Genomic DNA, 72,089 nt, shown 5'->3' on the forward strand with positions numbered 1-72,089 from the left:
GTCTTGGAAATAGTCTCAGAAACAATGATCTTTGCTCCATGAAATGTATGAGACTTTTATCAGATGAAACTCCCAGTGGATTCTGTTTTGATGTATGTTTATGGTCAATGCTACTGTGTCTGTATTGGTCTGGGTTAGTCTGAAGTGACACTGCCAATCTTAATTTGCAGTCAGGCAGGTCACTTCATTCATTGCCTCACGTTTATTGCATATGTCTTAAAAATATGATGTCATGATTAATATACTGAGTCATCATTAATAAAAGTTCTTTATAAACAATTTTGTAATTACCTATAGACTCTTGGATAAATAGTCTTTCAGGACTATATTCTAGGTTTCATGATGCCTTAAGGGATATTTGAATTTCAGCCAAGGCATCCAAAGATACACAGCTCTAGGACATAAGAGAGGGTCGTCTAGAATGTAAATTCCTGGATGGTGGCAGTAAGGAAAGCGTCTGTGAGCCCACAGCCCTGGTGCTGAAATCCCACCACGGCTCAAGCCTGGCTGCCTGCATTCACCTCATCCTGCCAGGGCACGTGGTTGGCTCCTGTCAGCAGGTGTGGTGCACCAACTTCAGAGGATGCATTTGCAAAATTTCCATTCTCTAAGAGAATGGAAATTCATGCAAAAAGTTTTTTTTTTTCCTCTGAAAACATCATCCTTTAGTGAACATGGGCCAAAAACCTTGTCACAACAAGCTTCCTTTTGAAATAGATAGTGTTTACTCTCCTCTTATCAGTCTGGCAACCTGGCAAGCACCTTTCATTCATGTGGTGTCCTGACACTTCCCCATGGCACCCGGCCGGCGCTCCGAAGTGGTGAGGTGCACACCTGCGGCCTTGCACAGACCACGGAGAGATGCTGTACCTCCGATGCTCGCCTTCCCTGCCACCGCATCCGTATCACAGGTGAAAAGCCAGAGTGGCTGCGGATGAGCGAGACAAACATACATATTTTTTTCTAGTGGTTGTACTTCTTTCTTAAAGACCTTCCCCATAGATTTTCATATTCTCAATTCATTTCTGCCCTTGGTGACAATTTAGCAGTAGAAAATGCATTAGCTAGATTTCCTCCCTTCTCTCAATTAAGAAAGAGTATGCCAGAATTTATGGGAATGGTTAATAAGATTCCAGATATTCTGAACTATGATTTAATAAATACAGATTTGAGTGTAATATGAAGTATATGACATAGAGAAAAAAATTTCAAAGCTCATAATTTGCTTCTTTCTTTGTAGTCTTTTTCTTTCCTTCTCTCTCGCCATCTCTTCTCTTCTCTTCTCTTCTCTTCTCTTCTCTTCTCTTCTCTTCTCTTCTCTTCTCTCTCTTTTTCCTTTCCTTTTCCTTTTCTTTTCTTTTCTTTTCTTGTCAGGGTCTCACTCTGTTGCCCAGGCTGAAGTGCAGTGGCATGATCATGGCTCACTGCAGCCTTAATCTCCTGGGCTTAAGTGATCCTCCCATCTCAGCCTCCCAAGGAGCTGGGACTATAGGCATGTGCCACCATGCTCAGCTATTTTTTATTTCTTATTTTTTGAGATGGGGTTTCACTGTGTTGCCCAGGCTAGTCTTGAAGTCCTGGGTTCAAGCAAGCCTCCCACCTTAGCCTCCCAAAATGCTGGCAATTTTTTAAGGCTTGAGCCACCATGCCTACCCTTTGTTATATTATTTTTAAAAATATGAATCAAGTGATAATGTGTCTCAAAACTCTCTCCATAATACTGGGTTGCTCTCTAGAAAACAAAAAAGAAATAAGCTCTGTGTGGTTTTATTTATTTATTTGTTTTTTTTTTTTTTTTTAGCTCCATCTGTTTTGTTTCCTGTGCTACCTCCAGAGTAAGACCGTGACGGTCAGGTGTATAAACATGGAGGGTCTAGATGGGGTTGCTTGAGCCCAAATCCCCAGCTCCACCAGTTTTTAGCTGCAAGACTCAGGACAATAGATTTAACCTTTTCTGCCTCAGTTTCCCCATCTGTAATGTGAGGCTTAAAAATAAAAGAATATTCAGTTTATAGGATTATGGTGAGAATTAAATCAGAGAGTCAACATAAAGAATGTACCACAAAACTTGGCATAATGCACTCATGGTAAAAACCTGCTTTTTTTTTTTTTTTTTTTTTTTTTACCATTCCTATTATTATTCACAGTTCCTGGCACCTCGTAGGTACACAATAAATAAATGTTTGTTGAGTTAATCAGTTTTACGTAGCATTCATGATATCTATGTGTTTGCAGTCTCACAAACTAAACAGAAGTGTGAAAAATATCATTTTCATTCTATTTAAAGTCAAATGTATCCTTTTTCTGTGAACCGCAGGCAGCATAATGCTAAAAAAATCCCATGGCACATTCAAAAATGCATATGGAAGTGAGGAAGGTAGAAGAAAATGGCCAGTTTGGGAAATAATTCATATACATGGAAAAATAAAAGCTCTGAATAAAAAAGAAAGTTCAATCCTTTATAAAGAAATGCCCAGGCCATGCATAGACAGAAAAACTTACTTTATAAATTAGTTTAGTATTCTTGCAAAGTGCTAAAGCAATTTAGTGTCAGGATACACTGATTCTAATAAAAATAAATTAATAAATTTAAAACGTTCAGGCACCTATATTCGAAGGCCGCTAGGCATTTTAATAGGAGATAAGTAAGAACCATTAATCATGGTTTCCACACACTTTCACACGTTACCCTAGGCGACTGTGGCCGGGGCGAGGAACGGTGCTGTGAGGGTTCTGCTGGTGCTGGATAAAATAATGATTTTATCTGTGGGTTCTACACTCCATGTTGTCTACACTTTCACTCTCTTACAAGTTAAGTACAAAATTGTACCTGTTGACAACTTAATTTTTTCACCTTTTGGCCCTACCCTTAGGAAAAGGTAATAAAATCAGTGAAATGCGTATTTCTTTTCTACTTGCTTGGCATAAATTACTGTTTGCCTTGAGAGAGAAACTGGGAGAAGCCCAGTTGTGCACTGGCCTCCTTTACGCATTGACCATGTTTCTATCCACGAAGTGAGTTCAGAGTCACAAAGTTTATTAATAGAATCATTAACTTTTCTAGGATCAGAGACTTCCTTGAGCGGCTGATGAAAATGATGGGCCCTCTCTCCTCAAAGTGGACATTGGGAGTACGGTACATTCAGAGACTCCCTAAAGATCTACAATGCCATTTTGAGATCTTCTGTGCAAGGTACGTTTCAGATGTCATGCCTACATTCCAACGCAGTGATGACTACATGGAGAAAAATTCCAAGAAATGTCAACTGGGGAACAAATTGGTAACCTCTCTTTAGCCTCAACTCTTCTAACTCATGTTTCCCATGAAACCTCTGATGTATTCATACACAGAGGTTACAAATTAGCTAGATTTGATTCCTAGATTCAAAGACTATTTAGTCATAGATGCAGCAGAATTATGTGTTTTTCATTCTAAGCAGGGCTTTAAAACAGGGCATGTTGCATTTTCAGAAAAAATATTACAATTTCTTCCTTAAATGTTTTAACTGTAGAGTCGATCCCTGAACCACAGTTACGGGTACAGTTATGACATGGTGTCTATATGTTTGTCTTTCAAAAACTAAACAGAAGACGGATAGCTCTGCCCATCTTCGTTCTTCCATGGTTCCAACCAGCTGCACCAGCCCCTCTACCTCAATAACAGACTGAGTTCTATTTTCTTTTTCTAAAATTCTCTCTTTCCAAGAGTGCCAGAGAGCCCATTTTCAGTCATGATTTGAGGACTCCTATATAGTAAACCTCCTCTATGAGTGAAATAATTGAACCTAACACATTTGCTAGCTTTATAATCTTAACTAAATCACTGAACCTTTTTGGGATTTAGTTGTCTACTGTGTCAAAGAATAGAACTGGACTTTAATATCTAAGCTTGAATTAAGTTTAAGAGTCTATAATTTTTCAAACACGTGTGTATATGTGTATATATGTGTGTTTGTATATATTGCTCAGACCTAGTATTTTCTAAGCTGCTGATACCCTCTGAAAGAATTTCAAATACTCAAACATATCTTTTTCTTTTTAGCACATATTAAACATGCAGAACCATTTGAATTATCATCCAAGTAAGCTTGTCACCCAACTAAAGCATCTAAAGGTCACTTGCCAATTATTTCCTTGCAGTAGCAAGTCTGGAATGTCAAGTTTTGAAACATTAAAAAAATTGTGATTTCTTCATATACATTAGTTTCAGCCACATAAGTGTAAAATTCAATGCATAAATAACTACCCTGAGATATCATTTAAGAGAGAATTTGTGAGGTTCTACAGCATCAGATTTACCAGACAGGGGGCCTCATTGGTACACTGCCAGCACCCCACCCTTCATATGGTAGCACATAGTAAGTGCTCAGTAAATACCGAGCAAAGGAAAGGATCTAATAACGGATGCAGGATGAGCATAAAATCCAACAATTATTTCTGGGGAGAAGGAATTAGAAATTGAAGATCAGGTGTTAGCGGGTAGCAATCAGGGTGAGAAGATAAAAGACAAGCTGAAAAAGGAATGATAGCTGGGGGTGGGGAGAGGTCATGAAACTGATGAGGTGGACATGAGGGAAGGAGCAGAAAATGAATGTATTTTGCATACATTTTATTTAACAATGTGTAATTTTATTTATGGCAAAATATAGAATACTTTGTGTTCTCCACTGTTTAGATTAGTACCCATTTTACTGAATGAAACAGTCTTTTGAGTAAATGGAGGCTTGTGTGTTTTCAAACACCCAACAGAATCTCAGGAAATTTGCCTGAAGCCACAGGGTAAATTTCACAAGCTGAACAAGTCTATGCATGTATGTGTGTAAGCCCATCCACTTTAGCATCTCTCCTCATCTTCAAATCTGATTTTCTGTTAAATTTATCAATATTAATCTGCAGGTAAATGTTTTCAGCAAAAATTATGATATCAGTTAGGAATGTATTTGGTTGCAGGTATTGAAAAGGCCTGATGTAAAGAATATAAACAGATGTCTAGAAGTAAATGGCTGCTGGCATTGATTCAATGGCATCCTGCAATGATGCCACTAAGTGCCCAGGCTTCTTGCCTCCTTCCACTCTGTCATCCTGTGTTTGTTTGATTCCATTTTCATGGCTGCAAGATGGTTGCTGTAGTTCCAGTCATCACATCTACATTCAAGATGGGAAGAAAAGTAAGAGAGTGTGTGTGTGTGTGTGTGTGTGTGTGTGTGTGTGTGTGTGTGTGTATTAGATGGTGGTGGTAGAGAGATATGCTAACTACTGCTGTCTCCTTTTCATTAGCAAGTGTTAAAGGTTTTCCAGAACACAAGTGAGCTTTCATGTATATGTTGTTAGCCAGATGATTGTACAAATCTATCCTTAGAGGTATGAGAGAGTGAGAGAGTGAACATCTCATCTGGGGCTGGGCACATTGCTGTTCCAACATCATTTGGGTTCAAGTGACAAGGATGAATCACAGAATGGAAATACATTGAGAAATCAGTAGCACTTGCCCCAGCGATACTGCTGGAAAGACAGTAGAAATCAGAAGAATGAAAGCAAAAACGATAAATTTCTCTCCTATTTGGTGTTTAAATCCAGTCTTATTTCCTACAATTGCCTTGAATAGGTATTACCGCTTGCATGCTTACCTCAGGAGAACATTTAGTGAATAATGATATAAGTTATGTTTAAGAGTTTAAATAACAATGAGTCAGATGTGTACTGTGTTGCAATTTGTTTGCATACATGAATTTTAAATTTTCCTTAAAATCATTAAATATATTAAACTTGTATATAAACTCACTGATTTGCACATAAACAGTTTTGGAATTAAATTCCTGCTTTTTGGTTAGTAGATAGAATTGAGAATGCGGCAATATTTTACATGTAGAAGTGCTCAGGGAGAAATAAAAATTTTGTCTACTGTACATAAGTCAGAGAAATGGAGGAGAAAAGGCAGGAAGGGGAATAGAAATTGTTTAGATACTACAGGATGAGAAGGAGAATGGACTGTCAATAACGATTGTAGCAGGAGAAGAAAGGACAGAAATTAAAAATGTATTGAAGTTCTGTTTATTTTTTAAATTTAACTTTTACCATGGAAAATTCCAAGCATATACAAAAGAAGAGAGAATATATTGCAATAAACCTGCTTGTGCCTATCACTTGGCTTCAACAACTATCAACATGTGGTCAGTTTTGTTTCAATGTACACACTCCCCCACCCCCACATTATATTGAAGCATACCTCAGACATCATATCATTTCATTAGTAAATATCTATGTAGCTCTTTTAAAATAAAACAATGGTGGGTTTTTGTTTTGTTTTGTTTTTGAGACTGAGTCTCTCGCTCTGTCGCCCAGGCTGGAGTACAGTGGCACAGTCTTGGCTCACTGCAACCTCTGCCTCCCGGGTTCAAGCAATTCTCCTGCCTCAGCTTCCTGAGGAGTTGGGACTACAGGTATACGCCACCACGCCAGGCTAATTTTTGTATTTTTAGTGGAGACGGGGTTTCGCCATGTTGGTCAGGCTGGTCTTGAACTCCTGACCTTGTGATCTGCTTGCCTTGGCCTCCCAAAGTGCTGGGATTATAAATAAAACACTCTTTAAGCATGTAATTATCTTTGGAATCAGATAGAGCTGAGTTCAAATTCTACTCCAGGTACCAACAATTGGTGGGGCTTGGGCAAATTCATTTATTCACTCCATATATATTTATTAAGCATAATCTGGGAACAAGGAAGCAAACAAATAGACAAAATAATTCCAGGTAAAGATAGACGTATTGAAGGAAATCAAACAGGACAGTGGAACCAAGAATGACTGGAGGTTTACTTTACACCATGTGGTTGAAGAGGGATAAACCCTTATCCACTATACTGAGGTTTACTCATCTACAAAAATGGGATACTATGACCTGCCTCCTTCAGTTCTTGAGAATAAATTAGTATTTGAGAAAGTGCTTGGCAAAGGCCTGACACATGGCCAGCTCTCCATGACCATGGAAATCTCCCTGATTCCTGTGCATCAGAGCATGGTGCAGCAGTGATGGTCTGGTCTTCATTTGGATTCAAGGTGCATTTAGGTATGCTGGGCTGAATGTCATGCTCTAGGCTGGAGCCCTGTAACAACTCTATCATCTCTAATTTTATTCCTCCCCAAGGCACCTTATTCTAGAACTCCAGGAATCCTCGGAATTGCCTCCGGAAAATAAGGTTGCATTGGATCTGTCTTCTGTTCCTCCTTCCCCCACAACTTTGTGGGGAGTAGCTGGCTTATAAATTCACAGAATTTTTATGTAGAAAATACTCATTTGTTTACTAGGGTGAATATTTGAGGAGAGCTGCTTAGAGTCTTCCATTAAGTTTACAAAAAAAAAAAAAAAATCTTTTGAGATTGAGTTCTACAGTTTCCAATTTGGCAGACACTAAATTCTAATCTAAACAAAGAGCTGCTGGCAGTCTATCAGAAAAACAGAAAATTTTAGGTTCTAGAAATGGCTACTTTCTTGGGATTTAATGATGTTTTTCATAATATTTTAGCAGATCAACTTTTATTTATATTAAATGTAGGCTTTGATCCAACCTTCATGTAATGAAGCAACAAACAAGAAAAAAAATTCAATATAGTCATTCACTTTCTTTAGATTTGAGTAAATGCAAGACCAATAAGCTGCTGTTTACACAAATACTGCTTGTGTATGGCAGAGTAAATTGGAAGAACACAGGTCTCTCATTTTGAAGTAAGGATTAAATGGTTGTAGCCATTCCTGCTTGCTGAATCCTAAACTGGAACAATGAAAAGACTGAGGATGAAGGAGCTTTGGGACTAGCTTATCATTTTCTCCCTGCAATCGTGATTACATGTAGCTTTTACCAATTCCATCAATGGATGAGGCTCACCCCAGCAATTGGCTCCGGGGCCAATGAGTGCTGTTTGTTCAGCTTAGCACAGATTCCTTCTGCTAGGGCTTGCTGCTGACTGGCCACCTTTAAATTAATTTCTCTTTAGCCTTCCAGACTACCAGTACCCACGAGGGGGCTGCTTTAAGCCTTTAGAAAATGTCCTCCCTATTTCCCAGGGAAAGTCTCTTCCTCCCTTCCCCACCACCCCAGCAGCCTTCCATTTTATTTTCGGAAGGCAGCTTCTTTCTGGTGCATCCCTCTAAGGTTGAGGAGAGCTGACATGCACCACCTGGATCTTCTCTGACTTCCCTATCATCCAGATTTGCACCTCTGGCTTTCTCTAATCTGGATCCTTCCAACTTTGTCTCTTTCACTTCTCTTCTATTAATCTTTGATCCTATTGAATCTCTCATACGTGGTGTATTTCTACTGAGTCTTCCTCGTTTGTGAAATTAATTCTCCTTGTCCTCTCTGCATTTCCAAACCCTTTCTGATGGCGTTAGTTGTCTCTTGTTGCCATAACAAAGGATCACAAATGTAGAGGCCTAAACCAAGACAAACTAATCATCTGAGTTCTGTAGGTCAGAAACCCCACATGGATCTCACTGGACTAAAATCGAGGTGTCGGCTGACTCCATTCTTCTCCTATAGGCTCCAGAGGACAATCTGTTTGCTCTTTCCTGGGGTTGTTCGCAGAACTCAATTCCTTGTGGTTGTAAAACTGAGGTCTCCATTTCCTTGCTGGCTATTGAGGGTTGTTACCAGCTTTTAGAGACCACTGCATTCCTTGGCTTGTGGCTTCCTTCTCCCGCCTTCAAAGCCAGTGAAGGCAGGTGATATAGTCAGGCTTTGTGTCCCCATCCAAATCTTATTTGAATTGTAATTTCTATAAACCCCATGATCCCCACCTTTCAAGGGAGAGACCAGGTAGAGGTAATTGAATCATGGGGGAAGTTTCCCCATGCTGTTCTTATGATAGTGAGTGAGTTCTCACGAGATCTGATGGTTTTTTGAGGGGCTCTTCCCTTTTCACTTGACGCTTCTCCTTCCTGCTGCCTTGTGAAGATGGTGCCTTGCTTCCCCTTTGCCTTCCACCATGACTGTAAGTTTCCCGAGGCCTCCCCAGTCATGCTGAACTGTGAGTCAGTTAAACCTCTTTCCTATATAAATTGCCCAGTCTCAGGCAATTATTTATAGCAGTGTGAAAACAGACTAATAGAACAGGTGAGTCTTTCTCCTGTCCTTCTCTAACCCTCTGCTTCTCCTTTTAAGAACTCATGTGATTATGTTGCACCTATCCAGGATAATCTTATTTTAAAGTCAGCTGATTAACAACCACAGCCCTATCCACATTCTTAATTTTGCTTTGCTGTGTAACACATCACACCACAGTCACAGGTTCCTCGGATCAGGACGTGGACATCTTTAGAGAACCATTATTCTGCTCACCACCACAACAACATTTAAAAAAAAAAAATGTATATATATACACACACACACATACACACACATATATATACACACACTGTTTCTTAAGAAGACAATTATAATACATATTTGTTATAAATACACATTAGTAGAATAATTAGTTAAGAGACATAATGACTAACATCTATATACACATACACATTTATTTTCTTAATTATAAAAATGGCTTCATTATATATATTCTCATTTGTATATATACACAATTGTATATATTTGTACATATTTGTAGTATATATTTGTATACACTCATTTGTATATATACTCATTATATATATACATATATATGTACTCATTTGTAGACCTTTTTTCCACTTAACATTGTATTGAAAAGATTTTCCCATGATGTACAAAATTTCTTTACATTATTTTTACAGTTGTGTAGTATTCTATTGTATGAAGTACTATAATTTGATTAATCTCCTTTTGTGGTTTCTGTTAATTTCAGTTACTATAAAATTGCCGCAATAAACATAATAATCTTTTAAATACCTGTATAAATTCTATTTCCTCTGTCACTTTCCTGTACTTTTAATTTTCAGGGAAAGCTTTATTATTATTATTTATTTATTTATTTTTAGAGTTGGGGTCTTGCTTTGTTGCCCAGGCTGGAGTTCTGTGCTGCAATCATAGCTCACGGCAGCCTTGAACTCCTGGGCTTAAGTGGTTCTCCCATCTTAGCTTCCTGTGTAGATGTGACTATGGGCATGGCCCAACATGCTGGCTGAGTTTATTTCATTTATTTAATTAATGAATTTATTTATTTTAGAGATGGCATCTCACTGTGTTGCCCAGGCTGGTCTCAAATCCTGGCCTCATGCCATTGTCCTGCCTCAGCTTATCAATTTGCTGGGATTATAGGCTCGAGCCACTGCACCCAGGTGAAAACTTTATTTAAATTTTAAGGAGCTAAAAATTTGAAATTGACTCAAAGAGTTATTTATTTTCCTATTTGATTTTTAAATATTTGCATTTTGGATCTCTCATGTATTGATTCATTGATCCATTCATTCATTCTTTGAATATTGTTCAAATCATTCTACTGAGTCTTAACCCACAGGGCTAACATTTCTTGCATCTTCTCTCTAGCCCTTTGCCTAGAATCTTACAGTGACACATCTAATATCTACTAATAACTAAACAGGTGCTGAGTAGCAAGTGACAGTACTGGCTTCTTCGCCTTAGTTTACATTGGCTTTGGTTATACATCCTTTGCCCTGGCTCCCGAAGGAAGAAGTGTCCCCATTCTTCTCCTTTACCGGTGCCTGGTGAAGAAATTAATAGTCTTTCAGCTGTATTTATAAGCAAGCACAGAATTATGTGAACCAGAGCAGTTCACATGATTTATGCAGGGTCATGGGCTCAGTTCACAGGCAGGAGATTTTAGACTCCACCCTAGTATTTATATGATCTGCAGCAGAAAACTGGAAATGCTTTTTCTTCATGAATTTCAAAGTCTTACTCGAGAACCCAAGAGTTGTCAAAATCAGTCTGATATTTGTTACCATCTGATAATAAATTTAACAAAGTATATCTGTGCCAAACAAAACAGTAGAAGTTATATTGAATGCAGATATAGAGGACATAAGATCTCAACCACAGTCTGGGCACGGTGGCTCACTCCTGTAATCCCAGTACTTTGGGAGGTTGAGGTGGGTGGATCACTTGAGCTCAGGAGTTCCAGACCAGCCTGGACAACATGGTAAAACCCCATCTCTACTAAATATATAAATAAATAAATCAAACAAACAAAAATAAAATAAAATAAAAATGAATGAATGAATGAATGAATAAATAAATAAATAAATAAAAATTAGCCAAGGGTGGTGGCCTGCATCTGTAGTCCCAGCTACTCAGGAGGCTTACGTGGGAAGATCTTTTGAGCCCAGGAAGTCAACACTGAGTGAACTGTGATCATACTACTGCACTTCAGCCTGAGTGTCAGAGGGAGAAGCTGTCTTAAAAATAAATAAATACATAAATAAATAAAAGAACAAACATTAACAAGTGAGGAGAAAGTGCTATAATTACATCTTCTAGCTTTTAGAGGCATAATTAAAAAAATACTTTCTGTTCTCCAAGTGTCAGTGAAAAAGTTACCTAAATTGTTAAGAACCATAATGAACATTCCATTTGCCAACATGAGACCTCAAATTTCTCCCTATCTCATGATGTGTTTTCATTTTTTTTTCTATCTCACACTTTTTCTTTGGAATTACCAACAAACAAACAAACAAAAAAACTGAAGTATGACTGTTGATAGCTATGGTATATAAACTAATAACAGCATTTAGGAGGATCATTTTCCAATGTAACTGGTTAATGTATTAACATCTGTTATCTTCCTCTGCCATTTTCTTTCTTCTCTTTCCCCTCTTCTCATTGTTATTCTTTCGGTGGTGTGGTGGCAGTAATTCATGGTGAGATGACCTTTTATATTTATTTTTGTTTTTCTAAGGTTCTCTCTTTTCAATAGACTGCTTAATGAGCATAGTTAATCAATGATCACTTGTTAGCAATAACTTGCAAATTGAAAAAGGAAATCTCAGTTATTGGTAGCAGTGTAGGGATTGGTGGGAAACTGATAGATATTGAAAACTCTGGGACTAAAGCTAAGGGACTAAAAATGGTAGACTGAGTTGTTCATGCTATTTATTGCCATGGTGACTTTTTTTGGTTTGTTTTTGGTGATGATAACCTAAATGTAACCCCTTACTTAATTATACTTGTAATATTTGAAATGGCCTGAGGTATGGAGTCCATGGGTAGAGAGAAATTCACAGTATCCATAGGCTCTGTTAGAGGTGCTTGGAAAAATTAGGGAACATGAATAAACAAAACAAACTGAAACAGTCTATCCTCCTGTGGTTGGGAAGAGACAAACTATAAATGAAAACTTAATAAAAAAGCACATGATCTAGTGTAATAGAGTATAGAGTCAGGAGGTGATAAGTTGGTAGTAGAAAGAAATAGGGAATCTATAGTGGAGGACTGAAGGGTGGTTTGCAATGTTAAATAGCACGGTCAAGGGAGGCCTCATCAAAATATAAACATTTTAGCAAAGCCTTGAAGAAGGTGAGAGTATTTTATATACCTAAAAGGGAGAAGAGGGTTCTAGGAAGAGAAGCCAGCCAATGTAAAAGTCCAGGAGTCAACTGCCCATTCAGATGCTCCCTCCCAAGGGCATTAGCGAGTCCGCTGTTGAGATCTCCGTGTCATACTCCCCACTGCCCATTTGGTGTTAGCCTTTATTTTAGGGTTCAAACTCATCATTCAGTAAATACACTGTGGTTTTTCCCTTGATGACTATGAGAGCAGGAAGGGTGATCATCTGCATCCTTTTGAGTGAAAATCTACAAGACAGTTCTTTCTCTTGTTAATATCAAACAGCTCTTATAACTTTGGTTATTATGCTAACAACGCCTTACCAAAGACTGATAAGAATGTGGCCTTTTCAATCCTAATTGGCATGTTCCCTGGCTTTAGGAAGAACATAGGCAAAACCACAAAGAAGGGGAAGGAAAGGAATTCTAGAAATTCTAGAAACTATTTATAGTGAATCCTGCTTTAGGATTTTTGTATTTTTCAACAGGTGTTAAATTAAATTTGGCCTAAAACTACCTCCTTATGCATTTTAAATTCAGCCTAAGTGTGCATAGTGAACTGTAACCTTACTGGATGTGTAAACAGACTGTAACCTACTCTCATGCCAATCACTGAGTTTCGGCCATTCAAAGGTGGCCAACTATTCAAACCGTGTTCAAATGAGGCAAACACCCAGCTGCAACCTCACTTCCTTTTTCCGTAGTCACTTGCCTTTTCCTGTCCATAATTCTTCTTTGACCAGGAGGCAGTGCTGGAGTCTCTCTGAACATATTCTGGTTCAGGGGCTACCTGATTCACAAATCATTCTTTGCTCAATTAAACTGTGGTAAATTTAATTTGTCTAAGGTTTTTCTTTTAACATAGAAATGGCTTCCACTATAAACTGTGCTTTTCATAATCTTGGCTCTGTGATTTTTATAAATTTGTGATCATTTTCGGTTTGGAAAAGTCTGGCGCTCTCTCACCCTTTCACTAATGGTGTGATTATAGCTGAGGTGAGGAGATGGGTTCTGAGGCTGGAAAGATCAGAGACCAAGGCGGTCTTGGTGTGGGAAGTAATAAATACATCCGGCTGAGGGTATCTGGGTGAGAAGGAGCGCAGACCCTGTCCCTAGGCCAGGGGAGTCCAAGACTGAAACTAGTACTGAGAAAGAATAAACCCAAATTTATATGAAAAGACAGAAGCAGCTCCTTTATTACAGCCCCTACAGTTATGACAAATGAAGACACATCCAAGAACAGATAATGAAAAATTTTGAAATATTGCCATTGTTTCTCATATTCCTCAGACTCTTGAATTAATATAGCAAACCAAGTCTGAAGATAAAAAGCCAGAAGCTTTATCAAATACATTATGTCTGGCAGAAAGTCTACACTGAACTAACTCAATGTCCAAGTAGTGGCTTGGGTTTTGTGTAAGAAGTGGCATGGATTTTCCTGGGAGGTCTTAATTTGCTTATCTCTTCATCTGAAGCCAAAGTGTATAGCTACAGATGACTTCTGTACTTTTTCTATTGGGTTGTTATATTTCATTCTTCTTTATTTCTGGTTTGGTTTTCTTACTTTCTGGAGGAAACAGGAAGTTCTTTTCTCTAGATCTCAAGAACATTTATCCATGATGGAAAGGGAGAAGGAATAAATTTAATGATAAATCTTGAGTAGTAGTGTCTCTAGAAAGTAGCTTTTAAATATTGATCTTTGCAGAAAGCTCAACTTGTGCAAGAGTTAGGCATTATATAGATGATAAAATATATGCAGTAGAATAAATGCTTTAACTTTACATTGAAATTGTTTTAAAGACCAGCTTTAATTCCAGATTTATTCTGTTGTTTTCATTGCTATACAAATAAGAATATAATATTTTCTTTCTCATTTGATTCCCATTGTATATAAATCTGCACAATAATACAAACTGTTATTTTCATAACCAATTTTTAATTTTTAATATTTTTCAAAATATAGAATTATACATTTGCTAAAAAGTTAGGATTTATACCTTACAGACAAGGAACTGTTTCCCAATTTTGAACAAATTTCTTCTTCTGGATGTTTTTATATATTGAAGTATGGAAAATATAACTTACTATTTTTGTGTTTCTAAGTGTCTTCATATTCATGGTTGTATTTTTATATAAAACAGTAAAATATAATTTGTTTACAATTATCTAATTTCTGATTGTCATGATCCATTTCTTACAGGAAAGTTATTTATCAACAAAAGCAAAAACACAGTATATCAAAAGCATGTAATCACTTTATGTTTGAAGATAAGGTTATGGCAGAGTTTTCTAAGATTCTGCTGAGTGGAGTAGAGAAAAATAAAAAGGTGCAATAACCCTATTTTAATAAAATCTTTTTCCTTGCTGTTAGTATTGTGGTTATACAATAGGTTAATTCAACATACATGGAGGCTTATGGTTCTTAAATATAGAAATTGTTCCATTACTAATTTCCCCAAAGAGATTTCTGCAGTAAACGCTGTGAAATGTATATTAAAAGCAATACATAAACCGGTCTAGCCCTTAATAATTCCTCTCAAACCTGAAGATCTTTAAGTTCTGTTGTTATACTGTTGAGCTTGCATAACAAACAAACAAGCAAAAAACAATCACCACCTAAAAATCTTATTAAAATGAAATAATAATCTGAAAATGACAATCTATTTTTTCCCCTTTTTCTTTCCTTCCTTAAACTTAACCTAAACTGCTTTTTTTTTTTTTTTCCTTTCCTGGTAGTTTTAAATACAAAAGGACAACTAAGTACCTTCATTTTAATATTCATTATTTCTCTTATAGTCTCAAGAGGAAATAATCATAGATTCATTTTGTTAAAGCCTGAACTATGATGTGATAAAGTTAAAAAGTCACTGTTATTTTCCAGGTTTAAATGTGATCTTTAAAATAATTTAGATGTGCATCTGTGTGTTTTGTTGGTATGCAACATATTTTCCATGAACAACACAACAGCTAAATCAACTCTGCGTGATTTTACCTCCTTTCGGCACTCATGCATTTATAAATAAATTATATCAGCTGTGTACCTACTTTGTCACTTTCCACCATGAGCTCACACAACTCATCATACAGCAGACATTTGCAAAAGCGGGTGTGAAATTTAGACCAAGTTCCAGGAAAAGCAGTTGACTTTCTTACCTCAAGGCGTAAAATCATAGGCCCTTTGCCAGGTTTGTGGACATTTCATTCTTTAATAAGCTAACTTCTCTCTCCACTCAGCTCTGTGCTTTTCTCCCTCTCCCTGTCTCCCGGGGCCACTCTGGAAGAAGAAAGAACCGCCCAGGTGAGCTGGTCATTCACTTGTAGGCATTAGAATGGCAGAGCTCTCACCTGTGGGCTGTTTAGGCTGCAAACATTACTAAGCTACTTTACAGAAAGTTATGTAAAGAGCTGTTAATGTTCCCTGAAGACTCCTGCCATGCTGGCTGTACAGGCGTTTGGAAAGAGGCAGGTCGGGACGTGTGTGGACGCTATCCCTCGCTATTTATGAGCTGAGCAGCTTGCGGTGAAAAGCTGTCATTTTCCCCCTGGGTGTGTAGAACCAGTTTCTCCGGCATGCCAGGCCACGAAGCTGAGGCTTATCCAAAAGGAGGGGCGGGGAGGTGGGCTGCAAGGAAAGCCAGAGATGTATCATTTATTTAAACTCTGAGTGGGGAGAGAAAGTGAGGATAAAAAGAAGAAAGGAAAAACTATCTTAGAAAGTTCTCTCAATTATCTGTGGCTTCCTATGGTGGAAACATCTTCTCTTTTCATTCAGTGGAAGTGGAGGGAAATGTGGGAATTAAGTTATATGGAGAAGCAGCAAGACTTACCGTCCACTGGCTGGACCAAGTCATTGGCAGAGATAATTCCCGATCGACTTTCATCCCTTACAGATTAAATTTATCTAGAAAAACTCAAAGTTATCCAAACTGACTAAAAATGCCCTTTTCTATTCTGGAAAAGATTTGAATCATCCAAAAGGAATAAAAGTGCCCTTTCCTATTTTGGAAAAGATCTGAACCAACATCTAAACTAACCCCATTTGAATTTTTAAATGGTATGTATAGTACGTTGGTATCTAACCAGGGACCCCAAACCTGTGCTGTCACCATAGAATAGAAAAAATGTAAACGTAACAGGTTACAACAAAAATCCTTCTTTTTCGCTTGCCTGCAAAAGTCTAGGCAGTTGGAATTCTTTAGTAGGCCTGCTTGTACTTTTCATAATGCCGTATATAGGCAAATAGGCTAGGCATTGATCACAAAATGGACTTGTAAATGACTGTGCCTGCTGGTGTAAATCAGTGCCACCCAACAAAACAGAGGAGCCAGACCATAGTGTAGTTGTTGCTTTTCTTGAATTTTCTTAATATATCTGTTTTTTTTTTTTAAATGATTCTAACTGTCAACTGGGATTATTAGACTGCATAATGATATTTTTTATGTCCAAACACATGAATAAAATTACTTTTCCCCCATGTATATTATGGTTACATATGCTTTCTGAAAGTAAATTAACATAGAAATAAATCTGTGATGTCAAGAATATGCATTAACCTGTTTGGGCCTTATAAATATGTAAAAATAGCACCTAGTGCTTTGCCTCTCTCTGGTAGTGTAATATCTTATCCTGAATCTAGAACTGGACATTTTGTATATTAGAATATACAAATTCTAATTCATTCATATGTTGAAGTCCTGATCCCTCACTGTGAGGGTGCTATATTTACTCAATGCAATTTAATAGTAATTTAAGAAAATATGGTGTGTTTGGTTTTGTACCTGGTGGTCAAGGGAATACAATGAAGACTGTCACGTGGTCTTACCTTTTTGAGGCTTATCATCTTGCCTTAGATGTGACTAATGCATTGTTGCCTGGGCTGTTGCATCAGATTCTACTTTGCCTTTATTCTTCTTCCAAATTGTTCTTCACACGTCTTCTAAAGAAATTCATCTTAGCTTTCTTCCCTCTTCCCCTCTTATTGGTAGAGAAGATCCTCATTGTCACTCCCCTTTGTGGCCCAGCGCTCTGGCCACACGAGCTGTCACAGTGGCTTTCAGACTCGCGGCTCACTCATCTCTGAATGTTTGTGTGTGCTGTTCCCCCTGCCTGCTTTTCCACATCTAACTCCATCCACCTGGGAAAAGTCGTCCTCATTCCTTAAGGAATCTGCTCATGTAGCACTTGTGTTTTGCACAAGACCTTTCCTGCTGCCTGCCCTCCCCGGCAGGGCTCGATCTTCAGAGTCCTCCTCCTCCTCCTTAACTACCCTTCTCAGAGCTCTTCATGTGTTCTTTGAGTGCCTTTGGTGTGCTTGTCAGTATCCTTGACTGGCCTGAGTGCTCTTGGTGGCCAGGGTTTTTGTCTTATTCAATCTTTGTGCCACCACCACATAACACATCTGGGTAGACACTCAACAAACGTCTGCTGAATGCACAGTCCCTTCATCACCTAAAAAATGATTTTCAAACAACACTAAGTCTGCATATAGTTTTCTAGAACCACGAAGGCTAGAAGAAAACTGATTTACTCAAAATATCTAAATTGGTTCTGGCTTTGTCTTTGTCTTTCCTGCCTTCTTTACCTTCATCTACTGACTGCTTCTCTTAACAGTGAACAAATCCCATGAACCAAACCACCTCTTTCCCCAGCTTAAGCTCTATAACAGCTCCCATCATCCTTAGAATAAAATGAAGGCGTTACCTTGGCTAACAAGGCCCCCTGCAATCTTGTACTCCCAGTCCCCCCAACCTCACGCTGTTCTCTTCCCATCATAGACTGCGTTCCAGACACAGAAGCTTCTTTTGGTCCCTAGAACATGCCAGCCTCTCTTCTGCCTGGAGGTCTTCACACCTGCTGTTCCATCTGCTGAAACCCTTTTCCATTTTCCACAGGGCAGGCTTCTTATCTTTCAGGTATCAGCTTCAACGTTGCCTTTTCAAAGAGGCCTTTCCTAATCACCTCTTCCCCGTCCTTTTCTCTAGGACTACATCTATATTTGTCCTTCAAAGCCAAATCACAAGTGATTGATTTATTTGTATTTACTTTTTTCTTTGTTTGTTTATTCATTGTCTCTCCTTTTCTCCCATTAAACTGTGAGCTCCTTGAGGACAGGGACCATGTCTATTTTTTCCTGCTGAATTCCCCAAGGCCTACAACGGCACCAGGCACAGAGTAAATGATAAGAAATATTTCTTGAATGTCAAGTGAATAATCAATCCAAAGCAAACTCGTACAGGGCTTCCTGATATACATAGTTTCTCACAACAACCAAATGAAATGCATGTGTAAAGTGCTAAAATTACTCTAGTGTTATTTTGGGCTAAATATTTGTGTCCTTTCCGCCAAATTCATGTGTTGAAGCCCTGATCCCTCAGTGTGATGGTATTAAAAGTCCTTTGGGAGGTAGTTAGGGTTAGATGAGGTCACAAGAGTGGTGCCTTCATGATGGAATTAGTACCCTCATAAGAAGAGGATGTCAGAGAGAGATGGATCTCTCTCTCTCCACAATAAGGCACCATGGAAAGGCTACATAAGCACACAGCAAGAAGGCGGCTGTCTGCAAGCCTGGAAGAGGGCCCTCACCAGAACCCAACCATGCTGGCACCTTGATCTCAAAAAATAAATATCTGTTGTATAAGCCACCCAGCCTGTGGTATTTTGCTATAGCAGCCCCAGCTGACTAAGACATGTGTTTACATGTGCAGACCTCAAGCATTTTGGCCAGTCCTTGTTTCTATGATGATTTTGATGGTTAACTTGATGGAAAATGTCTTTGGTATCTTCCTTTCCTATTTCAAACTTGCAAGCATTCTCCAGCCTCTGTTGCTATGTTCTGCGTGCTCGTATTCACTTCCCTCTCTTCACACAAACTGATATAACTCACCTAGCACACACAACCATCGTGGATAGGCCTGAGCTCCCACTCAACCTAACACTAATGTTATGTCAAATGAGATCTTTTAGTGATATTTTAAAAGGAGAGTTTTACAAGTATCTTGGGCTGTGCAAAAGGGGTCTTTAGATCAATTTGTTGGAATAATCATCCAATCTTTTAAATAAATATGATTAGCAAAGGGAGTATCACACATTGACCTGGATGTAGTAGCAGGAAGAATATCCTCAGGTTCTTCAGCTCTCTTTACACAAATAGGCATTATCCCAAAATGAGTAATGCTAGGAAATATGTAAATAAGTTCCAATTTACAGTTGGTTAAATTGGTTGTTCTTCCAATTTTTTTGTATTTATCAATAACTCAGGTATTTTATTTTTAAGAACATAGTAAAATACCTCTAACCTTTCTCAGGCCATTCAAGATTAAGCAAGGTTTGGGGTTCAAATGGTCTGGGTGACCACTTAACTCATGTGACCTTTTTGCTATTAATGTTTTCCAGAAAAACAACAACAGAATCATTATGACTACTAATAATACATTTTAAAAAATTAACATGACATCTTGGATCTTATAAGAGTCAAGCTCTTCAGGAAATAAACCATGAGGTAAGTGATTGCCCAGTGATTCCATGTTCAGCTCTCTGAGATCTGCTGAGAATTAAAGGTGATTCTTAGGGCAAGCATACAGCATTATCAAAGGCTGTAGCAGCTAGAGCAGGTGAAGGAAACAAACAAAAACAAAAAGCAAAAAACCAAAACCAACCTAGACCATGCGGCATGCACCATAAACTGTGCTTTAGCTTTGCTTCCAAATGCCAGAGAACACCTGTCCACACTGGGGACCCGGCACACATTTTCTTCCTGGCGCAGCACACCAGATGCCCAGCTCTCATTAAGGAGAAGTTTGTCTGACAGTCTTTGCCTTGCTGTAATTCTCATCCCACTCTGAATTCCTCTAGCAAACACTGATTGAAAGCTCTCCATATGCCAGGCACCACACAACTCTGCAAACCTCCCTTGGATCCCACCTTTGGAGTAGGAGAGGCAAGGTACAGAGAGGGTGAGAAGGCGGAGTATTTGTTGTTTAACCAATTTTTGATTGGAAAGACTTTCAATCAGGCATTAAATTTATCAGGCTTCTGCTGTGGGTCTGACAGGCACTGGGGATGTGAAGTGAGTTCATGTGGCCCTTGCTCTTGAAAGGTCACAGTCTGGGTATAGACTTATCTGTAGGATGTATTATTCAAGGAAAGAAGCAAAGTATAGAACAGCATGGATGCTCCCATCTGAGCAATAAAATGGTATGTGATACATGCATGAGCACGCACATGTGCACACGCATGCACGCATACGCATTACACACTCACACATGTGCACACGCACACACACGCATTGCACATGCACGCACACACACGCATTGCACACACGTGCACACACGCATTGTGCACGCACACACACGCATGTGCACACGCACGCACACACACGCATTGCACACGCACGCATGTGTGGCTAAATGCCTAGACTACTTGGAAACACTGGTTGCTTTGGGGAGAACTGGTTTGTTTTCTTAGAGCACTTATCACTCTCTGAAATTGTCTTATATATTTATCAGCTTATTTATTATCTGTTTCTACACTGTCATGTGAGCACTTGCTTACAACTATAGCTCCAGTGACTACAATAGAGCTTGGTATGTTTTAGGTGCTTGTAGTTAAGATTTTTTTTTTTTTAAATGAATGACCTGGAAATGAGATGATGTAGGGGTAAGAGTTCAGAGATGGGACAGTCTTGCTTTTGACTCTATGCCATTCTGTAATGCTTGAATATTTCACTTTTTATTATGAAAAAAATACAATTAAGTATTTTGAAGTATATTAAGCAAAAGTAGAGATGACAGTGTAATAAACTTCCATGCACTCACTACCCCAAAACAATGATCAACTCACAGCAGATTATGTTTCATCCATATCTCTCTCACTGCCCTTCCCCTGCCTCAAGATTGTTTTGCAACAAACGCCAGCCATCATTGTGTCTTTAAGTAGTTCAATATGTAAACCATAACTGCAATACATTCTACACCTAAACAAACAAGCAATATTTTATGAAAAGCATCAAATTATTCACTATTCAAATTTCCCTAATGAGTCTCATACTCTTCTTATAGGTTGTTTGAATTGTATTTAACAAAGTACATGTATTACTTTTCTTAGAATGTTTATTTGGGATGTTTACAATCTAGTAATCTAGTAGGGAATATGGCTCCATCCAATCATCCATCCATCTACCCATCCATCCATCCATTAAATAAATGTTAAGTGCCCAGTATGTGCCAGCCATTGTTCCAGGTGCTTGTTATATATAACTGAACCAAAAGACAGAAATCCCTACCCTTGTGGAGCTCTAGCCCTCTAGCTGACAGAGACCACTAACAAATAACAACGTATGTAAAGCCTTGATTATGATTCAGTAATATGTAACATGTATGATAATGGAAAGGGCACAAACTCCTTTGATAAAAACAGTGTCATCATAAGAGATTCAAAGTATTGAGGTCCTTATTTTAGCATTTAAAACCTGCGATGTGTCTGGGCGCGGTGGCTCACGCCTGTAATCCCAGCACTTTGGGAGGCCGAGACAGGCAGATCACTTGAAGTCAGGAGTTCAATACCAGCCTGGCTAACGTGGTGAAACCACATCTCTACTAAAAATACAAAAATTAGCTGGGCATGGTGGCATGTGCCTGTAATCTCAGCTGCTTGGGAGGCTGAGGCAGGAGAATCACTTGAATCCAGGATCCAGGAGGTGGAAGTTGGAGTGAGCTGAGATTGCACCACCACACTCCAGCCTGGGCAACAGAGCGAGACTGCATCTCAAAAATAAATAAATAAATAAATAAATAAATTAAATTTGCAATGTTTTCGCAACACTATTCACAATAGCAAAGATATAGCATCAACCTAAATGCCCATCAATGATAGACTAGATAAAGAAAATGTGGTACATGTACACCATGGAATACTACGCAGCCATAAAAAGGAATGAGATCATGTCCTATGCAGGGACCCAGATAGTGTTGGAAACCATTATCTTCAGCAAACTAATGCAGGAACAGAAAACCAAGCACCACATATTCCCACTTATAAGTGGGAGCTGAATGATGAGAACTCATGGACACATTGTTGGGAACCACACACACTGGGGCCTGTTGGAGCGGGCAGATAGGGGGAGGGAGAGCATCAGGAAGAATAGTTAATGGATGCTGGGCTGAATACCTAGGTGGTGGGATGAGCTGGGCAGTAAACCACCATGGCACACGTTTACTTATGTAACAAATCTGCACATTCTGCACATACACCCCTGAACTTAAAAGTTGGAAAAAAAGTTTGCAATGTTTAATGTTTTGATAAAACCTTGTAAACAGAATATATTGAGTTATTTAAATAACAATTAAGACCATCAAAACTTTTTTTTCCTTTAACTTTCTTACAAACACATTGACCGGGCTCTGCCATTATAAAGAAAGTCATGGTAGCCAGGGGTCAGGTGCTATTTTTCAGGGTTTGAGAGGTCAGACTTGGATGTTTATGAAACAGAGCCAGTCTGATACCACATTCTGGTGTAGACTCTAAATATGATGAGCATTTACACAGACCAAGCCAGTGAAGTGCACTAATGCTTCTGGAGTAGGTCTCCTTAGAGAGAGCCTTTTGTGGTTGGAATTCGAATACCATTCATCCCCAAGTCATGAAGCATCTTTGGCCTGTTATCTGGATGGTCTAGGGAAAGTAGAGCTATTGGCAGGCTCTACTAAACCTAAGAGTATTTTTGACTCATGCTTGAAACCCACATTGATAGGTGGTATTTTAACTCCTGAAAGGAAATGTCAGCAGTCTTAAAAATAGATTAAAACTGAAAAGGGGCCGGGCGCAGTGGCTCCAGCCTGTAATCCTAGTACTTTGGGAGGCCGAGACGGGAGGATCATGAGGTCAGGAGATCGAGACCATCCTGGCTAACTGGGTGAAACCCCGCCTCTACTAAAAAATACAAAAAAATAGCCGGGCGAGGTGGCGGGCGCCTGTAGTCCCAGCTACTTGGGAGGCTGAGGCAGGAGAATGGCGTGAACCCGGGAGGCGGAGCTTGCAGTGAGCCGAGATCCGGCCACTGCACTCCAGCCTGGGTGACAGAGCAAGACTCCGTCTCAAAACAAAAACAAAAACAAAAACAAAAAAACAACTGAAAAGGGCCAGTATAATGTTTTAACTCTTTTATGCTGTCATTAAGACACCAGACACTAGTACACCTTAACAATTTTGGTTAAATTGAACTTAACAACAACGACAAAAAAAAAAAAAAGGGGTGGGGAGAATAGGACGATCTCTTACCAAGACATTTCAAAGACTATAGTGTAGCCTGAGTAATTTTTATACAAGTTCCCCAAAACTTACGCATCCAAATGATATTGTTTCCTATGCAGTGGTTGCTTTGGAAGATGTACTCTATATTCCTTCAGTGGTGCAATTGTGCAAACCTTTTCTTTTCTTTTCCTTTCTTTTTTTTTTTTTTTTTTTTTTTTTTTTTTTTTTTTGAGACAGAGTCTTGTTCTATCGCTGAGGCTGGAGTGCAATGGTGTGATCTTAGCTCACAGCAACCTCCGCCTCCCAGGTTCAAGTGATTCTCCTGCCCCAGCCTCCCAAGTAGCTAGGATTACTGGTGCCCGCCACCACACCTGGCTAATTTTTGTAGTTTCAGTAGAGACGGGGTTTCGCCATGTTGACCAGACTGGTCTTGAAGTTCTGACCTGAGGTGATCCGTCCACCTCGGCCTCCCAAAGAGCTGGGATTACTGGCTTGAGCCACCATGCCTGGCCAGACATGCTGATTTTTAAAAATCCTACCTCATCTTCCTCCAATGTCTGTTTTCTCTCTAAATCCTGACAGTGCTCAGATTTCACTTTCCTCAAGATTCTGAATGCCTTCAAAAGAGGCCAGAGGATAATTCTGCAACCAACAAAAGATGTTAGATCTCTCTACTGAAAAGATGGTTCAAAAGTATAGGAAAAAAGTGATGATTTTCAGAAGCCTCATGGGTTCACCAAGTATGAATCATGTCAGAACAAGCTCATTCCCTTCTGCAGGATTGTATGACCTCCAGATACAGGGGGACAAGGTATGGTAGAAAGCATCTTGGACTAGGAATTAGGAGATTGTCTTCAAATCCTTCTTCTTGCTACTTTCTAACCACATATTTGGGGCAAGTCACTTGCCTTCTGTTAACCTTCTGTTGCCCCATGTATAAAACAGGGATAATATTAACTTCTAGAACAAAGTAATAAATAAATTAGTAATACCCCCCTTGTAAGGATTGGTATGAGAGTTAAAAGAGGTAATATATTTTAAACAGATTAGAATACTTTCAGTCAAATAATTCAATACATGTGAGTAATCCACACACAAAGAAAAAGACTAAAAACAGACAAATGGCCATGCCTGGTGGCTCATGCCAGTAATCCCAGCACTTTGGGAGGCTTAGGCAGGTGGATCACTTGAGGTCAGGAGTTCGAGACCAGCCTGGCCAACATGATGAACCACCGTCTCTACTAAAAATACAAAAAGTAGCTGGGTGTGGTGCTGCACACCTGTAGTTCCAGCTACTCGGGAGGCTGAGGCAGGAGAAATTGCTTGAACCTGGGAGATGGAGGCTGCAATGAGCCAAGATCACACCACTGCACTCCAGCCTGGGTGACAGAGCAAGACTCTGTCTCCAAAAAAGAAAGAAAGAAAAAAAAGCAATTTTTGGCTGAAATAATGAAGAAGTATTACCACGTCTTAAAATAAATGGCTAAAGGTACCAGGAATGTTTAGACTGAAGAAGGGAAAATCTCAGGGGTTGGCAAACGATAGCCCAGGTGCTGAATCTGGTCCACTTCCTCTTTCTGTATGGCCTGTGAGCTAAAAATGATTTTTCCCTTTTTAAATAGTTGGAAGCAAATCATACATAAAATTCAAATTTCAATGTCTATATAAGCAAAGTTTAATTGCGAACCCAGTCATCTCATTCATTTACCTATTGTCAGTGACTGGCTTTTTTGTAACAACAGCAGATTTGAGTGGTTGCAATAGACACCATATGGCTGAAAACTCCAAAATATTTACTCTGATCATTCACAGAAGAAGTTTGCTGACACCTGAAATAGTCAAAAGCTGTCATGTAAAAGAGGAAATAGACTTGTTCTGTAGGCACCAGAACTTAGAACTAATGGGTAAACTAATGGGTAGATGGGTAACTAATGGGTAAAAACTATAGGATAGGTAAGTTTCACTCAATATGAAAAAGAACCTTCTAATAATCAGAGTTACCAAAAGGCGGAAAGGCTGTTTTGTAAGGAGGTGAGATCCCTGTCAACAGAAACATTTAAACTAAGCTACATGATTGCTTGAGGGGGGTATAGAAATAATTTAAGGACAAGATGATGGTTGGGCCAGAAAACTTTTCAGAACCCTTCTGAAACTCTGATTTTGTAATTCCAAGCTTTTCCCAATCTATCTCTGAAATCTCAAATAAGTACTTACAGGCAATAATTTACAACTTAGACTATTCAGATTGCTGTGAGGGATAATGACCTGTGTAGGAGTTACTTGATGGATCTAATAGACTTTCACAAAAGACAAAAGTTAAACACTTGAACATTCGAATTTTCCCCATAATTTTATGCAACTTTTGGAACACAACTGAAGTCCAGTCATAGACCCAAAGTAAAGAGCCCCAGTTTACATAAACTCTGAGGCCCTGAAACATAAAATTTCTGAGTTAGTTGATGTTTCATTAGTGCATCCATTTTTGGATGAATCATGCCCTTTGTTCTTCAGTTTCTTTCACAGTTTACGATAGGACTAACCTACTTCATGTGGAAGACTGAAACAGCCCTTCCATGGAGTATGTGCCATCCTAGAAGAAAGCTTCAGAACTTCTTAGTTGTTCTAATACTTACAGGTCACAGGCAGATCATTCAATACATCATTTTCATTATATAAGGGTCCAGTTGTGGCCTAGAAGATCTTCCTTATATTATTGCAATAACTAGCATGAATGGTTGATTTAAACAGTTTATCTTTATTCACATTTTTCCTTCCTTATATGCTTTAATTTTTTAATGTTAAGATTAAGATTTACTTTTAACAAGGTCAAGAGTTCAATTGACTGCCAGATATTGGGTTAATTTATGTAGCATTTTATAGATAAAATCATTTGTACAAGTAATTTATATGCTGGAAGAAACAGATTTGATGTGAAGCTAACTGTAAGTGACTTAATCATAAATGATTAAGCCATATAATTCTGTTCTTAGTGGTTTTTTTAGAGAGTAGTTTTAAATAAATATATTAGTCTATGTGTAAAGCAAATGATTTTAAGACATATTTTCCTTTATAGAAGCCAGCAAACTATGGTCTGTGGATCAAATATGACCTGTTGCCTGTTTTTCAAGTAAAGTTTTATTGGAACATGGCCATGTGCAGTCATTTACATATTGTCTATGACTACTGTCACACTACAATGGCAGAGTTGAGTAGCTGCTGTAGTAACTGCATGGTTTGCAAATCCAATCTTAAAATATTTACTCTCTGACCCTTTAGAGACTTTGTTCATCCCTGCTTTAAGCTATGGATAGCAACCTGCACAGATAAAAAGTGTGAAAAGAATAAAGAACTTAAAAAAAAATAACCTGCAGATTATGGAGCAATATATTTTTGTTGACTACAGATCTGCAAAGATTTTCAGCTGATCTGGAAAGCCTGTTGAGCTTGAAATGGCTATCCTTACAGCAGAGTAGATTTTTTTGTCATGGTTAGTAGCATGTATTCTGAATAGTGAAGAATGACATGTAGAATTCAACTTGTGATTCGTTGAAAGAATTTCTTATGTATTCATTAAAATAAAAACAAAACCCAACCTCTGAAAAAACGTATTTTCATATGTAAATCATTCAATTGTATTCACTTTTTTGGGCAGGCAGTCAAAATAATTTTGCCTCTGTGTTTTCATTTTTGATGTTCATGGATTTATCATGCAGACATTTACATTTGACTTTGTCCTTTACAAATACATTTTGAATAAAATGCTTATGTGAAAAGGATTGAAAATGGAACCTACCAAGAATATTTCCTTACTTTAGCTTTCTACCCATATTCCCCCACATTTTTTGTTCAGTTGCAGTAAGTACCATTTGCTCTTGAAAATTAATTTGCTAATCTTAGATGCCAACAAGTCAATTTCTCAAATGTTTCATGTTTAATTTCTCCTAAAGCTACCCATTCCTGATAAAATCTGAGCTTTAAAAGATTGAGTGGGTATATGGTCTGAAATAGTGAGCAAATTAATACAGCATTTGCTTCTGGGGTCTTTTATGGAAAATGATGCTTAGTAGGCTGCTAGACCAAATGGAATGATGTATTAATCAGTTTCTTCCAAGTCTACTTCTTTGCTATCCATATTAGGACTGAAGTACCATTTAAACTTTGGGAGGAGTTTCAACCAGTTCCCTGCATATATGGTAACCATATTTTCTGAACCAAAGATTGGGATGTTTGTATACCCTGAAGATGTTTTGGCACATAGTCTGATACTGGGTCAGAATATTTAAAACCATGTATGCAATGGGAAATGCCCTACATACTTTTCTTAAACCACATTTTTTTTAAGTTGACCTAACGACCGAAATATTCTGGGAATGCATTTGCTTCTCTATAATAAATTAGCTGAGATGCTCCTTTTCATTCATTTGTTGGATGAACAGAGTGACTTTTATTTCATTTAAATAAGCATCATTCTATTGCCTAGCATGATTAATGTAAAATGCAGAAACTATTGAGTGGTATAATTAATATAATTAAAGTAATGCTGGTAGATCCTTTTCTTTTGGATCGTTTTCTTTTGGATCGTTACTGTTCTAAAAAGTGCAACTATAATGCAGAGAGTTCACCATCGTGGTATGATGGAGCCTGTGGGCAGAAGGCCAGCTAGTCTTCCACAAGAGAGATAATTAAGAGACAATGGTACAGAAATGCATGTTGTAGCGTGCACGAATGCTCCTGTGTGTTGACCTTACAGCTCCAAGCAACTCAGAGAATGGCTTGGTTTTCAAAATGACAATTCCTCCCAGATTCTAGAGGGAGGGGTGGATACGATTATTCAGGTTTGCGCAATTTCAAAAAGGTAAAACACCTAGTTTGGGGAACAGTGCCTTCTCCTTGGAGACCTGCTGGGAGACTAAAATTTCAGGTGCGTCAAAAATGCAGGACACAGAGAGGAATTTGAAACACTTCCAGAAGGAAGCAATTTCTATTTTTTTGCAACACTTTTCAATAACAGAAAGGCAAAGAGTGAGTGGAGAGAAAGGAAATGGGAGATCCCCTAACTGGAAGCTGTACAGTTCACCTAGAAGAGAGGCTGGGCTTATTCTTCCAGTGGGAAGGAACCTCTTTGCAGTAAGCATCTCAGTCAGTAAAGACCTTTTATCCAAAGGTAAGGAAGAATTGAGGAGCATGAGGTGAGGTTGGCAACATTTGAAATATTTGAAGTATCCTGCTGTTGAAAGTCGAGAAGCGGGGACTTATTCAAGAAATTTACAGCAATGTGACAACTGTAAGAATCTCCTTGGTCATAAAAACTTGGATGAGGTACGGTTAGGAAGTTTTGAAAGACACCCCAAACTCAGTGAACCAAATAATAATGCCTTGTTAAAAATAACTGTGAGAACCCACACTTTTCCCCCAAGAGTATTGTCAACCATCTGGAGCATTGAGTTGAGTGCAGTCTGTGTGTACACATGTGTGTGTCTAAGCAATAACTAAACCCGTCTTTTTTCTGTGCAGATTTTTCTGGGATCAGTTAAATGGAAATAAATAACATTTCATGTGTAGAACCTCCCCGTGTGTGCTTCTTTCTCAAAATATTGATTTTCTTTTATTCCATTCGAAAGGGAGACCCATGAGGACTAGGAAGAGGAGGGCACCGTTTCTTTAGGAATACTAATAAGGAAATCAAGAGAGACAGTGGCACTTTAAGTTTCATCTCTCCATTTCCTAGAGGCGCAAACCCTGCCAGTTGTCACCTTGGTGTATTCAGTGCCTTTTGAAGCACTAGACTCCTCCAGAGAGAATGTCAGCCCCAGCCCTGGGCAGTTTTGACAAACAGAGTATATATTGATACATGATAAAGTATGCTAGAAATCACCCCAGCGCTAAAGGCTACTATAGTTTTAATATCATCATTTGAATTAACAAGCATTCTGTGGAGAAATAATGAGCTTTCATTATTCAGAACATCATCCTTACCCGGGGAACTCAGAAACCATTAGCTCTTGAGAACTTAATGAAAAGATGATAAAGAATGTTTTAGATAAAAGTTTGAACGGGCACACTTGATAACTGAGGTAAAATATTAATGTTTGCCTGGATGATGGATCAGGGTTGTTGAGCTTGGCTCGTCAAAGCGACGGTTACCAAGTGTGTGGTCAGCTCATGCGTGTGCAGGAGCCAGCCTGGCCCAGTGGACGGTGGGAGCTGCCAGTCTCTGGCGACTGTGTTTCTGAGAAGGCTGCCGAGCTCTTAGCACGGCCAGGGCCCTTTTAGACTTACAGACAAGAAGGAGTGGAGGTAGACAGGAAAAAGAGGGAATGCAGAAAGATCAAGTGTGATCAACAGGTATTGATGTACATGTTCAGAACTGGCACCTCAAATCACTTTCATAGTCTCTCATGTAAAACATAAAAACAAAATACTTGAATTTATCTGGAAAATTGTGTTTTTCTTGTCTTAGCCTGGTCAGTGGACTCAGAAATTTTCAGTTAGCATTCTGGTTTTTAATTTTATATGATAAAATTGCATCGTGGCGGAAAAGGAAACAAAAGGGAAATAGAAGTGAAAAGATGACATCTTTAAGGCTTGGGTGCCAACATCAACCACTTGTAAACTAATAGATGAAACTTGAGCACATGCAGACGTAGAATAAAAGTCATGCTCTTCGTAAACATTTGAAAAATACAAACAGTAGAAGACAGCAAAATATCACTCTCAGTCCCACTATACAAAGAGAACCTCTGCTAGCCCTTTGGTATATTTACTTCCAGCCCTTTTGCAGTGTGTATGTTACTTTTGTGGCAATGATCACATGGCATATGCAGAATGATATATGTTGTCAATTTTTAGAGCATTTTCATGATTATAAAACTAATACACGATGATTGCCTAAAATTGGAAGATACCGGAGATAAACTCGGATGTCCATGAGAGTCGCCCTGGAGAGCTTATTAAAAAGCAGTCTCCTGGACCCCACCTCAGACCGACTGCATTAAATCCAGCAGAGGGGCAGTCTCTGGGGTCAGACTGTCTGGGTTAGAATCTTGATTCCATCACTTAACAGTATGTGGCCTTGAGCAAATTAATTCACCTCTTTATGCTGCAGTTCTCTCTGGTGTAAATTAAGGATAAAAAGAGTACACACCTCAGGGCTGTTATAAGGATTAAATGGCATAATGCTCATACAGCACATAGAATATTGGTTGACACATAGTGTGAAATCAAATGTTAGTGATGATGATGATTAATATTATTATTGTAACTCTTATCCTCAGTTACAACAAGCTCCGCAGATGCTTCTAATGGACCACGAGGATTATGGCGTGTCCTTTGTCTCTTTTCCTATACATTTAAGAATATGATTAGGTTGGTAGTGGTGTGAAGATGATGGACTGGTGTTCCATGTCTTTCCCAACATTTGTCTCGTATGCATTCCTGTACATTTCCCAGAATTCCTTTTGTCTGAGGTTCTGAGTGTAATTTAGGTTCCAAAAAGTAGATGAATTAGATGCACTCATGAATGATTTGGAAGGTGGAAGGGAGGCAGAGACTGTAGCTGCTTGATTTTCTTAGTAAGCAGAAACAGGTAGAAACTTGGTTTTTCTGCTATGACACCTGTGAACGTCTCAACAGCTGTTGAACTGTGGAGTTGGAGTGTGGAGAGGGGACCTGTTTTTCTGGTACAGATTACAGCAGCCTTCTTGATTGGGGCGATGTTGGTAAGGTTCAGGAGGTGGCGGCTTTCCTATTTGGCAAGCAGCTTCCAAATGACAAAAGAAGCTCCGTGGGTGACTGAATTTTGTGACTTTGGGAGCCATTCTTGAAATCTAACCTAGAGGCTCTTTCCTCAGCCTGCCTAACAATCCAATAACCCATTTCAAACTTGTAATAAACTAGCTTCAGCTAAACTAGCTAGAGTGGATTTTGTTCTTTGCAACATAAATCTAACAAATATCATTGCATATAATGTTTTAAAAACATATTTAGACAGAAATATTCTCCAGTCTTGGAAGAAGATAAGAGGTGGGGATTTGTGTCAAGTGAAATATATCATAGGGCACTTTATTGATCTTTGCTAATTATTTAAAACCACACTTAGATTTCTCAATGTGCATTTCAAAGATGCAGAAAAAAAAATCAATAACCAAGAAACTTGGCAATGAAAATGGCCTTTATGTTGGTTTCAGCAGTTCTCTATTGTGGAGGGCAAAAAGAGCACTTTTTGTATCAGCCCTGTGAAAAGTCTGGCCGTTGTTAGTAAATGCTGGCACAGAACAGCATCATTTCTTGTTTTAAGTGTTCCTCAAAGATGTCAAGTATTTAGAACAGTAAGTCAAGGATGTGGCCCAAGAAGCATTTCTGATGCTGGAAAATTAACAGCATCAGAAGCAGAAAAGGAACATTTGGGCAAGGGACTGTAGAGAAAAGCTCTGTTCCTCGCTGTCCAATCGATCTGAAAACAACATTCTTGGGTAATGATTTTTCTGGCGTCTTTGAAATGTATATTGAAAAAGCCAAGTTATGCTTTTGTTTAATTAGTAAAGACCAATAAACTTCTCTATGATAGAAGGTTCTTTCTGTTGCTTTCCTCCCATCAAATAACACTTGGCTGGGTATAAATTCAAGGGTTTTGTTTATTTTTTTCTGTCTCAAAATTCTGTAAACAATGTTCCACTGTGTTCTGGCATTTAGGGCTGAAGGCAATAAATCTGAAGACAAGCTTACTTTTATTCCATTGCAGAAGATGGTTCTGCCTTACATCCATTTAGAAAATGTAACTGAAAAATAAAACAAAACACAACAAAACTGGTGCAGGCATTTGAGAAGACCTGCTGAGGTGCATTGCATCCTGGGAGGTGTAGTCCTTGCGAAGTACAGTGCATTCTGGGAAATGGAGTTTTTCATGTGCTCATAGTCTCAGAATGGACTGTACTTTGGTGGAGGCCAGGGTGGCAGGGGCGAGCGGGAGGAGATGGGGATGGAGGGAAGAATAAGATTCTATTTCTTACTGAAAAGATTCGTCTTTTTATGACAATGAAAAAAGCCCAGAAAAATACCAGCAGGAGGCCTATAAGAAAAATATTGCACAATTAGGGGAAAAGATCATCATCTTGAAGTCTCAGAGACAGATTATTACCTATTTCAGACAACAAAAGAAAATTAGAAAATGTTTGGCATTCTCAATTCATACTATGGCTGGATCTTGGTTCTTAAGTAAGATTAGACAAAGGAGAGGTGATTTATCTCCTCACTACCTTTGCGGGGGTGGGTGGGGCAGTGCTACGCCTGATACGAAACATAGGCAAGTTATTGATTGTTTATTCTCAAAAGGATTCCACTATTCTTATAATGAGGCATTTTATTCGAGCTTTTAGGAATCTGTTGTCCATTGAATTTAGATTTCAATATTGTTATGGGCCAAATTGTGTCCCCCCAAAATTCATGTGTTGAAGTTCTAACCCCCAGAACGTCAGAGTGTGACTGTGCGGATGCTCCCCAACTTGCGATAGGGTTGTGTCCTAACAGTTCCATCATAAGTTGAAAATATCATTAAGTCAAAAATGTATTTAATACTCCTAATGCACCTCACTTACTGAACATCGTAACTTAGCCTAGCTTACTTTAAACGTGCTCAGAATACTTACGGTGGTCTACAGTTGGACAAAAATATCCAGTCATCCAAAGTCTATTTTATAATAAGGTGTTGACTGTCTCAAGTAATTTATTGAATACTGTACTAAAAGTGAAAAGCTTTTCACTTTTTTCGGTTGTATGGGTACCCGAAGTACGGTTTCTACTGAACGGGTATTGCTTTTGCACCATAGTAAAATTTTAAGTTTTTGAACTATTGTAAATTGGGGACTGTTGTATTTGGAGATAGATGGGACTTTTAAGAGGTAATTAAGGTTCAGTTAGGTCATACGGGTGGGTCTTAATCCAATCCAACTGGTGTTCTAATAAGAGGAGGAGATTAAGACACAGATGCGCACAGAGGAAAAACCTTGTGTGGATATGGTGAGAAGATGGCCGTCTATAAGCCAAGGGTAGAGGCCTTACAGGAAGCCAACCCTGCCAGCACCTTGATCTCGAACTTTCAACCTCTAGATTTGCGAGACAATAAACTTACATTGTTTAAGTCACCTGATCTATGGTATTTTGTTATGACAACCCTAGTAAACTAACACAAACACTATTTCAAATACGGTCTTTTTATTTGCTTCCCCATCTTTATGTTAATGGGAAGCTGGGAAAGTCCTTGTTAGGGGTTGTGAGGCAGATGCCATTTTTATTTTTAAGTTATAAAGTATTAAAAAAATTACGAAGAATAATATAGTAAACACCAAAGTCCTAGCCACCCAGTTTAAAAAAACAAAACAAAAAACATTATAGGTGCAGTTAAAGCCCCCACACTCTTACCCTGTTCCGTTCCCTCCCAAGCTGAAATCATTAGTTTCCTGAATTCAATGTCTATCGTTCCCATACATATCATATTTTTATACTCTGTGTTTGCATTAATAAGCAATTCATGGTGCTCTTTTGCATATATTTAAAACTTCATGAAAGTATTATTGAACTGTATTTGTCTTTCCAACTTGCTTTTTGCTTTTAGTGCTATGTTCTGGGGATTTATTCATGCTGAAAAAATACAGATAGATATAGACATCTAGTTTGCATGTTTTAATTATTTTTATTTATGAATACATCACAGTTTGCTTACACATTTTATCCTTGATGGAGCGTGTGTAACATATTTTCAGTTTTATATTATTTAGAAATAAATAATGCTGTGAACATTCTTAAAGAGATCTTCTTGGGCATGTGGACAGGAGTTTCTTCAGGTTTGGAGTTGCTGAGGCATAGGTTGTGAGTAGTTTCAAATATGATACTTATGTATATACTCCCAAATTTTCTCCAAATTGATTGTACCAGTTTATACTTCCATCAGCTGTGTTACTTCATACACTTGCCAAAATAACGTGTTGTCAGAATTGGAAAACTTTAATGAACGTGATGGGTATGAAATCTCATGGTTTTTATTTGCATCTCTGTAAGTATTTTGAGGTTAAAGTTTTTTTTTTTTTTTTGAGACAGAGCCTTGCTCTGTTGCCCAGGCTGGAGTGCAGTGGTGTGATCTCAGATCACTGCAACCTTGGCCTCCCATGCTCAAGCGATTCTTGTGCCTCAGCCTCCTGAGTAGCTGGGATTACAGGCCTGTGCCACCACACCCAGCTAATTCTTGTGTTTTTATCAGAGATGGGGTTTTGCCATGTTGTCCAGGCTGTCCTCAAGAGATCCACCTGCCTTAGTCTCCCAAATTGCTGGGATTATAGGTGTGAGCCACTGTGCCCAGCCAGAGGTTGAACATATTTTAAAATGTTTTGGAGTATTTGAATTTTCTCTTTCATTGATTCTGTGTTCACATACTTTGCCATTTTTCTATTGGGCTGCTTCTCTTTTTCTTATTGATTTGTGGGAGTTCTTTATATATTCTAGATATGAAGCCATTGGGTTTGTATGTATCTTCATCCTGGTTTATTATTTTTCTTTTCATTCGTCTTTTGATGCATAAAACTTTTGTTTCCCTAGTGCTGTTAAGCAGGCTATCCAGTAGAGTGTTTTAAATTCTGAGCAAAGCTGTTTTTTTTCACTTGGAAAACTTTTATTTTCTGGTATATAAGTTGGCAGGTGCTTTAAAACAAACTAATTGTTGTCTTGGTTGTCTTAATATGTAGATTATTGTAAGTTCCGGCTAATAACTACAGTAAGCATAATGTATCCATAAGAAAATTATTTGTAAAGTTTACATTTATGTCTTTAATATGAACTTTAATAATTTTGTATTAATCCTCTTATTGTTTTAAAGAACAATTGCATTTCTTTTGTGGGTTAAACACTTTGTTATCTGGCTATGACCAGACTCACTTGATTTTCTATGATGTCAATTTTTATTTACTCATTTGTTTAACTAATATTTACAATGAATAAGGCTGAGGATTCATTTGAATATGAAATACATTACAGTTCACAATGGTATTTTAAAAAGGTTAACAATTAATTAGTTAATATATGTAAATTAATAGCAGTTCTTATTTTCTCATATTAGATCCAGCAGTATATTTAGTTTGCATTGTTTCTTTCTCGTTAAAAAAAAAACTTACTTTTTAAGAGCTTTTAAGTTTACTGCAAAGTTGAGAGGAAGGTACAGAGATTTCGCGCATGCCCCCGCCCACCCCACGCACACAGCTCCCCATTATCCCCATCCCCCACCAGAGTGGCACATTTGTTACAATTGAACCCACACTGACACATCATTATCACCCAAAGTCCACAGTTTACATTAGAGTTCACTCTTGGTGGTGTACAGTCTATGGGTGCGACCAAATGTGTAATGACATTAAACCACCATTACAGGACCACACAGAGTAGTTTCACTGCCCTAAAAATCCTCTGTGCCCTGCCTAGTCATCCCTCCTTTCCTCCTAACTTCTGGCAACCACTGATCTCTTTACTGCCTCCAGGGTTTTACCTTTTCCAGAATGTCAGAGTTGGAATCATATGGTATGCAGCTTTTCCAGATTGGCTTCTTCTACTTACAATATGCATGTGAATTTCCTCCTTGTTTTTTCCTGGCTTGATAGCGCCTTTATTTTCAGTGCTGAATAATATTCCCTTGTCTGGATGTGCCACAGTTTGTTTATCAATTCGCTTGCTGAAGGACATCTTGGTTGCTTCCAAATGTTGACAGTTATGGATAAAGCTGCTACAGATGTCAGTCTGCTGGTTTTTGTATAAACGTAAGTTTTCCACATTCTTTCTTTAGCCATTTAGTGAAATATAAAGAGATGTATATCTTATTATTAAGCTTCCTTACAGATTACATTTCAGTTATTATCCAATCTGCTGTTGTCAGACGGACTTTGCCTTGGCTCACAAAAAAGTATATTGGTATCTGAAAAAGCAAGCAAGTTATAAAATTATTAACAAATAATTTTTATATTATTGAAAATGTTAAAGTCATAAACAACCCAAACTATACTATTCCAGTTCACTGACAAATTTTACAATGTCAATTTTATTTTAAAAGTTCACTTATATTTCAAACAATAATTCCTTATTAAATCCTGTTTTTAGCTCATTTTAAAAAATGCAGGCTGGGCGTGGTAGCTCGTGCCTGTAATCCCAGCACTTTAGGAGGCCAAGGCGGGCGGATCACCTGAGGTCAGAGTTTGAGACCAGCCTGGCCAATATGACAAAACCCCATCTCTACTAAAGATACAAAAATTAACCAGGCATGGTGGCAGGTACCTGTAATCATGGCTACTCGGGAACCTGAGGCAGGAAAATTGCTTGACCCAGGAGGCGGAGGTTGCAGTGAGCCAAGATCGTGCCACTGCACTCCAGCCTGGGTTACAGGGCGAGATTCCTAAATAAAAATAAAAATAATAAAAAAAAAACAAAGTGCTTCAAAATTTAATTTGTATTTGAAAACCCTCCATTACGATTTTTCTTGGCACTGGGCCATGCAAAGAGCCTGCTTCTATATGTAGATTTTATCTCTATATATACATACAGCTTTGTGGGGAAGTTTTCAGTTCCAAATTATTTCCTTAAACATCCTTAACTATATGAACGAATATCATGTTTCAGATCAAGTATAAATTGTTTAAAAATTGTATGCATTCTCTTGGCTTGGACAAATTGTTTTATTTACCAAAAAAATATAGGTTGAGAGATTTATTTTTAGGAATATAGTCTATTTGCTACAAATGTGCATTTTGGTGGATGTGATGGTGACGACAGTGGGGGGGGGGGCAGAGATCAGGTTCTAGAGAGAGCAAGAGATGGAGCGAGTCAGGAGAGAGAGAGAAAATAAGCAGATGGGCTTGAAATGAGCACACATAGGTTTGAGGTGTTGAGGGAAACAGCAGTCATTGCTCTTAGAAATTCCACCTGGGTGGTTTCCTACATGTCTGCAATAAAGCTCTTGAACAATAAATGAAGATAGTAATACATTAAAGTTTATATTTTATTGGGTGTGAAGCTCTTAAAGAACTGCTATTCACTAAGAGAATAAGGAAGACCCAGTTTGAATACATGAACTCCAACTAAAGTAGTACCCACCTTCTGTTTTCTTTTCTTCATGATATCTATGAGTTTTTCTTCTTGATCACATTCCCTCGTCATGATGGTCCACAGCCAGCTGGAGCAGAAATTCACCTGCCTGGACATGGAAGAAAAGGTTATGCTGGGAACCGAAGCATAAATTTCACTCAGTAAGAGTCACTGTCTGCCAGAAGTGGGAATGACAAGACGACCATAGGGAAAGAAATGGGAGTAAACCCTCACATCAACGCTCTTGTCCGTGCTATTTGCTAACAGATGCATTGAGGTAAATGCTGTTACCTCAAGAAGTATTTTCTTCTGGGGATCCTTATCATAATTTTATTTTGAATTCGAACAGCTGTTGTTTAACTACCACAGACCACAATTTATCTATAGCTTAGGGCCATAAAGTTAGCTTTAATGCACTGTTTCTTTTTTCTCCCCTGTATTTGATTTAATTTCCATGAATCTGACACTCACATGCTATGTACTATTTACATATTTCAATATGTACTTTTGCAGATCCCATAAGTATTCAGGTGCTAACTGTGAAAGAATAAATAAAAATGGAAGTTCCCAGTGACAAATTATAAAAGGAAGGAAGAAGAACTCTCAGGTTTCACTTACATGTAAAATATTCTGAACAATAATAGCTCCTTCAGGACCACAAAGCAGGTTTTTCTAGGGTTGTTGGTTTATGGTGACTGCAGAGGAAAACGGATGTTATTTTGGCGGTGAAACACAGCACACTTATCTGAATTGAGCCCTAGGGCTTACCATATAGCAACGGAGAGAGAACTTCAGCTTTATTGAAGAAATCAACAAATGTGACCACTTCCATAACCTGAATGTTTTGTAAAATATTCATGGTTTTTCATTCATGGAATTTTAAAAAACTGAGGTTGCGGTTTCAAACAAAAGAAAACTCTAGGGAAGATAGGAGGGGAAGAAAAAGTCACTCTTGGGAAACTTTTAAAAAGATCCCTATGGGCTATTGTAGCGTATTTAGCGAAGGCTCTTTGTCAGATAGGGTATGAACTAACCTAGAACTCGGGCAGTTACTGGACAGAAAATCAATTTTGGTCAGGGTGAGACGGGCCCAAGACTTGTTCTTTGGTCTTAACTACAGGATCTGAAAACTTCCAAGTAGAGGTCAGAGGACTAAAAAAGCGCTTTCTTTTCTTAGCTCTTTAGCCCGGTTTGTACAGATTTCTGCAAGTCTGGGGAACCTTAAAACATCCATCACCTTTTCCAGTCTTTGAGTTAACAGCAACATATTGGTAGCTGAGCTTCACAATGTTGAGCTCTCCAAGTTGGTTAGGGTGATCTTCAGGCCTCAGCCCTTTTTGAATCCTTGCTTGTTGTAATCAAGCTCCAGAAGGAAATGAGGTGTGATCCTTATTGCAAAAGAATGAGGCGGGCTCTCGGGCTCAGTGATTCACTTACTTGATTTGATGATTAGTTTGCTGGCAATGAATGGTTGGTGCTGGAATGCTGATTTCACAGGCACCCTCACACACATTAGTAAAATCAACAAGTGTGAGACAAGTATCCTCAATTGTAAGTTAACAGTAAGAACACGATGCTCACACACCTGTCCGAAAGGTGGAACCAAAAAGCCAAATTATAGTGTATGTTTTATTTCTGAGCCAGTATTGCTCATGGAAATGGGAATAGTCCAAATAGAAACAAAGTAATGGTGAAAATGTGGGAAGGATTTGCAGGGCCTAATTTGGGAATTTGATTTTGAAGTATGAAAATGATGTCATTATAATTAAGTTTGAATAGTGAGTACACTTTGCCTCAAACTTTTCATTGTATCTCTTTCCTTTAGACCCTAGAATTGGAAATCACTGGAGAGGGGAATAGTTCCTTTTAAGGAGAGTTGCTTGATACCCCAAGTTTCATGAGAAAATTCTAAGCTGATTTACCAACAAAAGAGGGTGAGATAAGCTACCGTAATCATCACCTGGCACCTTTCCTTTGAAAGAGCCTGACAAATGTTAATTAAGGAAACCTCAGGATGCTTGGCCAGGAAAGATAAGCGGTTAATTTCAGCACCTCCGAGAAGAAATGCAAGAGCACCTCTCTGTCCTTTCTTCTCTTCTGAACAGCTCTCAGGTTCTTGACACAGAAAGTCTGGGGACAAAAGGAAAGGGAAAGGGAGAAAAGGCCCATTCACGAATGTCTGAAGGAACGCGGGCTGCTTCCCTGAGAGTGATGTGATTTGACTGTGGCAGTGTCTCTTCTCTCACCCCAAGCCCAGGAGGGTTATCAGTGAGCAAGGGAGAGGGAGCATCTTGGTCCTATTTTACTTCATTCTGAACAAATGGAATCTAGCGTAAGAGCTACTTATGTGGTCTAGTTGCACGGTACCCCAAATGCTGCTGAGCCTAATGTACTTTTGCAGATCCCGTATGTACTCAGGTGTTAAATGTAAAAGAATAATTACAAATGAAGTTCTCAATGACACATTTTAAAAGGAAGGAAGAAGAACTCTCAGGTTTTGCTTACATGTAAAAGGAACCCACCATTGAATTAACCACAGTCATGGCTTCCTGCCCGAGTCTCCATGAGATAGCTCCCTATTGACTGTAGCCCCAGCCCAGCCCTGTCTATCTCAAGCCATTTCACACTGAATCATAGCACACAGGTCTGGGACTTGAGGATGCTTATCTGACTGAAGCTTAACTGAGATGAATCATCTTTATAAATCTATTTTGGTCCACTGATAATTGCTTTTTAAATGAAAGCTTTTTTTTTTTTTTTTTTTTTTTTGAGATAGTCTTGCTCTGTTGCCCAGGCTGGAGTGCAGTGGTGCAATCTCGGCTCGCTGCAACCTCCACTTCCCGGGTTCAAGCAATTCTCCTGCCTCAGCTTCCCGATTAGCTGAGACTACAGGCAACTGCCACCACGCCCAGCTAATTAAATGACAGCTTTAAAAAGTCTTCTTAAAAATAGAGAACATGTTCCCTTTCTCATTCTTCTATAAGGTGTTGAAGTCAATGAGCATTTTATCTTAAGAGGCAGATATTTATTTATTTATTTCTATTATTATTCTTTTTTATTATACTTTAAGTTCTAGGGTACATGTGCACAACGTGCAGGTTGTTACATATGTATACATGTGCCATGTTGGTGTGCTGCACCCGTTAACTCGTCATTTACATTAGGTATGTCTCCTAATGCTATCCCTCCCCGCTCCCCCAACCCCACAACAGGCCCCGGTGTGTGATGTTCCCCACCCTGTGTCTCATTGTTCTAATTGTTCAATTGCCATCTGTGAGTGAGAACATGCAGTGTTTGGTTTTCTGTCCTTGCAGCAGTTTGCTGAGAATGGTGGTTTCCAGCTTCATCCATGTCCCTACAAAGGACATGAACTCATCCTTTATTATGGTTGCATAGTATTCCATAGTGTATATGTGCCACATTTTCTTAATCCAGTCTATCATTGATGGACACTGGGTTGGTTCCAAGTCTTTGCTATTGTGAATAGCGTGGAGGCAGATATTTATATGGGATAAAGAGATCTTGTTTTTACTCTTAATGTGACTTGTTTTGTGTACATATATATTCAATTAAGTTGTTGTCAGAGCTATTCTGATAAATCTTTAACTCAGGACCCAAACATCTTTGTTGCTGTTTTTTCTTAGTGTGCTGAGAATCTTAAGAATATAAAGAAAAATTTTTTATTGCTAAGGGGTGTGTGTATGTGTGTGTGTGCAGGGGTGGAGGCAGTGGTGGTGGGAGAGAGTAAGAGGGAGAGGAAAAATGAGAATGAGAATTTTTGATGTGCAGATGAACTGTGCTGGACATTAATGGATTAATTTTTAGCAGTGTAAGAGATTTATACAGATCAAGCCAGAATCAGTTTGGCTGTGGGGACTGGGGAAATTTTCATGATAGCTGAAATGAATAGAACTGCTATGTTGTGAACTTATTTATGTAAATAGCCTGGAAACGATCTTTTGTTCACCTATGAATTATGCTCAGTCATGTATTTTATACCTTGATACTATATATCTCATAAGAGGCATGGAGTTGACCTGTGGACCGGCTGTATGTTTTGGGGTGTTTTTACATAACTCAAATAAAAATTAATCTATATACTCATTTAGTACAGATGGAATGAAGTATACAAAGATGAGTAAGTCATAGGCACAGTCAAGAACTGTAAAAGACCTGTAAGCAAAGTGCTAACTGTAAACAGGTGAACCTACCACAGCTTCATAGATGTTGGTAGAAGATATGAGATTCTTGGGTCAGAAACAAATGATTTTATTAGTCACAGCAATGACAGTAGCCAGAATTTGCCCTGGTTCCCTGAACCGTAACTCTCACAGTGCAACATGAAGAGGGCCAGGTGACCCTGCACATCAAGAAAGTTGCATTGTAGAAGAACCCTGGACTTAGGAATCCGAGATCTTTTATAACAAGCAGTAAATGTGCCTGCTCTTTATCCTGGAGGGAGAAATTATCCTTATTATACTGGACCATACGCCCCATACTCCAAAAGGAGACACTATCTTCCAAAGCTGTTTGCTATACAGACATCCTGGAACAAAGACAGGTGCAGAAACATGAGAGACCTGTGGAGGATTTTTAAAAAATCTCCACCCCTTGTTTCTACACCCCAGCTTCTGGCAAATTTAGGCATGAGTATGCCACTCCATCTGCTGCTCTGGTTCATCTGACGAATAGAGGCCGGGGCCAAATCCATTCAATTTATCTCTTATAGTATTTAATTAAAACTACTATCAACAGGAGTTCAAGCAGCAGGACAAGGCCATCCTGCAGTATTAACCTCACCATGACTTAAAGAGTTCCAGATTCCATAAGCTGAACCAATTCAATGAATCATCCAGATCTATCTTACAGCCAGGTAGTATTCCCCTTTAGTTTCCACAGTGCCTTTTCTCCTTGGCCCAAGGCATTCATCCAGATGCAGAAGGATGTGTTAGTGATTGCACAGACTTGTCCTGGCCTGCAAAAAGGAAGCTTAGGGCAGTTCTACCATCCATAACAACCCTGGCCTTTCATTTTTTCTGTTTTTTCTTTTTTTTTTTGAGATGGAGTCTTGCTCTGTCGCCCAGGCTGGAGTGCAGTGGCGCGATCTCGGCTCACTGCAAGGTCCGTGTCCCGGGTTCACGCCTTTCTCCTGCCTCAGCCTCCCGAGTAGCTGGGACTACAGGCGCCCGCCACCACGCCCGGCTAATTTTTTTGTATTTTTAGTAGAGACGGGATTTCGCCATATTAGCCAGGATGGTCTTGATCTCCTGACCTTGTGATCCACCCGCCTCGGCCTCCCAAAGTGCTGGGATTACAGGCGTGAGCCACGGCACTCGGCCAACCCTAGCCTTTCAAAGCGTAAGTTTTGCATTTCTTTTATTAAATTTATTCTTAAATATATATATTTTTGATGTTCCTAAAACAAGACATGTTTTCTTTCTTTCTTTCTTTCTTTTTTTTCTTTTTTTGAGATGGTGTCTTGCTCTGTCACCCAGGCAGGAGTGCAGTGGTGTGATCTCAGCTTACTGCAACCTCCACCTCCTGGGTTCAAACAATTCTCCTACCTCAGCCACCCCAGTAGCTGGGAATACAGGTGTTTGCCACCATGTCTGGCTAGTTTTTGTATTTTTAATAGAGGCGGGGTTTCACTATGTTGGCCAGGCTGGTCTCAAACCCCTGACTTCAGGTGATCCATCTGCCTCCACCTCCCAAAGTACTGGGATTATAGGCATGAGCCACCACGTCCAACAAGAGTTGTTTTCTTAATTTCATTTATGGTTTGTTCATTGCAATCATATTGAAATACAATTTATTTTTGTATGTTGATGTTGTATCCTGCAACCTTGCCAAACTCATTTATTAGTTTTAATAATTTTCAGTATGATTCTGTAGAATTTTCTATATATAAGATTATATAATCTGTGAATAGAGATAATTTCACTTCTTCCTTTCCAATCTGAATGCTTTTTATTTATTTTTCTTGCATATTTGCCCTGGCTTGACCGCTAGTATAATGTTGAATAGAAGAGGTTAGACTTGACATCCATGTCTTTTTCCTCGTCTTTAGGGGAAAAGCATCCAGTCTTTCATCATTAAGTATAATGTTAACTCCAAGCTTTTCATGGACGCCTTTTATCAAGTTGAAGAAGGTTTCTTCTCTTTATAGTTTGTGAAGTGTTTTTAATCATAAAAGGCCATTAGATTTTGTCTAATCCTTTTTGTGTATTTATTGAGATGATCATGTATTTTTTTCCATTGATAGGGTATGTTATATTAATTGATTTTCAGATGTTAAAAAATCTTGCATCCTTAGGACAAATTCCACTTACTTGATTATGGTGCATGATTCTTTTTATATGTTGTGCCAATGTTTTGCTGGAGATTTTGTGTCCATATTCACAGAAGATATTGGCCTTTAGTTTTCTTGTTTTCTGATAGCTTTTTCCATTTTAGAATTGGTAATACTGGTCTCATAGAATGAGCTTGGAAGTGTTTTCTTTTATATTTTGGAAGAGTTTGTGAAGAACTGGCATTAATTCTTCATTAAATGGTAGAATTCAGTGATGAACCCATCTGGACCTGGGCTTTTCTTTGTAGGTAGCTTTTAAAATTACTACAGTCATGCACAACATAATAATACTTTGTTAATGATGGGCCACATGATAGTGGTCTCATAAGATTATAATGCTATATTTTATAGTACTTTAATATGTTTAGATGTGTTTACATATACAAATACTTACCACTATGTTACAATTGCCTACAATATTCAGTACAATAGTATGCTGGGCAGGTTTGCAGCCTAGGAACAATCTAAACCTAGGAGCAATCACACTGAGGCTATACAGGTTTGTAGTTATCTATACCATCTAGGTTTGTGTAAGTACACTCTATTATGCTTGCACAACAACAACAAAACTGCCTAACACATTTCTCAGAATGTATCCCCATAGTTAAGTGATGCATAACTTTAATTCAATCTCTATACTTGTTATAGATCTATTCAGATTGTGTATTTCCTCCTGTGTCAATTTTGGTGGTTTGTGCCTTTATAGGAATTTGTCCATTTAAGCAAAGTTATCTAATTTGGCGTATCATTGTTCATAGTATTATTTTATAATCTTTTTCACTTCTATAAGGTCAGTAGTGATGTCTTTTTCATTTCTGATCTTAGCAATCTGAGTTTTCTCTCTTTTTTATTGATAAATTTAGCTAAATATTTATCAATTTTGTTTTTTAAAAGCTACCAACTTTTGATTTCATTGATTTTCTCTATTATTTTTCTATTCTATATTTTATTAATTTCTGCTCTAATCTTCATATTTTGTTTCATTTTTGCTTCTGCTTGCTTTAAGTTTAGTTTTTTTCTTCTTCTTTTTCAAATGTCTATTTTAAGATATAAGTTGAGGTTATTGACTTGAAATCTTTCCTCCTTTCATTTGCAGTTGTCAGTTTTCCTCCAAGCACTGTTTTGCTGTATCGCATATGTTTTGGTATGTTCTATTTTCATTTTCATTCACTTGAAATTTTTTCTTATTTTCCTTTTAATTTCTTTTTTGATCCATTGGTCATTTAGGAGTGTATTGTTTAATTTTCCCATATTTGTGAGTTTCCCATTTTTTTCAGTTATTAATGTCTTATATAATTCCATTGTGGTCAGAGGACACGCTTTGTATTATTTCTGTTTTTAAAAATTTATTGAGAGTTGATTTATTGCCTAACAGACTCTTCTAGAAAATGTTATATGTGTGCTTAAGAACAATGCATATTCTGCTGTTGTTGGATGAAATATCTTATAAGTGTCTTCTAGGTCTAGTTTATTATGTTTATAGTTCACTAGGCTTACAGTGTCTTCAGGTCTTCTGTTTCCTTGTTGATCTGCTTAGTTGTTCTATCAATTGTTGAATGTGGAATATTGAAGTTTCCAACTCTTATTGGTGCATTGTCTATTCATTCCTCTTTTCATTTCAGTCAGTTTTAGTTCTAAATATTTTGGTGCTCTGTTATTACATGCATATATGTTTATGATGGTTATATCTCCTAGATGGATTGACCACTTTATCATGATAAATTGTCCCTTTTTATATCTAGTAACATTGTATGTTTTAAGTGTGTTTTGTCTGAAATTAGTATAGCCATTTACTCCAGCTTTTTTGTAGTAGCTGTTTGTATGGTATGTCCTTTTTAAAAAAACCTTTTTTATTTTCTATCTATGTATTTGAATGAAAAGTATGTCTCCTATAGACAGCATATAGTTGAAACATATTTTTTTAACCTGACAGAGTCAGACAATCTCTGTCTTTTGATTGGACTGTTTAGTTCATTCACATTTACTGTTATTTTCAATTACAGTTGGGTTTACATCTGCCATTTTAATTTTAATTTTTATGTTTTATGGCTTTTTGTTCCACTGTTTTTCCTTGACTGCTTTCTTTTGCATTAAGCTAATATTTTCTAATATAGCATTTTAATTTCTTTAATAATTTTTTCACAAATTATTTTTGAACTTTTTTAGTGGTTATTCTTGCTTACAATATAGATCTTAACTTATCACAATCAGCTTCAGATTTATACTAAATTAATTCAAGCGAGATATAGAAATATTCCTTTTTCTTCTTCTTATGGTATTTTGTTATATATGTTACATCTATTTTTCTTTTCCCTCTTTTTGTGGTATTATCATAATTATTAAATCCATACAAGTTACAAATTCAAAAGGACTGCTATAATTATTACTTTATATAATTTTGTCTTTCAAAAAAGCTAAGAGAAGAAAAGAAGGTGAGTTTATACTTACACCTTTTATTAAATTAGCTTTGTATTTATTGTTTCTGGTTCTCTTCATTTGTTACTCCGAATTTGAGTTAACATCTGGAGCCATTTTCTTAGCCCAATACAACTTCATTTCTATCTATCACCTTTGTGCTGTTTTTGGCAAATATATTGCATTTCTATATGTTATAGGCCCAATAACACACTATATACATAGTGTTCTGTACGCTTATTTTTAAAATAAGAGAAGAAAGTAGAATCAATATGCATTTATATGGGTTTTTTTATTACATGATTGTCTTTACTGGTGTTCTTTTTTTGTGTGTGTGGATTCTAATTACTATCTGTGGTCACATCAGCCTGATGAACTTCTTTTAGTATTTCTTATATGACAGATCTGTTAGCAACAATTTTTTTTTTTTAGTTTTTATTTATCTGGGAATGTTTTCAATTTTCTTTCAGTTTTGAAGAGTAACTTGCTGAATAGTTTTTTCCGTGAACACTTTGAATATATTATCCTTTGGTTTCCATTGCTTCTGCTGATGAGTCCATTGTTAATCTTATTGGGGCTTATCTGTAAGTGACAAATTGTTTTTCTCTAAGTGCTTTTAAGAGTTTCTCCTTGTCTTTGATTTTCAATATTTTTACTATGATGAGACTGCTTCTGAATCTCTTTGTGTTTATTCAACTTGGAGGTTGTTGAGTTTCCTAGATATGTAGATTATTTCTTTTCAATGCATTTGGTAAGTTGTCAGTCATTATTTATTCCCATATTTTTTCTACTAATTTCTTTTTCTTTCTCTCCTTCTGGTACTCCCAATATGGATATGTAGATGTGCTTAATAGTATTTTATAGCTCTCTAAGTCTATCTTTATTTTTCTAATGCTGATTTTTGTTGTTGTTGTTGTTGTTTGTTTGTTTTTTGTTTTTTGAGATGGAGTCTTATTCTGTCACCCAGGTTGGAGTGCAGTGGCATGATCTCAGCTCACTGCAACCTCTACACACATCCCTGGTTCAAGCAATTCCCCTGCCTCAGCTTCCCGAGTAGCTGGGATTACAGGTGCCTGCCACCACATCTGGCTAAATTTTTTGTAGAGATTTTTAGTAGAGATGGGGTTTCATCATGTTGGCCAAACTGGTCTCCAACGCCTGATCTCAGGCAATCCACCCATCTTGGCCTCCCAAAATGCTGGGATTACAGGTGTGAGCCACTGCACCCGGCCCTTTTTTTTTTATTTTAATTTTTTGGATTTCATACCTTCTACTGATATAGCTTCATGTTTGTTAATTATTTCTTTTGCTTCTCAGACCTACTCTTAAGCCCCTCTGGTGATTTTTAAATCTTAGTTATTGTATTTTCAACTTCAGAATTTCCATTTGGCTTTTAAAATATATATATAATTTCTACCTCTTTACTGGTATTCTCTATTTCATATGACATTGTCCATAAATGCCCATTGTAATCATTCTTTTATGTCTTTAATTATGGTTTCCTTTAGGTTTTCGAGTATATTTATAATGGCTACCTTGAATGCTTTTTCTGTTAGATCCAATATCTAGTTTCTCTTATAAGCAACTTCTGTTGTCTGTTTCTTTGCTGGTGTACTATCTTCCTGTTTCTTTGCATATCTTGTAATTTTTTTGTTGGATACCAAGAACTTTTGATAATATAGCAACTGTGGATGCTGGTGCTCTATCCTTCCCTCTCTCCCCCCACGCTTGTTATTTTTATTTTCTTGTTTACTGTTTAACGGATTGGCTGGATTATCTTTTGTGGTGTCTATTTCTTCCTGCAGTATAACCCCTCTGACATTGATCCTCAGTGAATACAGCCTCTGGTATGCCCACAGTTACCCTGGGCTGACAGTGGTTGGCCTGTTTTTGAGAGCCTCTTTCTTTGATGATACTCAGCTGTTAAGTTCAAGTAACTGCTGGATGATTGCTCTATTTTTTTCAAGACTATTTTGACTATTAGCTTGTTGAATGGCTTTGGTAAAAAAGGCATATTAGAATGCAAATGCTCCAGAGAACCAAAAACACTGTGACTCCTTTTAGTTTCAAGAGCCACAATATTGTGGCTAGATTCTGCTGATCATACTGGAAAAGTAACACCACAATCCCCCCAAAATGTCAGTAGCAGTGAGGTACCACTGATAGCTCCGAGAAGGGGTTAAAAGTCTGATATGCTCCATTTTCCAGGAGTGGATGGGAGCCGTACCCTGTGTTACGTTGCCTCACTCACTGTAAAATAAATGGGTTGACTTGGCAAGAGTCAGAAGACTGGCTTGTCATGATAACTCAGCATCAAAAAACATATGGTCCTTTACTTTTTACTTAGTCTATGATGGTGCATGTGTTGCCATATTCAGTATAAGGACAGATCCAGACAGCACCAGTGGCAGTCTGGATGGTACAAACTCAATCAGCAATTTGATTCCAGCTAGTTCCATCAGAGAATGGGCCTTTACCCTGGACTCCTATGTGAGTAACCCAGAAGATTTAATTAGCAGCCATGATTTTTTTTTTTTTTTTTTCATTTCGTGAAGCAAAATGAGGGTATCTTTAATCTGCCAGCCTACAGTTTTCCAAGTAGCATACCAAACAATTAGACTATTGGTCCTAGTCCAAAAGCCAGTCAAAATTTAACATAGTTTGTTGAGGGGAATAGTGGGCAGAACAGTGAGAATGGACTTGAGTTCTACACACTGATTTGAGCAGACATCTACGTTTTTGGTTGTGCATGGCTGTCAGTAAGGCTAGACAGTTGCAGCGACTCAACAGACACTATTGGTTTCAATTTAGCCCAACTATGTGTGAACCAGGCCCAGGCCGAGGTTCAGGAGTTCCATTGAACAACAGTTTTGCTTCAGGCAACGGAGTTAAGAGTAACATCTTCCCCAAAGAGATAGCTGGTGTTTTTCAGGTATAATCACAATGCTGTTAGTGTCTGCCCATGATTGTTGAAAATTTCCCACCTTGTATACACACTATAAATGGATGTCTCTGTAACCATTGTCTGAAAGAAGACAGCACCTTCTGCCTCCTCCAGGATGAATCTACCATAAGTTGTTACCATGGGATATACCTGAGGCTGGCTGCTGCATTGGTGAGAAAGTTCCCCCTCTTGGAGGAGAGTTAGAAACAACCAGGGTACTGCCCAGCTAGCAGTCCGAGTCTGCTTCTTGGGACTTGGCCTAAGCCCATTAAGTTGGGGAATTAAGGAAAATTCCTCCTCATTAACAGGCAATAAAATGGAGAACCACTTATTGCCCAGTTAACCGTATAATGTGGTCAACATGTTTACTGATAATTCCCATGGATTTCCCTCAAAGTCCATTAATTAGTCTACAAGACCCTTATCTTTCTCCTTCCTGAAAGCCATGTCACTGTCAGCATCCCATCCTTGCTGCCAAAACTGCTAAGAACTATGAAGGGTCTGAGATTTCACCCTACTTGCAAAAAAATTACCAAGTTTGCCTCTGTATTCATTATATATTGTTTAGTAACTGTATTATAAAAAATTTAACAGCTTAATTAATACCCATAGATTATTTCATAGTTTCTGTAATGGAATTCAAGCATGGCTTAGCTGGGTCCTCGATAAGGCTGCAATCAAGATGTTAGCCAGGATTGTGTTCTCATTTATGGCTTGACTAGAAAAGGATCTGCTTCCAAGGGCACATACTTGCTGGAAGAATTTAGGTTTTTTGCAGGCTTTGTACTGGGGCTTCAGTTTCTTGATAGCTCTTGGCTAAAAACTGCTTTCAGGTCCTTACCACCTTGGCCTTCCCAACATAGCCACTTGCTTCCTTAAGGCCAGTAAGGGGAAAAAGAGTCTCCTTGCATGATAGATGTTACAACTGTCTGTAATGTAATCATGTACACGTAGTCACATACATCCTACAACCTTTGCTATATGCTGTCTGATAGAAACAAGTCATAGGTCCTCTTCAGACTCAACAGGAGGTGAGTCACCCAGGGTGTGAATATCAGGAGGTGGGAATCATGGGGCCTCTTTAGAGTCTCTCTATCATAGTTTCAGGAGTGCTGGCAGAAGACATGAGACTCCTGGATCAGAGACAAAAGACTTTGTTATGCATAGAAGCAAAACCCAGAGTATCTGCATTTGTGCTGATTTCCTGAGTGCCATTTCTCAAAGTGTGATGTGAAGAGGGCTAGATGGTATTTGCACATGGAGTAGGGTGTGTTTTGGGGAAGGAACTCTGAGCTTAGACAGACTAGATTTTTTTATTAGACTCAGTAAGCATGCCTGACCTATGCCCTTATTGCTGTGAACCATAAGCAGACCTGCCTTTGCTCTGAAGGGAGACACTACCTCTATCTTCCAAGACTGTTTGCTCTGTAAACGTCCTTGAAAAGATAGTCTGAAACCAATGCAGCCAGAACCTCTGCTTGGAAGATGTGCAGAAGCATAAAACTAATGGGAAAATTATTTCCTGGTGGGCATATCTTGACTATGAGGTGCATACCTATGTATAATAGGAAAATATAGATATGTACATAAATAACTGTAATGAATGAGTGAGTCTGAAAAGAAATTCAGCATGCTATGAAAGCTCAAAGGAAGGCAAAGTTATTTTTAACTCCAGGGAACAGGCAATCCTTCACAATATTAATTGTGAAGCATAATGAGGATTTCAACTGGCAAGGAAAGGTGGAAAGAAAGGAGGAAATGAAAGAAGCAGCAAGGGTAGAAGAAGGAGGGAAGGTACCACGTAGGTTCCTCATGTGGGACAATTAGTTTGACTCAACACTGGATTAAGAAAAGGGCAGCATGGTATGGAGAAAAGTCTGAAAATGTAGAATTTAGTTGGCTAATTGTGGACCTTGAATACTTATTTAGGTGCCATTAAAGTGTCTTGAGGAGTCTGGTTGGTGTCACGAAAGTGTTTTGAGTGAATGAGTGTAAGGGAGCCATTAATTCAGTATTATGCTTTAGGGGTTGTAATCTAGAGATGATGGGATGAACTAGAGTTGGCAAAAGACTTGAGGCAGAATTCCTAGTGAAAAAACTATTTTAAATGGTACAAGCCAGAAGGTGATGCAAGTCTAATGTATTTCTGTGGTAGTGAGAAGAAAGAGGTGCAGTTGGACGTAGACCTCTTTCATTGGCACAGCTGGTTTGACTTGGTAGCTCATTGCTCCTATAATGGAAGAAAAAGGGAAGAATCAAGGGGATCCTAGGTAACCGAGAGGCTGGTGGCCCCAACAGGAGAAATAGAGAAACTATGATAAGGTACAGATACCGGGGAGAATTTGATAAATTTGGTTTGGAATCAAAAAGAATCCCTTTGTAAATGAGCCCATTTAAATAGTTGGGTGATATCTTAATGCACTTAGACTTAATTTATTTGGTACAATACAAATTAGATGTCAAGAAAAGTCTAAAGCATTGTGACTCAAATTCAGGACCACCTTACTAAGTTTGGGTGGTAACAGGTAGACAGAGATTTTCTTCCTTCATTTGACTGACATCATGCTTAGGGAAAAGAACAATCCATTTAAATAAGGATTGGTTAGAAACTGTATCATTTCCATATGTTGAAGGTCAGAAAAATTTGATTGTATACTATAGTTCATTCAGGTAGGAGGAGGCCATTTTTAAAGGCTAAACTTTATTATCTAAGAAGTAGGTCTTAATTTTTAAACTCATTGACTTCATAGGTGAAACACACACACACACACAAACTTTTCTCATTTAAGGAGAGTTATTTTATACGTTTTTACATAATTTGATCTTACCCTTCGATGCTGAGTACCTGGTATAGCCACACACTATTGTTTCTTCAAGAGTAACCCCTTTCTAAACAGTGTGTATTCACCAGGAAGTGCTAGAATAATTTTTGCTCCCACTGTCATTTTTAAAGTTTTGTTTCAGAGCCAGCTTTCACGGTATTTGTTTTGCACTCAAAGAAACCAAAGTTATAATTAAGGCAGCTTTCATGTGATAGTACTAGGCACCTGGACACTTACTTACCAGGGAAGAGGGACGGAGCAGGAAAGGAGAGAAAGACAGAAAGCAGAGCCCTGAAAGTGCCTTCTTTCTTGTTCTATGTTTTAGAGGTTAATAAGATAACTTTATAAAATAAAAGAAGGAGGCCAGGCGTGGTGGCTCATGCCTGTAATCCCAGCACTTTGGGAGGCCAAGGCTGGCAGATCATGAAGTCAGGAGATCAAACCCATCCTGGCCAACATAGTGAAACCTTGTCTCTACTAAAAATACAAAAAATTAGCCGGGCACGGTGGCACAGGGCTGTAATCCCAGCTACTCGGGGGGCTGAGGCAGGAGAATTGTTTGAACCCGGGAGGTGGAAGTTGCAGTGATCTGAGATTGTGCCACTGCATTCCAGCCTAGGTGACAGAGCGAGACTCCATCTCAAAACAAAAACAAAAACAAAAACAAAAAAAACTTACTGTGACTTTTATATATTCAGTTTTAAAATCTTCAAAACACCTTCATTTATTTATTTGAGTAGGGACAGCGTCCCACTATGTTGCCCAGGCTGGTCTTGAACTACTGGCCTCAAGTGATCCTCTCACCTCAGCCACTCAAAGTGCTGGGATGGCAGGTGTGAGCCACTGTGCCTAGCCCATTCCGTTTCTTTTTATTCTCATTTTACAGATAAGAAAACTGAGGCTCAGAAGCATTTAATCACCTTCCCTCAGCTATAAAGTTTGTTTTTTAAAAATTATACTTTAAGTTCTAGGGCACATGTGCACAACGTGCAGGTTTGTTACATGTGTATACATGTGCCATGTTGGTGTGCTGCCCCCATTAACTCGTCATTTACATTAGGTACATCTCCTAATGCTATCCCTCCCACCTCCCCCCACCCCACAACAGGCCCTGGTGTGTGATGTTCCCCTACCTGTGTCCAAGTGTTCCCATTGTTCAATTCCCACCTATGAGTGAGAACATGCGGGATTTGGCTTTTTGTCCTTGCGATAGTTTGCTGAGAATGATGGTTTCTGGCTTCATCCATGTCCCTCCAAAGACATGAACTCATTCTTTTTTATGGCTGCATAGTATTCCATGGTGTATATGTGCCACATTTTCTTAATCCAGTCAATCATTTGTGGACATTTGGGTTGGTTCCAAGTCTTTGCTATTGTGAATAGTGCTGCAATAAACATACGCGTGCATGTGTCTTTATAGCAGCATGATTTATAATCCTTTGGGTATATACCCAGTAATGGGATGGCTGGGTCAAATGGTATTTCTAGTTCTAGATCCTTGAGAAATCGCCACACTGTCTTCCACAATGGTTGAACTAGTTTATAGTCCCACCAACAGTGTAAAAGTATTCCTATTTCTCCATATCCTCTCCAGCACCTGTTGTTTCCTGACATTTTAATGATTGCCATTCTAACTGGTGTGAGATGGTATCTCATTGTGGTGTTGATTTGCATTTCTCTGATGGCCAGTGATGATGAGCATTTTTTCATGTGTCTGTTGCCTGCATAAATGTCTTCTTTTGAGAAGTGTCTGTTCATATCCTTGGTCACTTTTGGTTGGGGGTGTTTGTTTTTTTCTTGTAAATTTGTTTGAGTTCTTTGTAGATTCTGGATATTAGCCCTTTGTCAGATGAGTAGATTACAAAACTTTTTTCCCTTTCTGTAGGTTGCCTGTTGACTCTGATAGTAGTTTCTTTTGCTGTGCAGAAGCTCTTTAGTTTAATTAGATCCCATTTGTCAATTTTGGCTTTTGTTGCCATTGCTTTTGGTGTTTTAGACATGAAGTCCTTGCCCATGCCTATGGCCTGAATGGTATTGCCTAGGTTTTCTTCTAGGGCCTTTATGGTTTTAGGTCTGACATTTAAGTCTTTAATCCATCTTGAATTAATTTTTGTATAAGGTGTAAGGAAGGGATCCAGTTTCAGCTTTCTACATATGGCTAGCCAGTTTTCCCAGCACTATTTATTAAACAGGGAATCCTTTCCCCATTTCTTGTTTTCATCAGTTTTGTCAAAGATCAGATGGTTGTAGATGTGTGATATTATTTCTGAGGGCTCTGTTCTGTTCCATTGGTCTAGATCTCTGTTTTGGTACCAGTACCATGCTATTTTGGTTACTGTAGCCTTGTAGTATAGTTTGAAGTCAGGTAGCGTGATGCCTCCAGCTTTGTTCTTTTGGCTTAGGATTGTCTTTGCAATGTGGGCTCTTTTTTGTTTCCATGTGAACTTTAAAGTAGTTTTTTCCAATTCTGTGAAGAAATTCATTGGTAGCTTGATGGGGATGGCATTGAATCTATAAATTACCTTGGGCAGTATGGTCATTTTCACAGTATTGATTCTTCCTATCCATGAGCATGGAATGTTCTTCCATTTGTTTGTGTCCTCTTTTATTTCATTGAACAGTGATTTGTAGTTCTCCTTGAAGAGGTCCTTCACATGCTTTGTAAATTGGATTCCTACTTAGGTATTTTATTCTCTTTGAAGCAATTGTGAATGGGAGTTCACTCATGATTTGGCTCTCTGTTTGTCTGTTATTGGTGTATAAGAATACTTGTGATTTTTGCACATTGATTTTGTATCCTGAGACTTTGCTGAAGTTGCTTATCAGCTTAAAGAGATTTGGGCTGAGACGAGTTGGGGTTTTCTAGATATACAATCATGCCATCTGCAAACAGGGACAATTTGACTTCCTCTTTTCCTAATTGAATACCCTTTATTTCTTTCTCCTGCCTGATTGCCATGGCCAATACTTCCAACACTATGTTGAATAGGAGTGGTGAGAGAGGGCATCCCTGTTTTGTGCCCGTTTTCAAAGGGAATGCTTCCAGTTTTTGCCCATTCAGTATGATGTTGGCTGTGGGCTTGTCATAAATAGCTCTTATTATTTTGAGATACGTCCCATCAATACCTAATTTATTGAGCGTTTTTAGCATGAAGGACTGCTGAATTTTGTCAAAGGCTTTTTCTGCATCTATTGAGATAATCATGTGGTTTTTGTCTTTGGTTCTGTTTATATGATGGATTATGTTTACTGATTTGCATATGTTGAAGCAGCCTTGCATCCCAGGGATGAAGCCCAGTTGATCGTGGCGGATAAGCTTTTTGATGTGCCACTGAATTAGGTTTGCCAGTATTCTATTGAGGGTTTTTGCATCAATGTTCATCAGGGATATTGATCTAAAATTCTCTTTTTTTTTGTTGTGTCTCTGCCAGGTTTTGGTATCAGGATAATGTTGACCTCATAAAATGAGTTAGAGAGAATTCCCTCTTTTTCTGTTGATTGGAATAGTTTCAGAAGGAGTGGTACCAGCTCCTCCTTGTTCCTCTGGTAGAATTCGGTTGTGAATCTGTCTGGTCCTGGAATTTTTTTGGTTGGTAGGCTATTAATTATTGCCCCAATTTCAGAGCCTGTTATTGGTTTATTCAGGGATTCAACTTCTTCCTGGGTTAGTCTTGGAAGGGTATATGTGTCCAGGAATTTATCCATTTCTTCTAGATTTTCTAGTTTATTTGTGTAGAGGTGTTTTTGTGCATACACACTCATATACATATATGTAAATATGTACAATATATGTATGTTTGTGAATATGTATCTTTTTACCTAGTTTTTCTGTTTCTTTTATTGATATTTATTTATTATAGCCATTGGTCTGTGTTTGTGATATTAATTGCATTCCCTACTCCTCCCTCACCCCCAGTTTTGTAATTTGTCTTTTAATTTTGTTACAGGGCTTATTTCTAGTCAGCAAAGTTTTATTTTCATACATTTCAATGAATGTTCTATTGCTTTTGAATTTTAGGTCATATTTAGAAGGACCTTCCCTAGTCCATTATTATAAAACCTTGCTCTTAGGTTGATGGTTTTACATTGTATGGTTTAAGCCTCTGTCCCTTTGGAATTTATTTTGATATAAGTTGGGAGATGGCTATTTTCCCAACTCCATTCTTTCCACATGGTTTCTGGTTGTTCACAAACTATTTTCTGAATTATTTATCATCTGCTTATAAATTTGGAATGCCAACTTTAAAATGTCTAAATTCCTGTGTGTATTGGATCTACTTCTGAACTTTTTATCCTGTTTGCAATATTTATCCACTTGAATTGTTATAGCCTATTGAAATTTATGTTAGACTTGATCACCCCTTTATTATTCTTCATTCTCAGAATTTGCCTCAAAAATCCCCATTTTTCTTTTTATTTAAATTTAAAACATGTTTTCTACAATTTTTTTCCACAGATACAGTTTTCTGGATTTTTTTTATGAAGATTGTGTTAACTTTATTATCTCGGGAAGAATGAATATATTTTTAGTGTTGGCTGCTGCTATCCTAAAATAAGCTCCTTTATTTAAATGTTCTTCCATGTCCCTCAATAGCATTTAAAAGTTTTCTTCTTATGCTGATTTTTTATTCGTGAAAAAAGTCTATTGTTCTTATGTATTTTATTCTTTTATTGCTATAATAAATGTTTCTTTCCCCTTCAGTTCGTATTCTTATTGGTAGTTTGTTTTTATATAGGAAGAGGAATGATTTTGTACTGGAGCCACCTTCCTAAATTTTTTTGTCATTGTGGTTTTTCAATTGTTTCTCCTATGCGTTTAGAGGTAAATATTGCCTTTTTTTTTTTGGTTTGTTTGTTTTGTTTGTTTGCTTGTTTTTGAGACAGAGTCTTGCTCTGTCGCCCAGGCTGGAGTGCAGTGGCGCAATCTCGGCTCACTGCAAGCTCCACCTCCTGGGTTCATGCCATTCTCCTGCCTCAGCCTCCAGAGTAGCTGGGACTACAGGTGCCCGCCACTATGCCCGGCTAATTTTTTTTTTTTTTTTTTTTTAGTAGAGACGGGGTTTCACCGTGTTAATCAGGATGGTCTTAATCTCCTGACCTCGTGATCCACCCGCCTTGGCCTCCCAAAGTGCTGGGATTTCAGGCATGAGCTACTGCGCCCAGCCAATATTGTCTTTAAATAATAAATGCAGTGGTTAGTACTTTCAGAACAATGTTGACTAATAGTGATGATGAGGACATGTGTGTCCTGTTCCTGTCTTTAATAAGACTGCATCTAATGTTTCTGCATTAAGCATGATTGGAGAGTATCTCTTGGGTTATATGTAATGCTTCATGGCCATCATTTTCTAAATATTCCATAATTTCAGGTTTGATCTTATTCTTTACTGAGTTGTTTACTAGAGAGTTTTAATATTTCAGATGATTATTTTCTAGTGAGTTTTATTTCAAAATTCTCTTATATAGTATGCCAAGCTGTTTTTCTTTTTAATTATTTCATCTTGTGCTCTGTTTTGTTTCTTATAATTTTAAAAGTTTTAATTTTTGTTCTAGTAATTATTTAATAACCATAACATATAATATGCTTAATCTTCTGTTCTTCAAGAGAGTATCTATCAACCCTCTAATATGAGCAATTGAAATTTAATTTGTCTGTCTTACATACTTCCTCCTATCATCCAATTTTAATTGTTTATATTATTTTAAAAAATTATATTTATATCTCTAAGTGCAGTTATTGCTTTGCTATTTAATATGTCAGGTTTAAATTGCCTCATTTGACCCCAGGCTATTAAAACAATTTTTTAAGAAGAAATAAGCAAACCTGTGTTTCCTTTTACTTTTTTTCCTCCCATCTCAATTAAAAAAAAAAAATCATACTGCCTGGGCACAGTGGCTCACCAGCATTTTGGGAGGTGAAGTACCTCACTTGGCATTTTTGGAGGCCAAGGTGAGTGGATTGGTTGACCTCAGAGCTTCGAGACTAACCTGGGCAACAAAGTGGGACCACATTCCTTAAAAAAAAAAAAAAAAAAGAAAACAGAATTAAAAAAATATAATTCCTACATTGTCAGAGTTTAAAGTTATAAAGGTCTATTTTTTAATTTACAAGTCTCATATTCGTTCAAGTCTTGATCACATAGCTCCATGGTTTAAAATCCTTCCTGCCTGTTCTTTAGCCATAGTGACTCTATTTTTTTCTTGGTTGTCTGAAGTTACTTTTCTGATAGTTTCTTAATAAAGCTACTGAGATTTAAAATCTTTTTGTATATGAAAAAGTGATTGTTATATTACAGTCTGTCTGGGTTTAAACTTCTTCAGTCACATTTTATTTCCTGGAGGGTCTTCTAGGCACTGCTCCTCTGTCTTCGGGTATTGGTTTTTCTAAACTTTGAGACTAGCATTTTTTTCTTCCTTGAAATACTTGATCTGTTGCCTTGATCCCCACATTATTCTTTTTTTGCCTTTGAAGTTTAGTAACTTTCTGGGATGTCTCAAGGAGAATATTTTGATTTTCATTTTTCTTTTTCTTTTTTTTTTTTTTTTGAGATAGAGTCTTGCTTTGTTGCCCAGGCTGGAGTGCAGTGGCACAGTCTCGGCTCACTGGAAGCTCCACCTCCCGGGTTCACACCATTCTCCTGCCTCAGCCTCCTGAGTAGCTGGGACTACAGTCACCCGCCACCACACCTTCCTAATTTTTTTGTATTTTTAGTATAGACGGGGTTTCACCATGTTAACTAGAATGGTCTTAATCTCCTGACCTCGTGATCCACCCACCTCGGCCTCCCAAAATGCTGGGATTACAGGGATGAGCCACCGTGCCTGGCCCAATATTTTGATTTTTCTATAATAATTTTTCCTTTGATGTAGTCTGTCCTTTTTTCCATAAATTCAAATATTATAATTTTGGCAACTTTTCTTGAATTATATCTGTATGTTTTCTTTTTTATTATTTAACTTCTACAGGGACAAACATTATACAGCTATTATGTTTTCTGTGTCTGTCTTACTTGTCAATCATTTTCTTTAACATTTTAAGCCTGTTTAGTCCCATCTCATTTTGTTTGCTTTTCCACATTCCTGTCATCCACGTCCCCATTATACTTTCAGTATCATTGGTTCTCTTTTGTATTACTTCTAGTCTAAACTTCATTTCTCCACCACCTTTTTTTGAAGGAAAATTTGTATTATTTTAATTATTTCTATGTACAGAAAACTCAACAGTGTATATTTAACCCAGTTTAGTGGAAGTTCTTTAGCCTTTGCCTTTTTGAGCTTGGCAACACGAGCCACAGACTTGGGACTCAGGACATTGCCTCCCCAGTGACGGTGGATCTCATCGTATCTGTCATTGTAATTGGTCCTGATAGCTTCCACCAGCTTAGCCAAAGCACCTTTGTCTTCTGAGTTAACCTGTGTGATGGTGACAGTGGTGCAGGTCTTCCTGTGGACTAGACGTCCGAGTCTTGCCTTCCCCTTGATAATGCAGTAAAGGACCCCCATTTTACAACACAGGGCAAGCAAGATGACAACCAGCCCGATGGGATCCACGTCATGTGCAATCACCACCAGCTGAGCTTTCTTGTTCTCCACTAAGGTGGTGATAGTGTTAACTCCTGCTCGAAGGACAGGTAGTCTGTTAGTGGGGACGTCCCCTTTGCCAGCAGATTTCTTCTCAGCCTGGGCCAACAGCCTCTGATTCTTCTCTTGCTTCATCTCTGGCCTGTACTTGTGGGCCAGCTTAAGCAGCTGAGTACAAGCTGCTAGCAGTTAGTACTAGCTGTTTGGTGGTCCAGGGCTTGGGTGAACTGGTTAATCGCAGGAGGCACTTTCAGCTGCTTATAGAGAATGGCTCTCTGCTGCTGCAACCTGATAGAGCGGGGTCATTTTACAAAGTGGGTGAGGTCTCTTTTGGGCTGGATGTCCTGTCCAGTGCCAAAATTCTTAGGCCTTTTCTCAAACAGGGGATTCACCACTTGCTAGACCTCCTGCTTCTTCATGACAGCAGGGGCCGGAGCCACCTTCTACCCCTTGGCCTTCTTTCCTTTTGGCATCTTGGGCAGCGGGAGGAGCTCCATTACCTTTTTTGTCCTACTTCTTCCCTTAACTCTTCAAGCTCATGGTTTGACTAATTATGTTAGTCCCCTGTACATTCTCTGATTGTTGCATATTACTTGAGCTCTTGTTTGTAGGGGCAATGGATTTGTTACATTTTCAAAATTTATAATTACATATTTTTTCTTGCTTTCAGTGGCTTTATGCCAATATTTTGGGGTAAATGTCATTTCACTTGCATTTTTTTCTTTCTTTTTTATGTTATATTTTTGTGATTTTTACACTAGTTCATTTTACTAAAGACTTTCTTTTTTTTTTGGAACAAAGCACATTTTCTCTGGACCAGGTATTTTTAGGAGGCTAGTCTTACAAAGAAGGCAAAACTATGTTTTAGCCTTGCAAAAATTCTTATGGCTTTTGTAGGTTATTCCTTTAGATTTTTTTGATTTACTTCTTCTAAGCCAGCTGAGATTATTAGTAAAAGAATGATCCTAATGCAGATATTCCTTCCTTTCCCATACTGTAGGAGCTGCTTATTCCAGCACAACACACCATCTCAAAATTTAGTGGCTTAAAAAACAACAACCTTTTAGTAGTTATTGTGATCATGTTGGTCACATTCATAAGTTGGTTAACTTTTTTTTTTTTTTTTTTTTTTTTTTGAGACAGAGTCTCGCTCTGTCGCCCAGGCTGGAGTGCAGTGGCCGGATCTCAGCTCACTGCAAGCTCCGCCTCCCGGGTTCACGCCATTCTCCTGCCTCAGCCTCCCGAGTAGCTGGGACTACAGGCGCCTGCCACCTCGCCCGGCTAGTTTTTTTTTGTATTTTTTTAGTAGAGACGGGGTTTCACCGTGTTAGCCAGGATGGTCTCGATCTCCCGACCTCGTGATCCGCCCGTCTCGGCCTCCCAAAGTGCTGGGATTACAGGCTTGAGCCACCGCGCCCGGCCAAGTTGGTTAACTTTTAAGGTGGCTCATTCCTAAGTCTACAGCTGGTGGTGGTTGGCTGATTTAGGCTGGCCTAGGCTGGGAGTGGTTTTACTCTACATAGTTTTCATTTATCCCCTAAGACCAGCGTGTTAGTCCTAGTTTTATCCTTCTCATAGCAATGGCAGAGCTGCAAGAGAGTAAGGAGAAATACACAGGACTCTTGAGAACTTGTCTTGGAACTGGCACATCATTAAAGCAAATGACTTAGCTGAGCTGAGATCCCAAAGGTGAGGAAAGGACTTGTACCTTTTTAGTGAGAGTAACTGAAAAGTTGCATGAAGAAGAACATGGACACAAGGCTGCAGAATTGGGCCATTAACACAATTTGTCACCTTTGCCAAACACAGAATGCATTCTGCAGATATAACTTGATAGTTCTCTGCTTATTTCCATATTCTGTGTTTTTCATGACTGTTCTAACTGGCTCAAGGAATTTCCCACTGCCAGTCCATGCACTTGTTCCTTTAGTTTTAAGTAAGATGAGATAAATGAACGACTTAAGATGGTCCCACTTTTCCTCCCCTCTTGATATTTGCATCCTTGTATAATTCCTTCTTGACTATGGGCTGGACTTAGTGACTTGCCTCCAAGAAAAATAGATAATTGGATGGCACTTGAAGATTAGGTTATTTAAAAACTGTCATTTCCATCTAGTTCCCAGTTTTTTTCATTGTCGTCGTTATTTTCTTCCTTGCTGTAATGAAGAAATCTGCCATATTTTCAGCTGCCCTGTGAAGGGGCCCATATGGCAAGGAACTGAGAGTGGCCTCAATATCCCACAAGGAACTGAAGCCTTTAATCTAAAGCCTTCAATCACATGAGTGGGCTGGGAAGTGGATCGTACCCTAGTTGAGACTTCGGATGACTACAGCGTTGGCTGACACCCTGATTATAGCTTATGAGAGATCCTGAATAGGGGAGTCAGCTAAGCCATGTCCAGATTCCTGACCTGCAGAAACTGTGAGACATTGAATTATGATGGTTAAACCACTAAGTTCAGAAATAATATAGGAGATAGCCCTAGATAGCTAAAAGCACATAGACCATTGCTTTACCTTTCAGAGTGTGTCACTTGGGTTGGAGAAGCATGTGCTGTTGGCTTTGCTTGAGATCTGCAGTAAAGGATGTCCTTTCTCAAGCTGAATGTCATTGCATTTGGCATGTCTTCTTTACATTGTGGGTTGGCGTTTGTTGTCTTGAAAAAATAGCTTAGAGGTTTATTAAAGAAAGAGTTCAACGTCACTTTTCTGTTTCTCATTTTACTTATTGAATTTGGGTAATTTTTTCATGCCGTTATAAAAATAAAATTCAAGTTCTGGCTTTGTCCTCTGCATTTTATTTGTATATGCCTCCAGAAAGTCCCTGCTTTAGACCTTTGGGATAATAATAATGTGAGAAACTTAATGAACCCTAGCCCAATGACTTAGTATGAAAATTATGCCAGCTTTGTGTGGTCCTGCTTTGACCAAGCATACTCCTTTCACAGTCCTGGTCTTAGATGTTCAACCTAAGAGGCAACAAATGTAGCCAAGAGCATGGGTTCTGGTATTAGATAGTCTATTATTATTATTTTTTAAACCGTAGCTCTGGCACTTACTACTGTGTGACCCCAGGAAACTATCCTCCCTAGATTTTATTTCCCGAGCCTCTGAATACTTACAGTATTGAAAACTAATATTGACAGTATTATGAGGCTGATGAAATGAAATAATTTATACCAAGTTTTTAACATAGTACCTGCCAGATGGCAAGTCCTCAATAAATGTTAAGTATAATACAAAAAAATCATACATTTATTGAATACCTATTAATTGCCTGGTATTGTGCTACGTTGTGGGGATGCTGACATATATGTAACTTGGTTCATTTTCTGAAGGAAGTTATAGTCTTGTAAGTGAAATAATTTCTGTACAACATCATTGCTTCCAAACATTGTCAGGTACTTCGGTTCTGTCATCTTGATAAATTTCCCTTTCAGGTTTTATTTTTGAGAATATGCTTTGGTTTCCTGCCTGGTATCCCAGTAACTAACTCTAAGATAAGGAGACTTTTTATATCCGTAGGTCCTTCTAGGGAATAGCCAAATGAAAATTGCCTGTCTATCTGAGCTCACTCCTGAAATCTATTTAAACTCTTCTCATAATATGCCCAGATCTTTTACAAAATTCTGTTGACGAAGCTTTTGGATGTAGAGGAAACATTTAGATATATCAGTTGGTTAGAGTGTATGAAGAAACTGCTGTCACTCTTATCTCTTTTGGCCTCTGATTGGCCAGAGCTAGCAGTCCATCTTCGGCAACCCACTCTAGCTACAGTTCCAGCCCACAGTCTAGGTCCCAGGGAGTCATTGATAACCTTGCTTCTCTCTAGATCTCTCCACACGTTGTGTGTGTGTGTGTGCGCACGCGCGTGTGTGTGTGTGTGTTGTGGGGTGTGAGTCAATGGCACCGTTATAGAATACCAGTCAGAGAAGTGGAGTAGAATGCAAAGCCAGGTGAGAAGGTTGGTGAGACTAAGGCAGAAATAAGACCTGATTATGGTGGAGAGGTGGATAGTGAAGGGATTATCCATTGCAACTTTTATCAAGAATCAAGAGGGACAATTGGCATGAATGTGCAAAGTGAGTTGCTTTGGTATGAATAACAAAATCACCAGGCATACGCTATCCCTATAGACCTATCCAATTTACCTGGTAGATATATTTTAGAAAATAAAACCGTTTAGACTCCCACCCTGCCAAAACCCAAAAATAAAAACAATGCCTCTTTCTGTTTAGGTCACAAAGTAAAGCTATTCAGAACCAAACAAACAAGGGAGCAAAAGCAAAAATTCTCATTATATCTACTTCTGTTTGCAGACACAGATGGGACTGTGTCAAGCAGGAAACTGAAGGGAGCTGGTGAGTTTCTGGAGCTCCTGGCCAAAGCTGGGAGATCAGGTGCCCGTGGCTTATTTTTGCTGGTGTTAATCTAGGATGCCTACGGTGTTGTCAAACGTATTTCATTAGTGTTTTTCCCTTATTAAATATGAAAATCATGTCAAAGGTAAATGTCAAGAGGCTATAAAATTACCCTTCTTATCTTCCGTACATTTATCAGTTGATAAATGGAAAGACACTGCTGCCAAAATAACTGAATGAATAATTTATAAATGACTGATGCATCTTGTATGTTGTTTCAGGCACAAAACAGTAGGACATCAATAATCAAAAGAAGTTGGATTAATTTAGCAGTATTTTGCCATTGATATTTTTATCTAAATGTTGCAGTCTAGACCTCGGTGGTCAGAGAAGCTTCTTTTCTACCATTTTTTTCCCTAATGACTTGGAGCAGGGGGTAAAGGAGAAGGGGGCCCCCTCTTTTGCCTGAGAGCTCCCTTTCTCCCCCATTCTTTGATATTAAAGTAGTTAGCTTTGATGAATGAGAGTCAATCTATATATTCTTTCTTCCTCTGTGGACTTCCTCATAATACTTGTACCAGGGATGGAACAAAAGCTTCTCTTGCTTTAAAATCTCTTGATTCATATCAATCCTGAATTTGAACTTTCCCTATAGGTCAGTCTCCCTCTTTAATTGACATGAAGACAGTGTTATATTTAAAGTGCTAGTCTCTTTAGTCAAATTTTCTTACATGCATTTACAGTTCTGTGACATTGCAATCTCAGTCACCCTAAAAGGTCCTTTACTGTGCAGGTCAAGAACCTCAATTCTATTAATTCTGCTCCCTCTGGTTTAGGTACCTGGCCTGTCACCAACCAGAAAGAAGGCCTTGGAGGTTGCCTCACTGCTGCAATGAGCAGAGCTGAAAGTGTTCTCAGGGAAGGAAGGAAGAAAAAAAAAAAAAAAAAAAAAAACTCACAAAACTCCGAAGTCGGAGGAAAATCGAGGGAGAAAATGTGTTTGCATTTGGAGGGCTCAACTTGGATCTTACTTCCGAAGCTGAAGGAGCCTCTTATTTCGGGCCATCTACTAGCAAGGGGACAGGGCCACACAGTTCACACCGTGATTTAGCCTGACCTGACTTTTCAAGGGTGGCCACTTGATTATGTTTTAAAAATTCCTCCCTGTGGCTTTGCCCACCAAACCTAGAGATCTGCATTTTTGCCTGTCCATTGTTGAGAACAGCCTTGCCTCGGGTCCCCCAGGCCCTGCCTGTTAGCCAGAGCCACCTCCGAGGATCACGACATCCCTCCCAACATCATAATTGGGCCGGCTCTCCGGGCGCCCCCCCGGGCCTGGCCTACGCACCCCAGCCAGCCCACGCCTCCACAAGGGCTCCCCGGCTCCCCAGCCGGCCGGTTATCAGCAGCTCCGCGGTTAGCGAACCGCTGTGACTAAACGGAGATTGGGGGGCACTGCAGGCGAGGGATGAAAAGTGGTGCCCTCCCAGGGCACGGAGCCTATCTGCAGAATTGGCCCAGGCCCTGGAACTTCACAAACAGTGCAGCAGAAGGCTCTCTTGTTTGGGCATTTATTACCTGGAGCAAAATGTGCAGAGAGGGGAGATAATGAAGTACTTGACTAATTCAGTGTGATCCAGCTGGCTGAGCCAGAGGGGCTGGCTGCGGAGCCCGAGCCGGGAAGCTGAAGAACTCACTGCTAGCCATTGTCCCTAGGCACCTGGGAAGCCAAAACAAAGGAGTGCACAGATCAAAAAGAGAGGTATCAATAATAAAGGAGAGGAGATCAGGAAAGGAGCAGAAGGCGAGGGGGTGGGGCCTTCACTCCATTTTTAAGATTTTTTTTTTTTTTTCCATTTCATTTGATTTCCAAGTCAATCACTTTCCATTCTCTAGACCTTGGCATTCTAAATCCAGTAAGCTTTTTTGTAAGTTACACCCGTCTGTCTGTCTGTCTTTCTTTCTTTCTTTCTTTCTTTCTTTCTTTCTTTCTTTCTTTCTTTCTTTCTTTCTTTCTTTCTTTCTCTCTCTCTCTCTCTCTCTTTCTTTCTTTCTTTCTTTTCTTTCTACTTGCATATTTGTCCACGCATTCTGGCAAAAAAAAAAAAAAAAAAAAAAAAAAGAGACATTCATTTCCACACACACAGCAACATAGATAGTGTTTCTGGTCGGGTTGGAGGTGCGCTTTTGGCCAACAGCTCTGGGACTGGAAAACGAATGTGACAAGAGGGTAGTTTTCTCCTGGGCTGCATGGAAGCCAGCTGCCTTTTGGCGTCCCCAGCCTTCTGTACCTGCTAATGGCCCCATGCTCTGCCTCTACTCACTATCTCATGCAATAAATAATGGATCTCGCATGTTCAAATGTGTTTAAACACTTTGAAGACCATCTGCTTCCACATACAATAAATAAAACACTGGGATGACTGACTTGAACACTATGTGTATTGTAATTGTCTTTTAAAATAGGCACAGCGTTCATCCTGGGTTCTGGAGCATGAATCCTAACTGTCCCATGGGACTTGCTGTCTTTCATACTCAGAAACAAGAGCCTTCCTAAACACTCAGAAACAAATGTGTCAGATGAGCTCTGGTAGGAAGAGTGAGTCGTGGGAGCAGAGGGAAGCTGCATTCTACCAAATGGGAGTTTGATTGATAAGGCCTATCACGTGTAGGTGATAGGCGGCAAGAGGGAACACAGTGAAAGTTCTGCTCATCTTTGCTTTTTATCTGTAACTCTGGGTCTGGTTTGAGGAAATGCAGTGAGGTATGAGGTCAGCTCCGAATCTTCCTTGTTTTCTTACTTTGTGCTGTCTTCATTTACTCTTTCTTTCTTTCTTTTTTTTTTTTCTTGAGACGGAGTTTCCCTCTGTCACCCGGGCTGGAGTGCAGTGGCGCAATCTTGGCTCACTCCAGTCTCCGCTTCTCAGGTTCAAGTGATGCTCCTGCCTCAGCCTCCTGAGTAGCTGGGATTACAGGCTCCCGCCACCAGGCCTGCTAAGTTTTGTATTTTTAGTAGAGATGGGGTTTCAACATGTTGGTCAGGCTGGTCTCGAACTTACAGGCATGAGCCACCGCGCCCAACCTCCCCTTTCCTTAGGAACCCTCATATTGTCTTTCTTTTGTTCTCATCAAAAACTTTTCTTGCGTCCTTTAATCTTACTAAGGTGTAAATGACTACTGACATTTAAAGAATTAAGCTTCCCTTACCCCTGGACGATTCTTATTGGACAAATCATTAAACACAAGGGATGAATCTATGGGTTTAGAAGCATTAAACTTTAGGGCAGGGTTTTTGTGTGCGTGTGTGGCCCAAGACCCATCATTTTCTCCAAACATCACACAGGGTAGGCAGTTGCCTATATAATCCACATGGAAGGACCAATTCATAGGCCATCATCCTTGAAATTCTGTGTTATGCAGGCATTTTATGGTACTGAGCACATGTGTTAGTTCTGTTTGGCTTCCCTGTTTGGTCATGAGGAAAAAACCCAGCAGGAAATACAATATTCACTTTGGTTTTTTAAAGCTTTAGAGTATCACATAAACCTCTATTTTCATCAGGGTCTCAGGGCATTTTCTGTGCAAAAGAAAAGAGACCTACTCAATCTAGACCAAGGAGCTCTGACAGGAAGGAGCAAGCGTAAGGGAATGGTTGTTGGAGAATCCAAGACCCAGGGCTCTCTTGGTCAGAGGAAGGCACCACTGGCAAAACTCTGGCCTTAAGGGAAGAACTGGGACATATCCTCTCCTTCTTCCTTCTAAGATCCTGCTGGTGCCTCCCTTGGCCAAACTCACCCAGCAGCCAGAGGACAAGGGAATCTGCGCAATGTGGTCCACAGAGATGAACCTCACAGAAAATAGAAGGATGGGGCATGGATCTGGAGGGACAGACAACTGGCGAATTACAGGCACAATGTTCTAACCTGGTTTTGCTTGGGAAAAGTGAGCTAGATGCTGGTAATCTATCCAGTATATTCCTGGACTAATAGACTGAACAAATTAAGTTGCTATTAATGGTGCAATTACGTTTTGCATATCAGAAAGTTGACAGACAGGCATGGTATTTCATACTGAACAGATCTAAGTGACTTTGATGAACTGTTTTTAAAATCATTAATTAAAGTAGTGGAACATTTTTTACAGGTGAAAGTTAGTTTAGGAATGGACTTTTTCTTGTTTTTCAGTAAGTTTAACATTATTTAAAATTACCTGGATCCGTATACACTGTTGCCTTTGGTAGTATATACTCAAAAGATTCTCCTTAAACACATGTCCAGAGAGTATTTGCTATTGACACTGGGGAGAGATTTTCAGTCTTTTTTTGAACTGTGATTGGAATAGAGGCTGTACTGTGTGTTGAGTGTGCGCCACAAGCCAGTCCTATCAGTGCAGCAATTGTTTTAGAATGTCTGCACATTTTGTGATGATCATAATGGCTGATGGGGTATCAGCTCTTTTGTGGGATGATGCTTGAGTATTAGAATGATGACAATTCATGATACTTAGTGGAAATCAGTGAAGCAGTATTTGAAAGATTCAGTCTCAATCATATAGCATGAACTTAACTGTTGGAATACACTTTAAAAATACATACATGTATTTATGACCCTCACAATAGTGACATTTCAACCCTAAACAAAATATGCTAACTATGTCACCTGTGTTAATGCAGTTCTGCCTAGAGAGAAACAGACTCTTCCTGAGAGCGCTTACTGGGTGTTAAGACGTTCTGGGAAGTGCAGTGGAGCAGTATCTCAAGGGATTTCCTTCTACTGGCAGAGAAAGCAAACCCTTGGCTTACATATGCATCTCAGAGAGTAATTTTGTATACCCTTTGGAAAAGCAGTCTGTAATGAAACACACACACACACACACACACACACACACACACACACACACACATTCTGTCCATTCCAATTGCATTTTGTACGTGGAGTTTTATTTTCTACCTATCTAAATTATTATATAAACCTTTGGTGGAGTCTGTTTTGAGGTTGTGCTTTGCAAGCCTTAGTGAATGTCAAGTAGTAATTATAACTTTATTGTATTTGATAATAACAGCAATAGCCATAGTAATGGTAAAAAACAATCATCATCAGTATTTGTGGCTGTGCAATAACAGTGTTTGCAGTGCCGGGTAACTGCAGTCCAGCACCAAGTGGATGAGGCAAGCACTGTCTATCTCATCCTCACCAGCGCTGCACCCAGCTTGCTGCTACACCCTACCAAGAGGACCGGCATACTCCTGATCATTAAGGGATGGGTTACCTTGTTTTCCGCTGTAGTCCTAAGATCTGATGTAATTAGGACTTTATACATTCACATCCATTTCTAAATAAATGGTGCAAGAATTCCAAAGCTTCAATACTAAAAGAAAACAAGCATCTTTGCCAGTCCTCAAGTCCCTTTGTCACACTACTCTCTGTTCCCTGGGAGTCAGCAGGATATCCAAGCTGTTTTAAACAAATCTTTTGCTCATAGAATATTTGCGCCAAAAGCAGATTGTAAGCCATTGAGAGAAGTCTCCTTAAAGAGGAGATTTTCCCTTTCTGTGAAAAGGGCACTAACTTATGTCTACAAAATTCCTATCTCACAATAGGACCCTTCATCCCACAGTAGCAGCATAAACAGCAGTGAAAAAGACCACAATTCACAGATCTTAGCGAAAGTCAAAGTCTATCTGTGATTTTGAACTAAAGGCAATTCCTATAATAGCTTAAGCTCCATAGTATTGTGACCTTGGGCCAATACTTTTCTATAGAACATGGGAAATGTTTTGTTTGATTGCAAAGTTGCCAGGTCATTGAAAAGTCATAAATGTCAGTTCTATTTTTCTCCACCCCTACCCAATGACTAAGCCTTTGAGGATATCTCTCTGGATATAAACTGAATAATAATTTTTTAAAATGTGGGTTTTACAGATATTGCTCCTCATTGAACTCGTGCTAAACTGGAGGCTTGTACAAATTGCTGATGCTCCAGTCACAAAGCCCTGTGATTTGGGGGCCTCCCAACAGCCAAGCTAACTACACAATAGCTACCGCTAAACTCCTTGGATAAACGTCTCTCTTGGCCCCAGTGTGGATGACTCCTATGCTTATCTGCTTTCTGGGGCTGTTATGAGGATTAATTAATGCTTGCGAAGGGCTATAATCACCTTGGATGAAAGGGCAGTAGAAGAATAATGACACTTCAGAGTAACATGGCACCTTTCATCTGAGGATCTCAAAGCACTTCACAAGTTTGAATTAATTAAGCCAAGGTAATTGCAAGGTATAATGACAATAACAATAATGATCATAATTATCCTCTACATTATCCTTAAGAACCTGATTTGAAATCAATTCCTGACACTTGCTCTGCCATGGCGCTGGTCTGCCTCTTGCTCTCTATGATTTGCAGCAGGAATGCCAGGGGGTCCATCCTTTCGTGTTTACTTGCCCCCTGCTCACTAGCAGTGTTCATGGCCTCTGCCATCACCATGGAATCGATGTGGGTTTTATGGCAAGAGGGACTTAGCATCCTGGCTTAGCACCTGTATTAGTGAGTTTTGCAAATAGAGGAAATAGGCTGTCATGGTTAAAATGTCCCTGATGAAGCTCGTGTTAAAAATTAATTGCCAGGCCTGGCACGGTGGCTCATGCCTGTAATCCCAACACTTTCGGAGGCTGAGGCGGGTGAATCACGAGGTCAGGAGTTTGAGACCAGCCTGGCCAATATGGTGAAACCCCATCTCTACTAAAAATACAAAAATTAGCTGGGCACGCACCTGTAGTCCCAACTGCTTGGGAGGCTGAGGCAGGAGAATTGCTTGAACCCAGGAGGCAGAAGTTGCAGTGAGCCGAGATCACGCCACTGCACTCCAGCCTGGGCAACAGAGTTAGACCTCATCTCAAAAAAAAAAAAAAAAAAAAAAAAAAACAAAACAGTTAACTGCTAATGTAATAGTCCTGGGAGGTGGGGCCTTTAAGAGGCAATTAGGTCATGAGGGCCCATTACTGTGTGAGTGGCTCCTGATAGAAGGATGAATGTGGTCTGATGTCCTCTCTGTCTTGCTTGCTCACTTGCCTTTTTGCTTTCCACTGTGAGATGACCCTTGCCAGGTGCTGACAGCATGCTCTTGGACTTCCCAACCTCCAGAAGTGTGAGCCAAATAAATTTCTTTACAAATTACTTAGTCTGTGGTATTCTGTTATAGCATCAGGAAACAGACTAAGACAGGTATCATTGAAAGGAATGCTTATTATGTATTAATTATTCTTGAAAGCATTCTGGATGAATACTTTATTACATAATTCTTGCACAAAGTAGTCTATGCTTATCTAGTACTTACTGTATCTAAGTGCTTTGTGTATATTAACTTATTTGACCCTCACAATGATGCCCTGTGAGAGGTACTATTATCACTATTATCCCTATTTCACAGATGAAGAAACTGAGGCATATAACAATTAGGTAACATACCCAGATCACAGAGTTTATCATGGCCAGGTCATGGAGCTGGTAAGTGGCAGAACTGGGAATTTATGACATAGGCAGTCTGACAGTAGAATTTGCACACATAAGCACTATACTACTGCTATTAAGAAAAACAGAATTAAATTTTTTTTTTTTTTTGAGATGGAGTCTCTCTCTGTCGCCCAGGCCAGAGTGCAGTGGCGCAATCTCGGCTCACTGCAAGCTCCGCCTCCCGGGTTTATGCCATTCTCCTGCCTCAGCCTCCCGAGTAGCTGGGACTACAGGCGCCCACCACCTCGCCTCTCTAGTTTTTTGTATTTTTTAGTA

At 38.8% G+C, this 72,089-nt stretch overlaps 1 long non-coding RNA gene and 1 pseudogene across 2 annotated transcripts; one reads left to right on the forward strand and one right to left on the reverse strand.

Annotated features, from left to right (window-relative positions):
- The first annotated feature begins 3,064 nt into the window (after window positions 1–3,064).
- LOC123572884 (uncharacterized) lies at window positions 3,065–38,198 on the forward strand. Of its 2 annotated transcripts, XR_006697427.2 has the most exons (4): window positions 3,065–3,193; window positions 19,866–19,971; window positions 36,374–36,514; window positions 37,917–38,198. It is a non-coding gene; the product is annotated as an uncharacterized lncRNA (long non-coding RNA). The 2 variants fall into 2 exon arrangements; XR_012434487.1 differs by lacking the exons at window positions 36,374–36,514; window positions 37,917–38,198 and adding an exon at window positions 24,303–26,211.
- Window positions 38,199–59,511: 21,313 nt separating this feature from the next.
- Window positions 59,512–60,416, reverse strand: LOC102129205 (large ribosomal subunit protein eL8 pseudogene; annotated as a pseudogene).
- Between the last annotated feature and the right edge of the window lie 11,673 nt (window positions 60,417–72,089).

The sequence above is a fragment of the Macaca fascicularis genome, chromosome 4 (genome assembly GCF_037993035.2).
Source record: "Macaca fascicularis isolate 582-1 chromosome 4, T2T-MFA8v1.1".
In the NCBI taxonomy this organism is placed as follows: Eukaryota; Metazoa; Chordata; class Mammalia; order Primates; family Cercopithecidae; genus Macaca; species Macaca fascicularis.